General features: G+C 35.7%; 1 protein-coding gene across 3 annotated transcripts; it reads right to left on the reverse strand.

Annotated features, from left to right (window-relative positions):
- Positions 1 to 22560: 22560 nt before the first annotated feature.
- On the reverse strand, positions 22561 to 49090 carry LOC126718049 (phenylacetaldehyde reductase-like). 3 transcript variants are annotated; one of them, XM_050420078.1, is made up of 6 exons: positions 48827 to 49089; positions 46127 to 46296; positions 25084 to 25275; positions 24370 to 24532; positions 23183 to 23369; positions 22561 to 22975 (listed from the first exon to the last, which is right to left on the reverse strand). In XM_050420078.1, the coding sequence occupies exons 1-6, from the start codon at positions 48942 to 48944 to the stop codon at positions 22831 to 22833; spliced, it is 975 nt and encodes a 324-aa protein (XP_050276035.1). In that variant the 5' UTR covers positions 48945 to 49089; the 3' UTR covers positions 22561 to 22830. The 3 variants fall into 3 exon arrangements, with proteins under 3 accessions (XP_050276035.1, XP_050276033.1, XP_050276034.1); XM_050420076.1 differs by having other exon boundaries at positions 25084 to 25169; positions 46177 to 46296; positions 48827 to 49086; XM_050420077.1 differs by lacking the exon at positions 46127 to 46296 and having other exon boundaries at positions 25084 to 25169; positions 48827 to 49090.
- Between the last annotated feature and the right edge of the window lie 22999 nt (positions 49091 to 72089).

Genomic DNA, 72089 nt, shown 5'->3' on the forward strand with positions numbered 1-72089 from the left:
GATAATTCAAATGTGTTGAGCGTTAGAACATGTGTTGGGCATCAGATTATCAGAGGAGGTTACCATTTCCTTGAAGAGTAGCACTAGAGGTACTTCATCTAAGCACTAGGTAAATACTTACAGCAAGAAAAATCTAATTTTGGCTTCAAAACATATCTAATAATGAAACTTCCAAATTTAATTTTGTTAAATCTAATTTCATATAGGATTCATTTATAACTTTTACTATATATAAAATTACTATCCATCATACCAAAAAAGAAATATTTTCTTCATCTCAAAAGAAAACGAAACAAAGAAAGAACAAAATAAGCAAGTAGGCAAGATATTTATTTTTCCTTGTCAACTTAGATTTATAAGTTTCTCATTTTCATCTATTTAATCTTTTATTTTTTTTAATCTTATTTATACTTTCTACCTTTGACTATTACATTTTAACATATATAAATAAGATAAAAACAGGATACGAAGTCAGAACAAATCTTCGTACCATTCAAGTTTTGACTTCATATCATCTTTTTGTTCAATGTGATAGCCCACAGGGGAGGTTCAAAATTTTATTTATTCATCCTGGGCCTCATGGCATCGACAACGTGATGGCCTAATCATTGGCCGATATCGCACTAAATTTCAATCATAGCTCATTTTTAATGGTTTTCCTTTTCAGGCTGAATCTATCCATAAGACAAATTCCAAGCCCAAATGCACCGAACGTTGAACATTTTTTGGGTTGGTTGCTGGTGGGGTTTTAATGTCTAGAGATTAAAATATTCAATTTATTCAAAGAGACTAGACAAAGATTTTTTTTTTTTTTTTTTTTTTTCCTGATGATAGCTCTTTATCATCAGACTAAGACTTAGGCAAAGAATTTAATTTCCCAAATTTTTATTTATTTTTTTGAACCAAAGTTTCCCAATTAAATTCAACTACCTAGTTGTTTTGACCAATAAACCAAGTAGTATTACTATTTCCAACTACATTTTAAATTTAATGCAGCTATGTTAAGGTTATATTCAAGTTTACCCTTACAGTAAATGGCAATTGATTATTTTGAAATTTTGCATGTGATTACCTTATAATTGATATTAAATAAAAACATGAATTCAAGAAAATAGTGTTATAAAAAGTAATTGAGTGATATAACATTTATCAAAGCAACTTTAAATATAACATATACTTTAGCAATAATATGTCTATTAAAAATATAATGTTAATTCAAGTGCAATAAAATTTTACTACATTTAACTTTTATATACAAAATTTTAAGCAAACAAAGCAACCTATTGTTTATGAATAGCGATAGAAAAACACATGAAAAAACTTGTAAAAACAATTATCAATACTTACAACAAAAAACATTCAATATTGGTTTCAAAACATACCTAGGGAAGCTTCCAAAGTAGCCTCAGTTTCAATTTTGTTAAAACTAAGCTCATATAGAACTCATCTATAACTTTTACTATATATAAGATTATTATTTATCATACCAAAAAAGAAAAAAGAAGCGAGTAGGTAAGATATTGATTTTTGCTTGCCAATTTAGATTTATTTGCTTCTCTTTCTCTTTCATCTAATCTTTTGTTTTTTTAATCTTATTTATCCATGTCCTGACTTTATACTAACATTTCTTTTTACTATTTTTATTTTTTCTAAATTGTCCATACTAAAATGTTGTTTTTTCATTCATTTAATATTTTGTTATGTATCTCTAACTAGATTATGCACATGAAATTCTATCTCCGGTGTATGATGAATTTTAAGGTGAAATTTTCTAAAAATTGTACGTCAAAAATTTTTAATATTGATTTGTACAGTTTATCTTAACAAGAAAGGTAATTTAAAAATTCCATAAAATTAAGACTATAGCTTTTGAAACATCTAAATTTGAAGTTCAATTTTTTTTAAGGAATGCATATATTTATAAATTCTTTTCACGTTACTTTTGTCATACCACCAACTAATCACCATTATGCTTAGGGCATTTTAAGTTTTTACTTTTTAAAATGTCAAACTTGTCTTCTTTTTTATTTTCATGGATGGATAAAATTTTGTTTTTGTATCATCACATATTTATATTTATATTTACAGTGGATGAGAACTTTTTATTTCTTTCATTTTCAAGTTTTGGTCGCGGATGTGGATGGAGGATTTGGTTCAGTGATTAAATTTGAGTGCAGATAACCCATGTATTCAACATGATAACCCACAAGATGGGTTCAAAATTATTTAGTCGAAGACTTATTTTGCATCATCTTTCATCCTGGGCCTCATGGCATCGATGATTTGATGGCCTGGTCGTTGGCCACACACCTTACTAACAGCTAAATACAAATTTCAAAACAAAACTAAAAATCAAACTAATTCTACAAAGAACGAAACGAATTCCTATATAAAAATAAAAAAATTAAATGAATATTAATTTCTAGACGTCAAAATATTCAATTTATTCAAAGAATCTAGTTGCCATTTTCATTTTTCACCCTTTATACTCTGCATCATAATATATTTATAGTTATTCTCGGATGTGTGCATTTTTTTAGAGAAATTGCATTATATAATCTACAGGTGTACTAACTACTGAGTATAATCAATTAATCATTCTCGCTTTATCATAATATATATATATATATATATATATATAATCATTTTCTGGTAGACATTGGTAGTAGAGGATTTGATTGTATAACGAATAAGTTACTAGAGGTTTGGGAAATTTGTTCGAGAAATTTTACAAATCACACCCAATCCATTGAAATTTTGTAGTCAAAATCTTGTCATATGGGGAGAGGTGAATAATTTTGAATCCACCAGTTGGACTGATATTTTCATATATTCAAGACACTTCTTAGATTATTAAACTAGGTGCATATTGTTAATTAAATATTATTTGTAGAAGTAACTACCAATACTTACAACAAGAAGAATCCAATTTTAATTTGAAAACGAACCTAGGGAAGCTTCAAAGTTAGCCTCAATTTTAATTTTGTTAAATCTAAGTTCATGTGGAACTTATCTATAACTTCTACTATATATAAGATTATTATTCACGTACCAAAAAAGAAATACATTCTCCATCTTAAAAGAAAATAAAACAAAGAAAGAACATAAGAAACAAGGCCATTGCACACCTTTAGTATAATGGTCATTTTACAAGTATAAGTGTTTGTGGGATATGGGAGTAAGGGTTGGGGTTCAAGTTTCTAAAAGAGAGCTTCACACATATATACACTTAGATTAAACTAGATTAGAATTTCTATCTTGTATTAAAATAAAAAATAAAAAAAAGTTGACAAGATTTTTATTCTTACTTGCTAACATAGATTTATCCTTTTTCTCTCTCATTTTTCTAATCTTTAGTTTTTTTTTTTAATCTTATTTATCTATATCCTGATTTTTAACCTTTGGGCCATCACATTTTAACATGTATAAATAAGGTAAAAATATGATGTGAAGTCAGCACAAAACTTCATACCATATCAGTTTTGACTTCAATCATTCTTTTGTTCAACATGAGAACTCACAGCCCACAGGACAAGTTCACAATTATACAGTTGAAGACCCATTTTGCTTATTTCATCCTGGGCCTCATGGCATCAATGACATGATGGCCTGATCGTTGGCCAATATCGCACTAAATTTCAATCATAGCTCATTTTTAATGGTATTCCTTTTTCGGCTGGATCTATCCATACTTTAAGAAAAATCCCAAGCCCAAAATGCTCCAAAACGTTATGACTTTTATGGAAATGGGGAATACTCCTTTTGGGCTGAGGAGAAATCTTAAAGCCATCACCAGATTATGGCGATTTTGGCCCATTAGCATTGATTTTTAAAATATTTAGGCTCGAAACACTGTTTGGGAAATATATAGCAATATACCACTTTTTTAGGTACTCGAGCTTGGCAAGCTCGAGTACCATGTTTTTTTAATCCACTATCGCCCCATATTCAAGGAGCCCTATAGTGGCGTTTTTAAGCCCTATAATGACGTTTTCGGGCCCTATAGCGGCGTTTTCCTGCAAAAATTTTTTTATAAGTCCTCATAACAGGTTCAAGGGCCCTATAGTGGCGTTTTTAAGCCATATAGTGACGTTTTCGGGCCTTATAGCGGCGTTTTCCTACAAAAATTTTTTTAGTCATAACAGGTTCAAGGGGCCCTATAGTGGCGTTTTTAAGCCCTATAGTGACGTTTTTGGTCCCTATAGCGGCGTTTTCCTGCAAAATTTTTTTTATAAGTCCCCATAACAGGTTCAAGGGGCCCTATAGTGGCGTTTTTAAGCCCTATAGTGACGTTTTTTGTCCCTATAGCGGCGTTTTCCTGCAAAATTTTTTTATAAGTCCCCATAACAGATTCAAGGGGCCCTATAGTGGCGTTTTTTGGCCTGAAAACGTCACTATAGGGCTTAAAAACGCCACTATAGGGTTCCTTGAATATGGGGCGATAGTCGATTAAAAAAACATGGTACTCGAGCTTGCCAAGCTCGAGTACCTAAAAAAGTGGTATATTGCTATATATTTCCCAAACAGTGTTTCGGGCCTAAATATTTTAAAAATAAATGCTAATGGGCCAAAATCGCCCCAGATTATCGGAGAAGGTTGCCATTTTCTCGAATGGTGCGGTTTCAAATTTCAATGATGACTTGGCAAATAACGTAAAATTTTCCTATTAAATGAAAATATAAGGAATTACATAATATTATTTATAATAACAGTCACCGTAAATACTAAATACTTTCTAAGACAATTTATCTCACATACAAATACTTTCTAAGACAACTTATCTCACATACTCCACACCTTACTAGACCAGCTAAATACAAATTTCAAAACAAAACTAAAAATCAAACTAATACTACAAATAACGAAATGGATATTAACTTCTACACGTCAAAATATTCAATTTATTCAAAGAACCTAGTTACAATTTTCACCGTTTATGCTCTGCATCACAATATATTTATACTTATTCACGAACGTGTACATTTTTATAGAAATTGCTTTATATGATCTACAAGTGTACTGAGAATAATCATTCTTGCGTTATCCAAAAAATTATAACAATTAAGTTTTTTGGAGGTTTGGGAACTTTGTATGAGAAATTTTGCAAATCACATCCAACCCATTGAATTTTGAAGTAAAAATCTTGTCATGTGGGAAGGTGAGTAATTTGGAAAACATTTTCATATATTCAAGACATTTCTCAAATTATTAGATTAGGTGTAAATTGTTAGTTAAATATTATTTGTAGAAGCAATTATCAATACTTGAAACAAAAAGAATCAAATTTTGGTTTCAAAACAAACTTAGGGAAGCTTTCAAGTTAGCCTTAGTTTTAGTTTTATTAAACCTAAATTCACGTGGAACTCATCTATAACTTCTAGTATATATAAGATTATCATCTATCATACACAAAAAGAGATACCTTTTCCATCTCAAAAGAAAACAAAACAAAAAAAGAACAATAGAAGTAAGTAAGTAAGACATTTATTTTTGCTTTTTGTCAACTTAGATTTATTCGTTTCTCTATCTCTTTTATTCAAATTTGAAGTTCATTTTTATTTTTCAAAGGAATGCATCATTAATAAATTATGCCCACGTTACTCTTGTCATACCACCAACCAATTCACCATTATGCTTAGGACATTTTAACTTTCTAAAATGTAAAACATCTGCCAATGTTTTCAAAATGATAGCCCGCTAGACGGGTTCAAAATTATTTAGCTGAAGATTGATTATGCTTATTTACTTGATGGCCTGATTGTTGGCCAGTATCGCACTAAATTTAATAGCTCAGTTTTGCTGGTTTTCCTTTTCCATATTGACACAAATCCCAAGCCCAAATGCACCCAAACGTTGAACTTCTTTGGGTTGTGGGGTCTTCTGTATTGGCTGACTTTTGTGAAAATACACCTTTTGTGTTGAGCATTAGAACATGTGTTGAGCGTTAGAACATGTGTTACTAATCCGAAATAGATAATTCAAATATGTGTTGAGCGTTAGAACATGTGTTGAGCATCAGATTAGCGGTGGAGGGTCACCATTTCCTTGAAGAGTAGCATTAGAGGTACTTTATCGAAGTACTAGTTAAATAATTAGAAGAAGAAGAATCTAATTTTGACTTCAAAACTCACCTAGTAAGGAAACTTTTAAGTTAGTTTCAGTTTCAATTTTGTTAAAAGTAAATTCATGTGAGATTTATCTATAATTTTTACTATTTATAAAATTACTATCCATCCTATCAAAAAAAAAAAAAAAACTTCTCAATCTCAAAAGAAAACGAAACAAATAATAATAATAATAATAATAAAAGAAGCAAGTAGGCAAGATATTTATTCTTGCTTGCCATCTTAGATTTATCAGTTTTTCTTTCTCATTTATCTAATCTTTAGTTTTTATTTATTTATTTTTTTTTTATAAATCTTATTCATCTATATCTTGACTTTTTACCTTTGGGCTAACACATTTTAACATGTTTATGGTAAAAACATGATAAGAAGTTAGGACAAAACTTCATACAATATAAGTTTTGACTTCAATCATATTTTGTTAGGAATGGCAATGGGTCGGGTTTGGGCTAGGTTTTTCTAAACTCGAACCCGACCCGTGGGCCTGTTACTGTAACCCAAACCCATCACATTTAATAAATGAGTTTTTTTTCCCACCCCAAACCCGCCCCGTCGGGCCTCGTCGCTTATGCCTAGCCCAGCCCAAAATTAGAAACAAAAATTTTGATTTATGTTTTTTCAACCCAAAATCACAAACACAAACACAAATCCAAACACAATCACAACATAAACATAGAAATCACAAACACAAATTTCAGATCTATGATTTTCCCTTTCAAAATCACAAACCAAACACAAATTTCAGATCTATGATTTTCATTTTTCCCTTTTGTAAGGGGTTGGGTTGTGCTAGTGGTGTTAGGCTGCCTCCTGCTGCACTAAGCCTAAGTTTTCTGGATAGGAGAGTCGGAACCGGCCCAGTTTCAGCTTAAGTTGGTCCAACTTATGCGCAAACTAGACCAAGTCTGCCAGGGACGTGTTCACGGCAGACGACACTATTTCAGACAAATCGTGGCAGACAGACATAATAATAATAAAATAAACAGAAAATATCCAGCCACTTAATGGGGAATTGACCAAATAGCCCCTAAAATCAATTACAACAGCAGTACTAATTGTTTTCTTTTTTTATGGAAGAGAAAAAAAAAAAGCATAACAAAGGACATTAAATGTTAGTCGGAATATTAGAGGAAATCGACCGGAAATCCAATCCGTAGGAGTAAAACCACAAAGGGAAGAATGTTCCTCCTCAAAGTAGTTAATCTCTCAGGAAAGAGTCCTGCCGTAGAGGTTAATCGCCCTGAGGGAAACGGGTCTGAGTGGTTTTCTGCGTAGATACTCTCGAGTTTTCTTACGGAGGACCGGATTTCATGAGGAAGAGAAGGGACCAATCTACCGGTGCATGCTCACCTTTCTAATTCTCACTATTTCTTTCTTTCTTCTCACTTCGTTTTCTTTGCTATTTCTTTTATGTTTTCTATTTCTTAGTCAAAGTTCCCGTTGTTCCTCCTTTTTCTGTTCACGGCAAGACCCTCCTTTTATATGGCCTGCTGTGACCAGATTTTACTGTTTTAGCCCTTAACTTCCTTTGTCTGGTCTGGGTGTACTGGCCGACCATCATTGTTCCGTTTGTGTGTCACCCTCCCATTGCCAGACAAGGAAGAGTATTTTGTTTGCTAGTCTGTCGTGACACTCTTTTCCTGCTACTGTTTGGGTTATTTCTCTCTCCTTATCCCTCATGGCATGCACCTAATGGTTCTAACTCAGCTTGCCTCTTTTGGGTAGTAAGCCATCTCAACAGGACACTTTCTTGAAAGAGCCTGAGCCGGAACCTTCAAAATAGATTTTTCCCTTCTCCTCACCACCAAACCATTCCTTTTGAATCTCTGACCCCCCGACCTCACCATGCTTTGTATTGGCTGAGTACAGGCTGGTGGTGCCTGGGCCTTGCGCGTGCCTTCATTCCATATGTGTCCAAAACTTGCCTGCTGCCCATTTGTCTGCCGTGGTCTGGAGGCTCGCTGTCTGTGTTTTTTGACCTCTTATGTGGGCTGCTTTTTGTTTTCCCGCTCCTCTCAGGAGCTGGGCTTTATTTGATGATGGGTCTTACATTTCTTTAGCCCATTCCTTGGTTTCCCTTATTTCTTGCAATGTAGTTCTGTTATTCCTACTGTAATAACTTAATCCTACTGGGCCTCTTTTAGGCCAGCCGTTTATTCCTTCTCCCAGTGGCTTGGCGTGGCCGCTGGTTTGCTTTTATCTATGGGCTCCTAGGTCCCTTTTGGCTTTCCCTTGGGCATCCTTGGCTTGTTTGCTTTCTTTGGGCTTCCTTGGCCCTTTTGCTAATTCTGCATTCTCATGGACTTTTTACTAACTTCATTGGGCTTCCCCGGCCCAATAACCTTATTCTTATCCTTGGGGTTTATGGGCCTGCCATAAACCCCTTACTTTCTTAGTTTGCATTACTTTGGGTCTGTGGCGGCCATTTCTCGCTTTTCTACCTCATACACTACCCATGGGATGCTATTTCTCTCTTTCCAGGCTTCTTCAAGCTCACTTGCCTCCTCAAGACCCATTTGTTTATTTCTTGGGCCTGTGATCCATTATTCCTACCGCTTGGGTCTAATGGTTTTACTGTCTGCTTTGTTGATTCTTTGTTGCCCTTGTTATTGGGCCTTCTTTCTTTCCACTTGGATTCTCACAAATGGCCCTCAACACCTTTCAGAAATCATAAACATAAACACAAACTCACATGATTGAGGCGAACTGAACCGAGAAAAAAAGAAAAAGAAAATGGAGAACGAGGTGGAGTGAGGTCGTGTCACACTTGTGGCCATGGGCGAGGAAGATGAGAGGGGCAGAGAACTGTGCGACAGTACGAGATCAGTGACGGCGAGGACGAAATGGAGTTGAGAGAGAAGAGAGCTTGGGACCGGTGACACTGATAAAGCTTAGGATGGCGGTGAAGGCTTGGCACGGTGGCAAGAGTTGGACCGACGTTGAGAGAGTTATTGTGATTTGTGAGTGAGAGAGTGAGATTGTGTGAGACTGAAGAGAATAGAGATAAGAGAGGCGGGCTGTGTGGGTTGAAATGAAATGAGGATGAGGAATAGAAATTTTAGGGTTTATTTTAGGGTTTATAACTATATATATATATATAAGGGTATTTGAGGAATTATAAGTTATATATATAACTGGGTCGGGTAGGGTCCAGACCTGATTTTTGTAAAAACCCGGACTCGACCCGGACTCAGTTCGGGTTTTTTTTTTTTTTTTTAAACCCAAACCCGGCTCTATTTCTTATCGGACTAGGTAAAACTCGACTCATTAGGATCAGGCCGGGTTAGGTACCCACGGGTTGGGCAGAAATTGCCATCCCTATATTTTGTTCAACATGGTAGCCCACAAGACAGATTCAAAATTATTTAGTTGAAGACCCATTTTGCTTATTTCATCCAATATCAAAGACGTAATGGCCTGATCGTTGGCCAATATCGCACTAAATTTCAATCATAGCTCATTTTTAATGGTTTTCCTTGTTGGGTTGGATCTATCCATACTTAAGACAAAGCCCAGGCCAAAATGCATTGAACTTTTGAACTTTTTTTGGGTTATTTAGTGGTGGGGTGTTAATTTCTAGAGGTCAAAATATTCAATTTATTTAAAGAACCTAGTCATGGAATTTAATTTCCCAATTTATTTATTTATTTAATTTCCCTCCTAGCCGCTTGTAGAATTGTGTCCCTAACCTAGTTTAGGTCTTTGTTCCCTTCAACTATTATCGGTTCGATAGGACGGTGCATGTTGTCTGGGGTTAGTCTTTATGTTTTTTCTTTCAGCACTGCACTCTGTTCACTCTCATGGCTAGATTGGATGACTTGTGGGCTAGGTTTTCTCTCATGGAAGAAGAAGAGGGAGGGGCTGAAGTTCCGAAACAAGAAGCAATGGTTCACCATTTAGCATGCAGATTTTTTACAAAGAAAGTCCTGAACATGGATGTCGTGGCTCGAACATTCAAACTATTGTTGAACTTGGTTGGCAAACTGAAGATTAGAGATATAGGAGAGCATATTTTGCTTTTCAAGTTTGAGGACTCCTTGGACCTTGAGTGAGTCCTTGAATTTGAACCATGGTCCTATGATAAGCATTTGGTGGCCTTTTAGCGAGTTCACGACGTCGAATCGGCATCCTATTTGGAATTCTCTCAAGCTACTTTTTGGGTTCAATTCCATAACGTCCCAGAGTTGAGTTTGAAGCATGAGACTGGGGAGCAAATTGGGAAATCGATTGGTGAAGTTATTCAAGTTGCTGATCCTAAAGATGATGGCTCAGGGGGTGAATTTTTGAGGGTTTGAATTAACCTTGACATATTAAAACCTATCTCACATTGCTCTAAACTGTGGTCTGAAGGGAAACTGGTGGGCTGGGTTGGCATAAAATATGAATTGCTTCCAAATTTCAATTATTGGTGTGGTTGGGTTACTCATGGGGAACGTGAATGTAAGGCTTGGCTTCTGGGTAAGGGTTCATTGTTAAGAGATGAGCAACAATATGGGGAGTGGTTGAGAGTGGAGCCTCTACGGTCAAGTTGGAAAATTGTGGTGGTTATATTGGGTAGCTCCTATAGTCAAGCGCCATGGTAGAGGAAGAAGAATAGCAGTAGGGGGCAGTCGACAAACCAAGCTAGTGATAGTGGCATTGGGTCAAATCAAGATGGAAACAAAGATGATCACTTGTTGGCAATGGATGCTAAAAATTCCATGGTTAACCTTGAGATCTCAAAGCCTAACCTTGACAATGTTAGTTCTAAGTTTGTTAATGGTAAACCAGCGGATTGTTTGGATGGGCTGACATTGACGAGGGCGGAGTTATGCCATGCAAACCAATTGGAGGAGATAGTTGTGGGTCTATCGATTAAGGACAGCCACGGAGTGAGTTACTGCACTGATGTAGATTTACTACAACTTGCGATGCCAAGCCAAATTCATTTGACAAATTATTCACCTACGTTACTAGATGCTACTCAGGTAATCTCTTCTCCTCTCTCTAGAACCACCAAAAAAAAAAAAAAAAAAAAGAATGAAAAAACTAGCATGTGTTGCAGGGCTGCCTTCGAATAACTCCTCACCTATGATTGTGGATAGGCAACCTGTTACGGTAGTGGTAGATTTGAGTAGGGATAAAAAACAATGTATGAGTTTTTGCAATTCTTTTGACAAAGAAACTATTAAGGTGGCTGTTGGGTCCCAACGCTGCCATGCATTATGAGTTGCCTTAGTTGGAATTGTCGTGGGCTTGGAAATCTATAGACAGAAAACGAATTCATTGTGTTAGTACGCAATAAAGATCCCAAGCTAGTGTTTTTTATGGAAACAAAGGTTGAAAAAGTTATTTTGGAGAGAATTGGCTGAAAGATTCAATTTGCTAATTTTTTGTGGTTCCACATCATAGTACTGGGGGAGGATTAGCTTTGATTTGGCCAGTTGATATGAATGTGGAGTGCAGTCTTTTTTGACAATCATATTGATTTAATTATTGACCATGGAGTTGATGACGCCAAGCGGTTTACGGGATTCTATGGAGATCCTATGACAACCAACTAGGAAAACTCCTGGTCCTTACTTAGAATTTTAAGTAATCGGTTCAATTTACCTTGGGTTTGTGTTGGTGATTTTAATGAAATTCTCTTTGCTAATGAGAAACAAAAATGGTTGGATAAACTAGAAAGACAAATGCAGGGGTTCCGGGATGCTTTTGAATTTTGTAAACTGAAGGATTTGGGCATCTTTGGCTTTCCATTTACATGGTGTAATAGATGACCTAGTAATCAAAATGTGTGGATTCGTTTGGATTGAGGTATAGCTTATATTGACTGGATCTTGAGGTTTCCTACCTCACATATACATCACTTGGATGCTTTTCATTCTGATTACAAACTTGTCTTGCTATGCTCGAATTCAAAAAATCAAAGGTTCTATAAAAAGGGCTGGCCATTTCACTTTGAAGCAATATTGTCAAAGAATAGATCTTGTGAAGATGTGTTTAGGGACTCTTGGGGGGAAAACTAGCAACCAGGTTCGGTTGGGGAATTTAATAGAAAGATTTTTGCTTGCTAGGTTAATCTCAAAGCTTGGAACATAAATTCTTTTGGTCGTGTCTGAACTTCCCTTAGGAGAAAACTAGCTAAATTGAAGGAAGCAAAGGAAGGAGGGTGTTATAGAAACAATCTAGCTCAAATTAATGCTCTGAGGTTCGAAATTCAGATGTTACAATCTAAGGAAGAATGTATGTGGAAGCAATAATCACGTAATACTTGGATCAAAGAAGGTGATAGAAATACCACGTATTTTCATTGCAAAGCGAACCAGAGAAACCGGCGTAATCTGATCTTGGGTTTGGAAGATGATTCTGGTCAGTGGGTGGTGGATAAGGCTAGAATGGGAAGTGTGGTGGAGAAGTATTTTGAGAAAATTTTCACAAGGTCTAATCCATTTGGCTTTGAAAGTATTTTAAATGGTATACAAGACATTGTTGGTGACGACGGGAGTGCCAGTATGGGTGGTGATTTCCAAGCCTGTGAAGTGCAATAAGCTCTTACTCAAATGGCTTCACATATGGCCTCGGGCCTGGACGGTATGTCTCCAATTTTTTACAAGTCATTCTGGCACATTATGGGGAAGGATGTCATTGTTGTTGTGCTTCGGGTCTTGAACTCAGGTATTGTTTCGGAATCTCTTAATACCACCTTTATCTCCCTGATCCCTAAGATAAAAAATCCAAAGAAAGTTTCGGATTTAAGGCCCATTAGTTTATGAAATGTCATTTATAAATTAATTGCAAAAATGGTGGTTAATCGTTTGAAGAAGTTTTTGGCTAACTCTATTCCAGATTCACAAAGTACCTTCTTGTTGGGTCGGTTAATTACAAATAACATTCTTGTGGCGTTTGAAACTTTACACTATTTGAAGAGGAAAACCCAAAGGAAGTTGGGGTATGTGGCTCTCAAACTAGATATAAGTAAAGCATTTGATCGAGTAGAGTGGGAATTTCTAGAGAGGCTTATGCATCATCTCGGTCTTGATGAGAGAATGATTAAATTAATTATGTTCTGCTTGAAATTGATGTCTTATGCAGTGCTTCTCAACCCGTGGGTAATATCAAATCGTCAAGGGGGATTCAATAAGGTGATCCTTTATCTCCTTATTTATTTCTAATGTGTGCCATGGGATTACAAAATTTGTTGCAACAGTCTGAGGTGGATAGGCATATTCAGGCCGTAGCTGTAGACACCGCATTTTGTACCCCTATGACTCGGGGCCCCGTTTCCTAATGATGCTGAATTTTAAGACCTCAAGGTTGGTTTAGGGACTAATTAGAAGTTAATTTGACTTGGGAAGTATTAAAAAGAAAAACATAACTTTTAATGAGCAAATAAATCAAAATTTGAAAAATAAGATCAAAGGAAGCCCTTGCTATGCCTACGAAATCAGCCTGTGTACGCAGCTTTCTGCATGCTTACGCAGGCTTGATCTTGTGCTTACATAGCGATTTTTAGAAACCTAAACAAGGAAAGTTTTTTGCATTTATGTTGAGGTTTGGAACGAATCCCACGTAGTTTGGGGATCGTTCCAAACCCCTTTTTTCACACTATAAAAGGCCTTACATGGAATATTTTCAAAACACACAGAAATCTCATGGGAAAATACTAAGATTCACTAGAAATAGTGAATCAAAAAAGGATTTTTTCACAAAATATCCTCAAGTCAATTTTCTTTTGATTAGGGTCTTTTTTGGCCTTGATCTTTGAGTTGAATATTACTAATCACTTTCTTATTGGTTTTTGAATAGATTTGACTAAGGGAAATGGAAAATATCAAGCTTGAAGAGCTTTTCTTTGAGATATTAGTTTTAAACCTTTCTTCTTCTTTTCTTTTATTTTTTGCACTTTAATCTTCTGTTTGTTTAATTTCCTTTTTTATAATATGCTTTAACATGTTTTTCTAGCTTAGGTTTTTATGTTCGTGTGTTTTAAATGCATGTTAGGCTATTAGATTTCCCGTTTTGAGATTTTGCCCTCTTTTTGTGTTTTTAGGTGTAAGGTTGAATTTATTCAATCATGTGTTGACTTTATTTCGTGCAAAATTTGCTTGTATTTTAGAAATTAGAGACCCTGTTTTTAGGTGGGAATTATGTAAGGGTTGTGTGTGAAAAAGTGTGAAGAAAATTCAAGGTGTGTGCATACAAAGGAGCCTCGCGACTGACTTGCGATTAGCAAGTCTCCAAAAGTGGCACGTGTGAAGCATGCAGGGAACTGAAGGTTCATGATAGTTGGAGCACTACAGGATAAAATATACAGTCTAGTCAAGCAGTTAGCTCATGACTCAAACTCACGACTTGTTCCACTCGCGAGACTGAGTCGCTAGAATGCCCTGTTTGGATGAAAATTGACTTTTTGCATTCCTCACATACACTACTATAAATGCCCTTATACCCATGAAATGTAGAGAGTTTCCAAAGAGAATTTTGAGAGAGAAACCCTAGAGAAAAACAAGATTGACTCGTCCATAATCTTTGACATTTGATTCTCCAAATTTCTCTACTCTCACACTTTCCATTGAAATATCCTTGAGAGGTACATTTGTCAAATCCTTATCTCACCATATCCATATTAGTGAGGAGATATTTTGGTGTTGGGGAAGCAGTTCGGAGATGACCAAGTTACTTGGTTGATGCAATGGGCTTATTGTGGAATCCGAGAAGTTAAAGAAGATATGGTTAGGCTTAACCTTGTTAGAGCAAGAAGCTTGGAGGGCTTAGATGCATTGGGTAGATTAGGCTTGGAGGGTCTTCTGCTATTCATGTATCCCAACTTTATTCTTTCGTAGATCATTTGACCATTTGGAGGGCGGCGGAGAGGTTTTATGCCGAGTTCTTCAGTTTTCTCTTCGATAACACGTGCTAGTGTTATCTTTATGTTTGCATCTCTCTTCCCTTACTCTTTACTTTTTTATTGCTATTGTGTTTGTGATTAATTATAGTTTAAAGTGTTTTACCAACTTGGATATAGCTTATATTCATCATTCTACACATATATTGTTTGTGTATAAGCTTGTGTTGGTATTGTTGAAATTGGGGGTCTAAATATTTATTAGTGTTTTACACACTAATTAAACATTCATTAGGGTTTCTGGGCAAAAACCTGTGTACGCAAGTTACTAGCCAGAAACCTTAATTTTTTGTTTGCTTTGCACCTTCTTTCACATGTTTGCTTGTTTAGCTTCTTTTCCCATGCTTTTATGCTTTCAATGTCTATGTTTCACATGTTTAATTACTTGTTTGCTATCACATGTTAGAATTAGGGTTTGTTTAGTGTTTTCTTTGTTTCAATGCCATGACCATGCATTCATATGCTCATGCATAATGCCATAGGTGCTAAGTTGCTGCAAGGTAAATCAAAGGTAAGTCATGCATTTGAAATGTTCATGCATTTGTGATATGGTCTTGCTTTAACGATAGAGTTAAATATGTTTGTTTGATGTGTGATTTCATGTTTAAGAGTTTGGAATACATGTGTTGATCTATCTTTGCTCACCATGTCTACTTTGCTACCTTGTTTTGTTGCTGCCCAATTTGATATGCTTTGATGCCATGATTAGATGAATGCTAGGAAATGCCATGATTAGATGAATGCTAGGGTCTTTGATGAAGTGATATGCATGATTAGATGTATGGTAGGCTTTGTTTGTGTATGGTTAGGGATGTTTGATGTTATGTTGATTACTAGATGTATGTTTGCGTGTGTGTGAGTTAGATACAATTATTGAGCGTGCCTTAAATAGAGTTAAGACATAAGACATAATGATAGGAAGCCAACCTTAGGGTTGGATGGTTTTGGGTGCCTAACACCTTTCCAAGACCATACCTTTACTCTTAACTCATATCTCTAGTAGTAAGATCAAAAGGTCCTTCCTCGAAAGGACGTTATATATATGATTCCTAGTATTAGGATTAGTGCTCTAAAATCCTATTGTATGCCATGTATGATATTATGTTATGATTAATAAAATTGTTTTATTATTATCTAAAATAATGGTAACATGAATATTTGGACATTATCATATAGTTCATGAGATGCATAGTATGTGATTTATGTGATTTCGTTACAAAAGATATAAATCTCAAGTTCTTTGTAAATTCAGAATTTTAGTTTGTAGTCGGTGTGAAATTGGGCATTTCATCTGTGAAAACTATAACATATCAACAAAGATGATTTGATTTGATCATGGAAGTGGAGACTTCTAGTTGATATGTTGATAAGTTTTAAGTATTACGACATATTGAACTGGACTGTTGTGAGATTTATTATTCTACTAATGACTGTCAATTGAATAATAAATCTCACAACTTCTATTTACATCAACTCTCAGTCTTGAGAGAGTAATGAACCTAATCATGAAGTGTAGGTTGCTTTGATATATCAGGTGTGAGATCTAAAGTCACGATCAAAACCTTAGTATGTTAGATAGCCACATTCAATATTGAAGGAACATATATTCTTAAGATGGAATTCATAATCTCTTAATAGAGATATAAAATATTCCCTTAAGATAAGTTTAATGAGTTTATTTATTCAGAATGTTAGGCCTAACTACTTTAGTAAGAAGTTACTAAAGTATATATTTATGAAATTAGATTTCATAAATATATAATAAATAACCTAAAGGATTAAACCGGGTACCCAAGGATTAAGATGTAGTAATCTTCAAAGTAGCAGTCAACATTCATAACTTTGTATTACTACGAATATTTCAATGAAGGGGTTGAATTTATAATAAAGTCTTGGGATATAATTTATTAATAAAACGTAGAGTGCAATTATATTTATATAGTTATATTAAATAGAATTAATGGTAATTTTAGGCTTGTCAAGAGTTGATAGAAAGGCCCAAAACCCATTGGAGCTAGTGTCATATTTGTCCATTTTGGTCCCACTCCAAGTCACATACTAAAGCTCAATTGGAATGGCCCAAAAGGCTAACCCAATTAGATAATCAGTTATATATAAGGAAAAAAACATACAAAATTTGTAATGCATGAAAATGATGTGTATGTGAGAGTAAGCCACTCTCTTATTCTCCCTTGAATACATATGTATAAACTGATTGAGAGACCACACTTCTCAGGCATAAGTGAAATTGGAGTGAAGATTAAAAGTGTTTCCAAGTACTTCTAATCTTTGATTTTGAATTTCACCGCACCAAGGTACGCTATCTTTTTTTTAACTTCTGAAATTTACATAGTACATGTTATCAATTGCAAATGAAGTAGATTCATTAATTTTCTGTTGCGTCTATTTTGTATACGATACAAACTATGTTTTTCCTACACCTAGACCATTGCAAAAACTATGTGGTGACTCCTTAAACGACCCTTTGCGTCCACAGTCGCAATCTGCAGGAATAGGCCTCAGGTCTCCCACCTATTCTTTGCAGATAATAGTGTCTTATTTAATTTATCGGGCTATTGAGGTAGAATGTGAGAGAATTATGGAGCTTTTGGTATCTAAGAGAGAGGGTTTGGCCAAAAAATTAATAAAGAGAAGACACATTTTCTTTAGCTCAAATACCCCACACTCACTCACTCCAAACTTGGATCCAACATCTTTTGGGTGTTTTGGCTATACACCAATATGAAAAATATTTAGGGCTACTAGTTTTGGTGGGTTGAGCCAAAAAACAAAGCTTTGTTTATTTGAAAGAGAGAGTGTGGAAGAAGCTACAAGGTTGGAAAGAAAATTTGTTTTCACAAGCTGGTAGGGAAGTTCTTATCAAGTCATTTATTCAAGCAATACCAACATATACCATGTGTTGTTTCAAGCTCCTTAAAGGTCTGATTAAAGAATTGAAGGCTCTTATCAGTAAATTTTGGTGGGGTAATAATGGAGATTCAAGGAAGGTGCATTGAGTTAGCTGGGAAAGGTTATGTGAGGCAAAAGAAGTTGGTGGTATGGGTTTTAAAGAAATTGAAAAGTTCAATGATGCTTTATTGGCAAAACAAGTTTGGCTAACGATAAAAAATCCGGATTCTCTTTGTTTCAGAGTGTTCAAAGCTAGATTTTTTCCAAATTGTTCCATCCTTGAGGCACAGGATTCGGTTGTTGGCTTTTATGCTTGGAAAAGTATTATTAGTGCTATGGATGTAATCTGGAAAGGTATGGTGTGGCGAATTGGGAATGGCCAGTCTGTTCGAATCAGGGAAGATAAATAGTTACCTATGAGACCTAATAGCTCTATTATCTCCCTCTCCCTTCTGTTCTGGCCAAAGCTAGAGTGAGCACCTTGATTAATTCTAACTTGTGCTTGTGGAAATCAGACTTAGTTCAGCAACTTTTTCTTCCTCATGAAGCATCTATGATTTTGGGAACTCCCCTTAGCATTAGAAGTCCAGTTTGGTGTGGGCCTATACTCCATCTGGTTTGTTCACTACAAGTAGTGCTTACAAGCTCTTGACTGCTTCTGCCACTATGAATAATGTAGGAAGCTCAAATTTTGAACCACGAAAAAAAATTTTGGAGGGGTTTGGTAGCTACGGGTGCCCAACAAAATCAAGCATTTTATTTGGAGAGCTTACAACAATGCTCTTCCAGCAATGGCCAACCTTTTCCGGCGACATATTTCAACTTTGGAGCTTTGTGAAATCTGCAATGGCAGCCCTGAGGATGTGCTACACGCATTCTGGCAGTGCAAGGATGTGAAGTGTGTGTGGAATGCTCATAGTTGGTTCCAACAAGCAGTTTCTCCCCCTCCCCTGAATTTCTGTGTGATTTGCTTAATCGGGTTTTGCAGATTAATGATGATTTTAGAAAAGAACTCTTTGCGGTTTCAGCTTGGTGTCTATGTAACATAAGGAATGCTCTTCATTTTGGGCGTCCATCACAGCCTATGTCCTGGATTACCTCTCTGGCGAGCAATCTGTTGCGAGACTTTCTGGTAGCATAGGAATATGAGCCTCCCGTTCCCCTGCCATCAGTGCTGCACCAGTGGCTCCTACCTGACCCTGGACTTGTCAGGGTGAACTTTAATGCTGCAGTTTTCAAAGACACCAACTTGGCTGGAATAGGTGCTGTTGCACGCGACTGGAATGGAGAAGTCATCGGAGCTCTGTCTATGCCAATCCCGATGTCCTTGTCCATAGTTGATATGGAAGAACTCGCCTGCTGCTGAGATTGGTCTTCACAATGTCATCTTCGAAGAGGATTCAGCTTCAGTAGTAAGTGTCATTTCTAAAGGGAATGCTACACTATTGTCTTTCTGGTCAATTGTAGAGGATGTTCAATCCTTGGTCCCTGTTTTTCAGAATTCTATTTTTGTTCATGCCCACCGGATCTGCAATGTAGTGGCTGATGCTTTAGCTAAAAAAGCAAAAAACTTGCTGGGAACTCAGGTATGGTTTGATGATATACTTGAGGACATTTCCCCATTGGTAGTTTTTGATGTTCCTTATAGTTTTTCTTCGATGCATTCCCAGGCTCTTGGTCTGGTTTCTCAAAAAAAAAAAAAAAAAAAAAAAAAAAAAAAAAAAAAGAAACACCTGGTTGTTTTGAACAATAAACTAAGTAGTATTACGGTTAAAAAAAAAAAGTAGCATTATAGTTACTATTTCCAACTATATTTAAATTTAATGCAACTATGTGTTTGAATTTGATTAAGGAATTAAATGTATTGCATCTAAGGTACAATATTCAAGTTTAGCCTTACCGTAAAAGGCAATTGATTATTTTGAAATTTTGCATGTGATTAACCTATAATTGATATTAAATAAAAACATGGATTCAAGAAAATAGTGATTTATAAAGTATAATTGAGTGATATAACTTTTATCAAAAGCAACATTAGATGTAACATGTACCAAACCATTTAGCAATAATATGTCTCACAAAAATATAATGTTAATTTAAGTGCAATAAAATTTTATTACATTTAACATTTATATTAAAAATTTTAAGCAAACAAAGCAACCAATTGTTTATGAATAGCGATAGAAAAACACACATGAACAAATTTGTAAAATCTATTATCAATACTTACAACAAGAAGCATTCAATATTGGCTTCAAAACATACCTAGGGAAGCTTCCAAGGTAGCCTCAATTTCAATTTTGTTAAAACTAAGCTCATATGGAACTCATCTATAACTTCTACTATATGTAATATTATAATCCATTGTATCAAAAAAGAAATACCTTTTCCATCTCAAAAAAGAAAAAAGAAAAAAAGAAAATGAAAACAAAGAAAGAACAGAATAAGCGAGTAGGTAAAGCATTTATTCTTGCTTGTCAACTTAGATTTATTTGCTTTTCTTTTTCTTTCACCTAATCTTTTGTTTTTTTTAATCTTATATATCCATATCCTGACTTTATACTAACATTTCCTTTTCCTATTTTTATTTTTTCTAAATTGTCCATACTAAAATGTTGTTTTTTCATTCATTTGAGATTTTGTGATGTATATCTAACTAGATTATGCACATGAAATTCTATCTCCTATGTATGATGAATTTTAAGGTGAAATTTTCTATAAATTGTACTTTAGAAATTTCTAATATTGAAAGAAAGGTAATTTAAAAATTCCATAGAATTAAGACTTTAGCTTTTGGAACATCCAAATTTGAAGTTCTTTTTTTTTTTTTTTTTTTGGTTAAAGGAATGCATCAATTTATAAATTCTACCCACGTTATGAAAGCTGGGATTTGTATAACAATATAAGAGCTTGTTCAAACCCCCAAATAAAAAATACTGCTAGATAGTTTTTACTCTAACTTATACTAAGTGTAGAACAAGAGTAAATGAGCGCAAACAACCGTTATCACTACCCTGAGCCATATTCATCCATTATCAATAATAAAAGAAAAGCTTAAAGAGTAAGGAAGGGAGATGTAAACACGAGATAACTTCGAGACGTGTTATTGAAGAGGAAACCAAAAAACTCAGTGAAAAACCTCTCTGTGACTCTCCAAGTTGAAATCGATCTACTAGAGAATAAAGTTGGAGTACACGAATAACAAAATATCCTCCAAGCCTAGTCTACCCCATGTACTTGAGCCCTCTAAACTCCTGCTACCAACTAACTTCCTGGAGCCTTGTCTTTTCTTGCTATCCAGATCCCGCAATTTAGCCCAATTGCATTTGCCAATGAATGACTCCTTCCAATACTTCCCAGTAGCACCAAAATCTCACTTTACACTCAGTATGAGTGTGGTAAGTGTTTAGGTTAACAACCTCTCAAGGATATAGAGATGGAAAGGTAGGAGTTGAGGAAAACCACAAGAAAATGTGTAAGTGATTGTGGGTATGACAATCTCTAACTCTCAAGTGTATTTTCTAGAATTTTCTCTCTGAAAAGCACTCTTTACAATTTGTGGGTAATGATGGTATATATAGTGTGGGTAAAAACTTGATAAAGCAAAACTTCACTTTTGCCAAACAAAGAGTTTCGCGAGTCCTTCGCAGGTTGGCTTTACTCGTGAAACACTCGCGAAAACCTCTAGCCTGGCATGACTCTTCATCTTTCAGTCATGTGCTCTACATGTGGCTCTTTTGTGAGTAAGCTTCTCGTGAGACACTCACGAAAACCACTTGTTCATCCTTTAAAGATTGAGTCTTCACACTCTCTCATACTCATCCCTTACAATTAGAAACTCACATACATACAGAAAAAAATGATTGAAGAAATTACAATCAAATTTGGCATGAAATTAAAACCAACACAAAATAATTGTAAATCACAACTTTACACGTTACTTTTGTCATACACCAACTGAAGGGCATTTTAAGTTTTAACTTTTTAAAATGTCAAACTTATATTCCTTTTATTTTCATGGATGGATAAAATTTTATTTTTTGTATCATCACATATTTGTATTTACAGTGGATGAGAACTTTTATTTCTTTCATTTTCAAGTTTTGGATGTGAATGTGGATGGAGGATTTGGTTTAGTGGTTAAATTTGAGTGCAAATAGTCCATGTGTTCAACATTATAGCCCATAGTACGGGTTCTAAATTATCTAGTCGAAAACTCATTTTGCTTATTTCATCGTGGCATTGATGACGTGATCGTTGGCGGCACCTCACTAAGCAGATAAATACAGATTTCAAAACCCAAAAAAAAAAAAATAAAAAAAAAATCAAAAATAAAAAATCAAACTAATACCACAAAGAACCTAGTTGCCATTTTCACCATTTATTCTTTGCATCACAATATATTCACAGCTATTCACGAATGTAGAGAAATTAATTGCATGGCAAGACATTGGTAGTAGAGGATTCAACTGTATATTGAATAAGTTATTGGAGGTTTGGAAATTTTGTATGAGAAATTTTGCAAATCACATCCAACCCATTGAAATTTTGAAGTCAAAATCTTGTCATATGGGGAGTGAATAATTTGGAAACCACCAGTTGGACAAACAATTTTATATATTTAAGACACTTCTCAGATTATTGGAACAGGGGACTTGAATTTTTATCTCAATGTCTCCAGAAAATTTAAAATTTAAAATTCAATGTCTCCTTACAAATTGAGTGAAACTTGATTTATAAGTTTACGCAAAAAGATAAAAGTATTACAGTTCATACATCTTTATTGATAAACTGCAGTTCATACATCTTAACATAACGGAACCTTCTAGTCCAACAAACACTAGCCAAGATTGGACATACACAAATTATTTGTACTAATCTGCATTACTTCCCTTTCAGTAACATAATTCAAATAGTGAGGAAGCCGTAGTCCTTGAAGCTTTCCACAGTGTCCCTAAGACTCACTTCCAAAGGAACGAAGCTAATAACCAAACTTTTGGCCTTATCTTGGGATATCTTGTATGCTGGCAGCAAAGGCTTGTCATCTTCACATCTGCCAAAAATGTAAAATACAAGTGACTATTCAACTTTTGTGATGTGTCACAACAATTGCTATGGGTGATAAAAGCAAATTCTTAATTAAACGGATCATTATGATTATTTTGTTAAATGAAACATTTATTTCACCTTAGTCGTACTTTTATGTTACACAAAAGGCACCAATAAGTGACATTCAGTATCATGCAACTAAATAACTTACTTTTCAAGTAGATTTAAAGTAGGGTAAAGTCCATGCAATATCTTGAAAACCTCAAAATAGTGTATAACTTTTGCAACTATACAATATCTGCCACTGGCCGCAGGAATCTCAAATGCCTGAATATGTGCATTTGCAACATCTCTAACATCAACTAATATACACATTCCATCAGGAAATACTTTAGTTCCTGCATCCAAGAGTAAGAAAGAAAGACAACAAATTAATCACCTTTGTCTATACTACAATACCACTAATATCTATTCAAGTACTACTACTATATTTAGGTTTTATCAAGGCATAAGTTTTGCTTTGATGAGAGAGATTTTTTTTTTTTTTTTTTTAATTTATGTTTGTTGGAGAAAAGGAACCATGAGTGCAGCCCATGAAGAAAATTTTTTATTTAGCAATGCTAGGGATACTACAAATTTTACCACACATAAATCTTATGAATTGTTGTGTCACTAATCACAATAAAACAATTCAAAAATGCGGTGGTTGAAGTCCACCAATCTCATTCATTGCTACATTAGTTTATCTGTTTTATGTAGTAAAATTTATACTAGCTTTAGCATTTATTTTTTTTTCTGTTTTTCTTTGATAAAAAATTAACTTTTATCTATTTACTAATATTTAGGACTCTATTAGTTAAAATTTATAATAGCTTTAGAATTTTTCTTTTTCTTTTTTTCTTTTTAATTTTCAGTTTTCCTTTGATAAAAAAATTATTTATCATCTATTGACTAATTTTTAGTACTCTATTAGTTAAAATTTGGGAATTTTCTTCCACTTGGAAGCCTTAGGCGATTGTCTAACTTGCCTATTGGTTGGAGTGACCTTGGATCTGGTGATAGAAGTCATAGAACCCTAGCACAAGAAAGACCCTTATTGTTTGATTGCCTGTATTTATTAGTGACTATCGAGAACATTACACTTCAATTGCACATTGCAAAACTATAGGTCTAGGGTTTTGTCTTAGTGGACTGCCCGCATGGGTGCCAACTTGGGCCATCTCAAACTCAAAAGGCCTAAATGTCGACACTGTCAGATGCCATCTTAAATAGATGAGACACTTGAAGCAGTACAGAGAAAAAAATGATCATTTTTTTAATATCATGTTGAACTTTGGTTTTCGAGATGAAGCACATACTTGAATATTTAGAATTTTATGTAGAAAGAACAAAGAATACCCTTTACGAGCTTTAGAAATGTCTCCAGACTAAAACCAAGAGTTGGCTGTATGAGTGGACCAATAACAAGGCCTGGGTTTATAGCTACCAAGTCAATATCATTCTCTTCAGCAAATTTCCAAGCAGCCTCCTCAGCCAAGGTCTTTGACAACATATACCAAAGCTGAAAAAATACAATAATAAAAAAATTAAACAAAAACAACTTCGAATGAGAGATCCTTTCATGGTCAGTACGTAATTAATTGTTGGACCAAAAAATAATAATAATAATATGCTATATGTCTCATTTTACTTAGAGCAGGAATCCATACAATTTATGTTTAGAAGTATCGAAACATAGAATTTTTTTTTTTTTTTTTAATCTGATTCTAGCAAATAAAATAAATTACTAGGTGAAATGATTACATTAAAAAATATTTAGGAAAGTATTATTAGAAGAAAGAGTAAAAAGAATCTAGAAATTGGCATGGATATATTCTCATGAGGAAGCAAGGTAACAAAATTTATGATGCTATTCTCTAATGTTTCTCAAACAACAGCTATAATTACTGAACTACATGTATAAAGTTAAGATATTATGACTTTTATTTTTCTTGTAACATCATCATCAGAACATTACCTTAGATCTTTCATTAAAGGTATCTTGAGATCAATTATATGTGATAGTCCTAATAAAGACACACTTAAAAAGCAATATAACAGATAGATACACACCTTCAACTTCTCACAACTAATTGGATCCGAAAACCAAGTCTCATCAATAACCACATCAGGGGACAAGGTTTTCCCATTGAACATAACTGAAGCAACAGAAGATGTTAAAATCACTCTCTTAATAGAAGGAACTTTTACACATGATCTGAGAACGTTAAGTGTTCCCTTCACTGCCGGATCAATTAATTGCGACTGAAATATAAGAAAATATGAAAGTAGCTCCCATAAGAACAAATTTATGAAACTAAGTTATCAAAAGCATAATAATATTGGATAAATTAAATACACTTCATTGAACAAGTTTATCATGTACCATTCTTATTATTGTTTAATATGGTAGAACTTCTCTTATGTCTTTGTAGATAATAATATATACATTTACTCCGTAGTTATTAAACCCGACCTGGACATTGATTTAGTGAGCCAAGTCATTAGATCACCGATTGAGTTGAAAGACCAAATAAATTTTTTTTTTTTTTAAATATACTTAAAAATAAGTTTGAAAATCATAACATAAATATTTAATTTTTTTAAAAAAGATAGGCATATGCCAAAATTAAACTGCCTATTGTAATTCAAAATCAAGGTTTCACAATATGAGTTGGGTTACTATGTCACCAGCACAACCAGAGGGTCATTGATTGAACCGCAAGATCAAATAAAATATATATATATACACACACACTTGAAAGTAACTTTGAAAAATCATAACATAAATATATACATTTAATTTTTTTTTAAAATAGGCATTTGCCTAAATTAAACTAGCCATTGTAATTCAAAATCAAGGTTTCACAATAATATAATAGTCTTTTGGTAGGATGTGAGTCTTGGAGGTAGGCAGATAGATAGAGAAATGCTTTTTTTTTTTTTTCTTTTTTTTTTTAATTTTTTTTTCAGGTTTTATCCTCTTTAAATTACCATATTATAGCACATTAAATAGTAAAGAAGTCGATACCTATTCTCCCCTGTGGAGCTCTCTCTCTCGTGTATACGAGTCTCTCCCTCCCTGGACTTAGGTCTAGGGCATCTTGGTTTTTTTAGCAGTGAGTCTGGGCGAGCGATATTGTTTACCATGGCGGATGATGTCATGTATGGCATGGAGAACATTAAGTTGACTACGGAAGAGGAAGAGGTGATTCCAATCTTTGATGAAGGACGGTTGGAAGCCATTGAGGACTGCACCCTCAGTTTGATGGGTAAGTTTTTAACATGTAAAACCTTGAACAAGCAAGCCGCAAAGTATACCATGAGAAGGGCTTGGGGTTTAGAGGATAGGCTACGAATCACAGAGGTAGGGCCAAACCTGTTTCAATTTAAATTCACATCTGAATTTGAGTTGAATAGGGTTTTCAGAGGTGGCCCGTGGACTTTCGACAACCAATTACTACTGCTAAAGAGGTGGACGAGAGGCATGACTGTTGAGAATATAACCATGGAGACGGCATCTTTTTGGATTCAGATATGGGGGGCGCCGCTTGACATGTTTACATCACAAGTTGCCAGGGAGGTGGGGAGTCGGCTTGGGACTGTTGAAGAAGTTGAACAGAGGAAAGGTCAGGACGAGTTACACTACTTCATGAGGGTTAGAGTGGCGCTACCTATTTCGAAGCCCATTCGTAGAGGAAGCTTCATTGCAGGGTCTGAGGGAGTAAAACATTGGGTGAAGTTTAAATATGAACGGTTGCCGCTGTTCTGCCATTACTGTGGTTTGCTTGGCCATGATGTGAAGAACTGTGCAGAACACTTCGCGGCGACAAAGAATGGAGGCATGGTCGACTACCAATATGGGGATTTCCTTAAAGCTATGGGAGGTCGAGCAAGGAGTGGTCCGGTTGAAAGAAAGGTAGGGGCGGCTGAATACAGTCCAGAGGGGAGTGGTGAAACATCCGGCGCCGGTAGGTACAGTTCGAAGGGAGATCCGATCAGGTGTGCAGAAGCGTTGGACCATAGCAGAGTTGAGGCGGCGGACGTTGGACAGCGTCGAAACCCTAGAGACGAGGATGGAAACCATTCCGGATTTGCAGGAATCACGCCGCATGGTCAGGGAGGAATTCACGCTCATGCAGGTGTCGTGGAGAGTAGCTTTGCTGACGTGGCCAAGTCTGTAACTGAGCTGAAAGAAGATGAGTTAAACCACGTGGCTGCCTTACCTAGTGGGCTGGAGGGCAAAGCACATGATAATAAGATGTTGGGCTTAAGTAGGGAAGAGATGGGCTGTGAGAAAAATTCTGATGGGCTATATGTTAGTAAGCCCAAGTCTTCTTGGACTAGATTCCAAAGGATGGACTTTGGGCTTGGAAGCTTGCAACAGTTGCTGGTACCGTCCAATGGTAAAAGGCTAATGCCAGTAGAATTTGATGGGAACCAAATTTTGAAGGAAGATGAGGGAAGAGCTAAGAGGGGGAAATTAGAGAGTGGGGAAGCCTTTGTGTTTGAGAGATCGGCGGGGGTGGATGACCACCCTTGCCAGGAGCAATGAGGTTGCTATGTTGGAACTGCCAAGGGCTTGGGAACCCTTGGACAAGTCGAAGCCTTCGCAAACTTGTGAGGGAACAAGCTCCCACTATGTGTTTTCTTATGGAAACACGTCTGGATAAGGAAAGTTTTGATAATTTGTATGGAGATTTGCAATTTCAGAATAAAATTATAGTCAAACAACCAAATGCAGGAGGTGGATTGGCTTTACTATGGAAGAAGGAAGTTGGGATGGATCTGGTTAATTATTCACCTAATCACATTCTGATGAAGGTCACTGAAGAGGATGGGTTTGTTTGGTTTTTTACTGGCTTTTATGGTTGGCCTGAGGCTCAGAACAAAGAAAAATCTTGGCACTTATTGGAACATCTGAGGAGTTTTGTTAATGGTGCATGGCTGTGTGCAGGAGATTTCAATGCTATTCTAAATAGTGCAGAAAAATTTAGTTTAAGGCCTCCTAATTCAGCAGAGATTGATGCTTTCAGGACTGTGTTAGATTCCTGTTCTTTGGAGGATTTGGGATATAAAGGGTATACATACACGTGGTCTAATAAGAGGCCAGGTGTAGCTAATACCAAATTAAGACTTGATAGAGCTGTGGCAACTAGGGAGTGGCGGGAAAAATTTCCGATATCTACAGTTTCCCATCTTCCTCCCCATGCATCAGATCATTTGCCAATTTTGGTGCATGTGAAGAGTGTTCAAAGGTTTCAGAAAAAATTTAAAAAGGGGTTTAAATTTGAAGAAAATTGGTTACTGTGGGAGGATTGTGGCGGAGTGGTTAAAGATGCTTGGGAGATGGTGGGAGGGGGAGTATCGGGCCTAGCTTCAATAAAGGACAAGATTAAGTTCTGTGGTGAGGAGTTGCAAGCTTGGGGATCTTCAAAGTCAGAGCCGAATGATGTAGCAATTAAAACTCTCCAAAACCGTTTGGAGGTTTTGAATAGTGTTGAAGTAGTGACTGAAGAATCAAAGGCCGAATATTTGAGTGTTAGTAAACAGCTGGATGATTTGCTACTAAAGTAGGAAGTTTTCTGGGCACAACGGTCACGGATCCCGTGGCTTAAACATGGAGATAAAAATACTAAATACTTTCACTCAAAAGCCTCCCAGAGGCAAAGGCGAAATTTTATTAAGGGAATTCGAGGTGAACAAGGGCTTTGGGTGGAGGAGATGGAGGAGATAGCTACTGTGGCTACTGACTATTTTGACAATTTATTTTGTGCAGGTAATTGTGACCAGATGGAGGAATGCCTCAATGCGATCCCCAGGAAGGTGACACCGGAGATGCATGATACCCTGTCCAGTGAGTTTAGTGCCGATGAAGTTAAGATAGCGTTGTTCCAAATGGGACCAACAAAGGCGCCTGGACCTGATGGTATGAATGCTTTATTTTACCAAAGATTTTGGCATGTTGTGGGTGATTCTGTGGTTGATACGGTGTTGGACTTTCTGAATAATGGTCATATGTTGCCTGATATTAATCATACTTATATTGTGCTGATTCCTAAAGTGAAGAATCCGGAGAAAATGTCTGATTTTAGGCCCATCAGTCTGTGTAATGTGATTTACAAAATTATATCTAAAGTTTTAGCAAATAGATTGAAGCAGGTGTTACCTAGTATCATATCTTCCATTCAGAGTGCTTTTGTCCCTGGGCGTCTTATTACTGATAATGTGTTGTTAGCATATGAAACACTACACATTATGCACTGCAGAAAGAAAGGAAAAAAAGGGTATATGGCATTGAAGTTGGATGTGAGTAAAGCATATGATAGGGTGGAGTGGCCTTTCCTTCAGGGGGTTATGCAGCGATTGGGTTTTCCTGAAACATGGATAGAAAGGGTTATGAGTTGTGTGACAACGACGTCTTTCTCTGTTCTAGTAAATGGGAGACCATTTGGTAATGTCTTGCCTTCTAGGGGAATCCGTCAGGGTGATCCTCTCTCACCATATTTATTTTTGCTATGTACTGAAGGGTTTACTTCGCTATTGGATAGAGTAGAGAATGGAGGGAGTCTGCATGGGGTATCTATTTGTAGAAGTGCACCAAAGATAACTAATCTTCTTTTTGCAGATGATTCATTGATTTTTGGTAGGGCCACACCAGCAGAGATTAATGCTATTGTTGACATCCTTCAAGTTTATGCTAAAGCCTCTGGACAATGCATAAATTTGGAAAAGTCTTCAGTGTATTTTAGTAATAATACCACTGTTAGCCAGAAGCAAGAGGCATTGGGGATTCTGGGAGTGAAGGAAGTGGTTCGGTTCGAATCATATCTGGGTTTGCCTACCCTTGTTGGAAGGGCAAAATACCATACTTTTTCTTTTATTAAAGATAGGGTGTGGAAAAAATTAAAGGGGTGGAAGGGGATGATGCTTTCTAGAGCTGGGAAAGAAGTTCTCATTAAGGCAGTTGCTCAGTCTATTCCAACGTATACAATGAGCGTGTTTCAGCTTCCAGGGAAATTATGTGAGGAGTTGGATGGCTTATGTGCTAGATTTTGGTGGGGCCAGGTAGGGAATGAACGGAAAATTCATTGGAAGAGCTGGGATAAAATGACTTTGTCAAAGAAGGATGGTGGAATGGGGTTTCGGGATCTGAGAGCGTTTAATTTAGCTATGTTGGCCAAGCAGGGGTGGAGATTATTAATTGATACAACTTCCCTAGTCTATCAATGCTTTAAAGCAAGGTACTTCCCTAGATCTTCAGTACTTGAGGCTTCAGAATCACCTAACTGTTCTTTTGTGTGGCGGAGTTTAGTGGCGGCCTTGCCTATTTTGAGATTGGGACATTGTTGGCGAGTGGGTGATGGACTTTCTATTAATGTCTATCGAGATAGGTGGATTCCTGAGTATCCTACTAATAAGCCCTTTTTGTCAGTAAGGGATGAAGAAGAGGAAGAGTGGGTGTCAGGGTTGATTAACCAAGATATCCATGTTTGGCGCCGAGATTTTATTATGGCTCACTTCAATCGGGATGAGGGGGAAGCTATTTGCAATATACCTTTAAGTCGAAGGCTAGTATCTGACTCTATTTTTTGGAAGCATAATAAGGATAGTATCTTCACAGTGAAGTCAGCCTATAAGGTTGCCAAAGCTCAGGTGTGGAAGTTGGATCGGGCTGAAACATCATCAAGTAATGGTGGTAGTCCAGTGTGGGCTGCTATATGGAAGCTTCGGATTCCCAATAAGATTAAGGTGTTTGGGTGGAGGGCATGTCATGATATTCTCCCTACTAGAAGGAACCTCAAGAAGAAACGGGTGTTAACGGATGATGTGTGTTCGTTATGTGGTTTAGTCCAAGAATCAGCTATCCATGCTTTATGGGAATGCTCAGTAGCGCAGGATGTATGGTATGGGAGTGTAAGGGCATTGCAGAAGTGTGGTACGGGTCAGATTGATGTTGTTGCTTTATTGGAGTATTTGCTTGACCGGCTGGACAGAACAGAGGTCGAATTGTGGTTGGTGCAGGCATGGTTGATTTGGAACCAGCGGAATAGAGTTGTGCATGGAGGCAACTTAATTGATCCGGGCTGCTTGAATAGGCGTGCATCTGAATTGCTTGAGGAGTTTCAGCAAGCACAGGTGAGTCTTCAGGCGACTGTGGAAGTTGGAGCGACTCGGCAGGCGGTACAGACTGATGGAATGCGCTGGATACCCCCGCCACATAATGCGTACAAGCTTAACTATGACGCTGCGGTGTTTAAGGACTCTGCTAGTTCTGGCTTCGATGCAGTGATCAGGAATTATACTGGAGAAGTTATGGTGGCAATGACAGTTAAAGGTCCGGCGGTACAGGGAAGTGATTTGGCTGAACTACTTGCATGCCGCAAGGCGCTGGAATTCGCTATTGATGCTGGTTTCACGAGGCTTGTCGTGGAAGGGGACAGTGTTAATGCTACAAGGTGGATTGCTTCCGGTACGGAGAACCAGTCAGCCATTGGCCACGTCGTTGGAGACATCCGGCACCTGGTAGGAGCTTTGGAATGGTCGTCTGTGAGCTGCACTAAAAGAAATGGTAATCAGGTAGCACATGAGCTTGCTAGGTATGCCAAACAGGTGAATGTTGATTTATTTTGGATGGAAGAGGTTCCATCTGTTGCTGTTGAGTTTGTAAACATTGATGCTTCTATGATTTAATGAAAGTATGTTTTCGGTTTCAAAAAAAAAAAAAAAAATAGTAAAGAAGTCAATAAAATGAACCTATAGATATAATTTTACAAAATTCACAAAACCAACTGGGTCATAAAAACTTATCTGGGTTACGCAGGTCACCACAAACTCGTCGGGTTTGACCGATCTCTTATGCATAAATGATCTATTTAAACAGCCAAATTGCTCTACATACCAGGTCATTGGATTCCCAATCGGGTTTTTAATAACTATGATTTACTCCATTGTCTAATTCAATGAATTATTACTATGAGCTCTTTGCAATGTCCTCTATCAAAGTTTCAAGCTTTGGTTATGGAGGTCATGAGAGAGAGAGAGAGAGAGAGCTCTCTGCAATGTTCTCTATCAAAGTTTCAAGCTTTGGTTATGGAGGTCATGAGAGAGAGAGAGAGAGAGAGAGAGAGAGAGAGAGAGAGAGAGAGAGAGAGAGAGAGAGAGAGTTTGTGTTTGTTAAATGCTTGAATAATATGATTACACTAAGCTTTGAGTTTAAATACACTAATAGAGCGGGAAAATAGCTACAAACTTTCTAACTAACTAATAATTAACCTACAACCAATCATCAACTAATACCTGACAGTATTAACCAATGAATTAAATAGAACTAAACTACAAGTAGCTTTACAAGTATTTACACTAAACGACTGTAGTTTATGAAACATTTGATTCTGCAGTTTTAGCCTCTCTCTTCACCTTGTACATTTTTCCTTCAATCTATAGACTACCTTCACAGCTCCTCACATTTCAACACTACCCCTTAAGACGGAGCATATATATTGAGTATGCCCATCTTGGAAAGGAGCTTGAAGAATTGAACCTTGCCAAAAGGCTTTGTGAAAAGATCTACTAGTTGATGTTTAGTAGGCACATGAAATGTTCAAATTGTCCCTGATTGTGCTTTTTCCCTAATGAAATGGCAATCAATCTCAATATGTTTTGTTCTTTAGTGGAAGACAGGATTGGCAGCAATGTATAAGGTTGCTTTGCTATCACAGTAAAGAGAGGCTGACTATTAGTGTCTAAAACTAAAGTCTTGCAAGAGAGCAATTAGCCTCACTAACTCACCGGTCATAGCTGCCATTGCTCTATATTCAGATTCTGCTGATGATCTAGCCACTACTTGTTGTTTCTTGCACTTCCATGAGATTAAAGAATCTCCCAAGAAAACACAAAAACTAGAAATGGATCTTCTAGTTCCAGGGCAGCCTGCCCAATCAGCATCACAATAGGATTTTAGATGTAAAGTAAACTGTGCAGAGAAGAAAAGACCCTAGGCCAAAATGGCCCAATACCATGTTTTTTTGAAATTTTTAGCAACAGAGCACTGTTTCGGAAATAATTTGGGATCTACCACTTTTTGTGGCACTTGAGCTTGGTGAGCTCGAGTACCATCTTTTCATTGGTCAACATCTTCTCAAAAAAAAAAAAAACAGTTGCCCGAAAACGTCACTATAGGGCTTAAAAACACCACTATAGGGCCCCTTGAACCTGGTATGGGGACTTATAAAAAAATTTTGCAAGAAAACGCTGCTATAGGGCCCGAAAACGACACTATAGGGCTTAAAAACGCCACTATAGGGCCCTTTGAACCTGGTATGGGACTTATAAAAAACTTTTGCAGGAAAACGCCGCTATAGGGCCCGAAAATGTCACTATAGGGCTTAAAAACGCCACTATAGGGATCCTAGAACAGAGCAATTACCCTTATAAAAAAATTTTGCAGGAAAACGCCGCTATAGGGCTTTAAAACGTCACTACAGGGCTTAAAAACGCCACTATAGGGCACCCAGAATATGGGCCAATCACACTTTTAAAAAAATTTGCAGGAAAACGCTGCTATAGGACTTTAAAACGTCACTATAGGGCTTAAAAACGCCACTATAAGGCTCCTTGAATATGGGGCGACGGTGGAATGGAAAAATGTGGTACTCGAGCTTGGTGAGCTCGAGTACCACAAAAAGTGGTAGATCCCAAATTATTTCCGAAACAGTGCTCTGTTGCTAAAAATTTCAAAAAAACATGGTATTGGGCCATTTTGGCCAAAGACCCTATCCTGGACTGTTCTTCAAGTAGTTTAAAACTTTGTAAGCAGCTTGAAGGTGCGGAAGCTTAGGAGAGCCCATGTACTAACTTAGTTTCTGAATTGCATAGCGAATGTCAAGTTCGGTCAAAGTCAAGTACAAAAGTTTTCCTATAAGTCTTCTATGCATACCAGGATCAGCCATATTTGTCTCTTCTATACTACTAAACTTTGCAAATTGTTCCATAGGCGTATGTGCTGGTTTGCTTGCTAAAAAACCTACATTAAAAAGAACCTCTAGGGTATAATTCCTTTTACACAAAGATATCCCTTTTGTAGTTCTTGCAACTTCAAGACCCAAGAAATATTTTAAAAATCCAAGGTCTTTATGTTTGAATTTGTTGTCCAAGAACTTCTTGAAATCATCTACAGCTACCTCATTGTTGCCTGCTATTAAGATATCATCCACATAGACCAGAAAAATGATGATTGAAGACTTCTCAACCTTAGTAAACACTGAATAGTCTGACTTGGATTGGATGAACCCTTGCTGAATAATAATGGAAGACAACTAAGCAAACCATTGTCTACTAGCCTGTCTGAGTCCATATAAGGACTTAGTCAGCCTGCACACCACTTGATTGCACTCCCCCTTGCGGCCAAACCCTGGAGGAGGAAGCATATAAACCTTTTCATCCAACTCCTTATGTTGAAAGGCATTGTTGACGTCTAGCTGGGCTAGATGCCAACCATTGATAGCTGCCAAGGCAAGGAGAGTTCTGACAGTAACAAACTTCACCACATGAGAAAATGTTTCATAGTAATCAACCCCTTCAGTTTGAGTATACCCCTTTGCAACTAATCTGGCTTTGTATCTCTCAATGGAACCATGAGCTTTGAGCTTTATTTTGTAAACTCATTTGCAACCAATGGGTTGTTTACCAGGTGGAAGCTCAGTCAATTCCCAAGTATGATTAGCTTAGGGAGCATCAATTTCAGCTTGCATTGCATCCAACCATTTAGGAAGTAACCTTTAATGCCATTGGGATAACCAAGAAATATACAAGGTTTGGCTCTAGTATCAAATTTGGTTATGTTTCTAGTGAGGGTAGAAGCAGAACAAAGGCAACCAAATATTTTCAAATGAGAATAGGAAGGTGGATGGCCTAGAAGCTTCTTAAAAGGTGTAAGATTATGAAGTATGGGACTAGGTATTCGGTTAATAAGGTATATGGCTGTAAGAATACAATATCCCCAAAATTTTAAAGGCAAATTAACTTGGAACCTAAGAGCTCTAGCCACATTCAGGAAATGTTGATGTTTCATTTCAACTATAGAGTTTTGTTGTGGTGTTTCAACACAAGAAAGTTGATGAAGTACACCTTTTGAAGCAAAGAATGATGACATTGCAAACTTAGGTCCATTATCAGACCTTAAAAATTTAATGGAAGCATTAAACTGAGTAGTTACCACGTGAAAGAAGTTTTGAATTAAAATAGATTTATCAAACTTGGATTTCATCAAATACACCCAAGTGCTTTTGCTGTAATTATCCATATTTGTGAGAAAGTATTCGAAACCATTCAAAGAAGGTACATAATATGGTCCCCAAATATCTACATGAACCAAATCAAAGCTAGACTTAGAAATATGAGAAGGAGTAAATGGCAACCTTCTTTGTTTAGCAATGGGACAAACAATACAAGAAGAAGAAGTTTTATTGCAACATGAAATTGAAGATACAGAGTTTTGCAACAAATGCATCCTTTGTGAAGATGGATGGCCAAGTCTGTAGTGCCACAGATTGGAATCATCCACAACAGAAGTTTTATTACAAGAATGAACGGAAACCTTAAAAGAAGCAGGTACAAGTTTAGAAAGAATAGTGGGGATGGAAGCAGGAAAACTAGTTGAAGAATTCTGCAGAATGTACACTTCACCAAGCTTCTTACCCAACCCAATCATCCTCCAAAGCTATAAATCCTGAATGAAGTAGAAATTGGAAAGAAAAAGACAACACCAATGGATATTTTGGGTGAGTTTACTAATGGAAACAAGATTAAAGGAAAAAGTTGGAACACAAAGACATTGTCTAATGTCAATGTGGTACTTAGTTTGACAGTACCTATATGGGTGACTTGTACAATGTCACCATTAGGTAAATTAACAGAAATATGTACCAAAAAGGTAATAGAAGAGAGAAGATGGATAGAGTGGACCATATGATCAGTGGCTCCACTATCAAGAATCCAGTCAGTGGAGGTAATGAAAGTAGTCTTGACATGTGAAGAAAAAACAGAATATTCCAAGGAATTAATAGATAGTTTAGAAAGATTTTGGAAAGAGATTCCTGACATTTCATGTCCAGCAAATCCCATTGTGGGTTGAGCAATGATGTTAGCTACTTGATGACTTTCTGAAGCCAAATCTTGAGGGCCTTGTGTGCCAAAATGAGATTGGGAATTCAATAAACTCAAGAATTGCTGATACTTAGTACGAGTGAGAGAAACATTGTCATCCACTATGTTATCTATAGCAGAAATAGCAACATTGTTGGTAGAGGCTTGACCTTTACCCTTGAACTTATATCTAGGAGGATATCCATGCAATTTGTAGCAATTGTCTACTACATGTCCCATCAATCCACAATGTGTGCATTGAGGTCTACCATTCTTGCCCTTGCCATAAGTGGAAGAAGATTTCTAATATAAATTTGTTGTTTTGGAAACCAAAGCTACAAATTCAGCTTGAACCACATGACCAGATCCTACTTTTCTTTGCTTTTTCATCTTGAAGAAAAAGAGAAAACACCTTAGACAATGGAGGAATTGGACCCATGAGCAAGATCTGTCCCCTATCTCCTGCATAAATCTCATTAAGTCCCATTAGAAATGCCATAGTACATTCTTTATCTTAATGACCACAAGTGCAGGTCTTATAGTTAGAAAACTCATCCCAAACACCTTTAAACTTGGTGTAATAAGCATTGATGCTTGAATCCTCTTGAGTTAAAGAACTCACAGCTTTCCTCAACTCAAAAATCTTAGGGCCATTGCCTTGAGAATACCTATGTAACAGATCAAGCCAGACCTCTCTAGCAGACTTAAATAGATCACACTAGTCTAAATATCCTTTGTAAGAGAGTTGAATAACCAAGCCAAAACCACGCTATTAGACTTACACCGTGCTATATAACTAGGATCAGATTCAGACTGAGGTTTTGGAATGGATCAATCAAAGAAACCAAGCTTAGTTTTTGCATCCAAAGACACTAGTATAGACCTACTCCAAGTATTATAATTTTCTTCATTCAAAGGTTGGGTCCAGAGTCATACCAAGATTATCACTTTTAGGAAGAAATTATGGGCTTGAAGAAATCTCCCAAAGTTGAAGTTGAGGATGAGCAGGTATTGCTGTTGAAGTTTAGGCAGATTGAGTGCTCATGGTGATCAATCAAGTTTGAAGAATCAAAGAAATTCAATCAAATCTTGAAGAATCCAGAAGAAGATTGAAACTACATTGACTAAGAAATCAAAAAAGATTTCGTACAAATTCAACTCAGAGAAGACAAAATTCTGACCTAGAATCAAAGGAATTCTAATGAAAAATCAAAAGAAAAGATGAAAAGAAATTAAGAATTGAAACTGGGATAACAGCAATGAAAATCTGAACTTGCTGAGCCAGTCAGCTTTGACCATATCAAAGTTTCAAGCTTTGGCTATGGAGGTCATGATAGAGAGAGAGTGAGAGTTTGTGTTTGTCAAATGCTTGAATAATATGATCACACTAATCTCTGAGTTTATATACACTAACAGAGCGGGAAAGTGGCTAACAAACTTTCTAACTAACTAACAATTACCTAGAACCAATCATCAACTAACACCTGTCAATATTAACCAACGAATTAAATATAACTACACTACAAGTAGCTTTACAAGTGTTAGGTTCTAAAGACTTAGGAACTAATATATTTAGAACTCTAATGTGTATTGCTGGCAAACTATGATCAAAACAGGTTGTTTAGTTTTGTTAAGACTTGCTCAAAGTTTTGTATTTTATGTAACGTTGGATTCAAGCTGATGCAAAATTAATAGTGCATTTCGGCCTGATTCGATCGATCGAATCTTAGGCTTGATCAATTGAAAATCGGGCAGAATGCGTTTTTCTGCAGAATTCCAACTCAGCCCTAGTTCATTAAAACGTTTAGGGTTTTATGTTTTTGCCCTAGGTATATAAGGCAAACCCTAGCCACGTTTTAGAAGTTACTCATATTGCGGTTTATGTAAATCTCTTGTGAGATCTGTGAGGAGCTTTCCTTTACATAAGCTTAGGATTATCAAGAAGGAGATTCGTTCAAGAACTTGATGATCATTCAATTGCTGCACTAAAGAATTTAAAGAAACACAAGCGGGTGTGCTTATACTTGCTAAAGAATCCAAGAAAGAAGGAGTCCGTGGTCTCGGAGCTTACACGTAGTCGTGTTAGTAAGTTTCTACTAGTGGGTAACAATAGGATGTTAGTGGTTTAAGTCGCTATTGTAAAATTTCGATTCTTTCATAGTGGATTCAGGTTTTTCTTGAGGATAGCTAGGTTAAATCCTCCCCAGGTTTTTACCGATTTGATTTCCTGGGTCATCATATCATTGTGTTATTTATATTTCCGCTGCCATGCATGATATGATTGTTTGATTGTGATAACGTAAATCTGGAATTTGGACTAAGTAATAACTTGGCTAATTAACTAGGTTAATCCAATTGTGTTTTAAGGGGCCTAAAAACGTACAAGTGGTATCAGAGCAGGTAGCTCTCTTGTTGTTGATCTTTTGATCACTGAGCTGATCCTTGACTCCTGTTGTCATGGAACACGGACATTCTCTTGTTATTCCTCCTTACTTCGATGGGAATAATTATGCTTATTGGAAAGTAAGGATGAAAGCATTCCTGAAATCAATTGATGAGAGAGTCTGGAACTCCATCGAATACGGATGGGAGAAGCCCACTACTCCTGTTAGTAAGTGGCAAACTTCTCAAAAAGAAGCAGCCGCGTTCAATAGCAAAGTTATGAATTCTATCTTTAACACTGTTTCTATGGAGGAATTTAAGAGAATCTCTAATGTTGATGTTGCTCATACTGCTTGGAATATCCTCCAGACTATGCATAGGCACAAAGGCAGTTAAAATCAATAAATTACAGCAATTAACTTTTAAATTTGAAAGTATTAGGATGTTTGATGATGAATCTTTTGATAAATTCTATGTTAAACTTAATGATATTGTTAATTCTGCATATAACTTGGGTGAAATCTATGATCAACCTAAAATTGTTAGGAAGATTCTTAAATCTTTGACTGAAGATTTTAGACCCAAAATGACTGCCATCACTGAGAGCAAGAATGTGGACTCCATCCCTATTGATGAACTTGCAGGATCTCTTCAATCCTATGAGTTAGATCTACCTAAGACTAGCAAATCCAAATCAATGGCTCTTAAGTCAGTTGATGATGTTGATGTTGATGTTGGTGGATTTGATGATGAGCTCTCTGCTACAAAGATTGCTTACCTTGTCAAGAACTTTAGAAATTTCCTTAAAAACAACAACAGAAGGGCAAGAAATAAGAACACTGCTGAACCTAGAAACTTTAGGAAGAATGATCCCACTAAGATTAACAACACTAATAAACCTAGAGAAAAAGTAGGTCAATCTTCTAATAATTCTATGGGTCCTTAGTGTTTTGGATGTCAAAGGTATGGTCACATGAAATCTGAATGCCCTACTTACTTGAAGTCTAAGGGTAAGGCTATGGCTGTAATCCTTAGTGATGGTGAAGTTTCTAATGATGAGTCTGGTTGTGATGAGGACGGAAACTTCATTGCTTTCACTGCTACAGTTGTAGTAAATGAAAGTGTATCTGCTGAAGAGAACCCTTCTGATGGAGAACTCTCTGAGGATGCAGATCTTCAAGAAACCTACAATAAACTTTGCAAAGTTACTGCAAAGGATGCTATGAATGTTGAATTAGGCTTGAAGAAAATTGCATCTCTTGAGCTTGATAAGAAAAATTTGCTTGTTAATTTGTTTGATGTTACTGAACTTTTGAATAATATGAAGACTGAGAACATGCTTTTACTTAATAAAGTTATGAATTTGGAACATGAGCTTTTTGTTACTAGAGAACAAACTAATAGGTCTGCTAATTCCAAACTTGATCATATGCTTAGTGTTCAAAAGTCTCCTTTTGACAAAATTGGGTTAGGTTTTGTAGAAAGCATCAATGTGTCTGCACCCAATTCCACTATCTTTATTCCTTCATCTTCTTCTGAACCCCCTGTGAGTAAGGTTGTGAGTGAGGTTGTCAAACCCTTAGAAGTTACATCTCCTAGGAAGATTAGGATTGATCTTAAAGAGTCCAAACTTAAGAAGTCTACCATTTCTAAGGACAAGTCACATGATAAGCCTACATGGGTTTGTCATTTTTGTGGAAAGTCTGGACACATTCGTCCAAACTGTTACAAATTGCAAGCTACTAAGAGAGCAAACAAACCAAAAGTATATGTGCCTCAAGCACAAGATCCTATGGTACTCATTGGTGAGTTGGTAAAGGCTCTAAACCTTTATTCCAATCTTGGAGTTGGAAATCATTCCCATGTAAATAAGAATTCTAATGCTTGTGGTGCATCTAAAAAGTTTTGGATGCAAAAGGCTCAAGCTAATTAAGTCATTCTGACATGGTCCTTGTGTTTCATTGCTATATTATTTGTGACTATTGTTCTTTGGTTTTTTGTTTTCTTTGTTTCTAGGATTTGTCTTGTATAACATTCATGCATTTCATTCTAGATTGTTTTCGTTTTTTTTTTCAAATTAAAAAAATAAAAAGAAAGAAAAAGGAAGCAAATTGTGTTTTTGCACTATTTTTTTGGTTTTGAAAACAAGGTTGGTCAATTTATTTTCACATAATATATCTTTTGTACTTTGTTTAGCTTTGATGAGCTTACTTATTGCACTTTACTAGTTGAAGCTTTGTAGTGCATGTTGTGTGGGAAAGATGTTTATGATTTTGATCACTTTGTCTTGATTTTGAAGTCACATGTTTTTTACTGTCAGACTTGAACATTTTGAGAAATGTATAAATAACCATTTCACCACTGTTTACTAGCCAATCATGAACACCTTAGTGCATATTGTAAGATTTTTTTGTTCGAGAAAGTGTAGCACATGCACAAAAAGATCATAAGGTGTAGCCTCGGTTAAATGCTAAAATTGGTGTGTACATTATTGGACTTAAAGCTAAATCAAATAAATGCTAAAATTGGTGTGTACATTATCCCGGCTTTTTAATAAGTTTCTAAACAATTAAAATTTGTGTGTATATTATGAGACAAAATTAAGAAACTTACATGACTGCAAGCTTATGATCTAGGAGATGTGGGAGTTATATGATGTAACTCTTTTGGTGATAGTCTTTTTGAAATCCTATGTGATGAATTTTGTAGACCTTGTGATTGATTGCTATTCACATATCACCTCACATGTATCTCAAGCTTTTACTGGTTGCACACACTACACAAGTTACGCTTTGCTAAACATTATACATGTTACTGTGTGTTTTTGGTCTGACCAACAGAGTTTGCAATACCTTGAGTTTTTATGCAAAATAGCTTTGATGCTTGAGAACTTATGGAGAATATTTGAAAATTTTAATTTTGGAAAAACTGGGTTTAAAAATTGTTATTTTTGAAAAGTATTTCATCACATACTCATGCATTTTGTTCATCAATTTCAATGCTTTGAGATGTTCCTAAAATGTGTGTGTGTGTGTGTTTTGTTTGTTTTTTTTTTTTTTTTTAACTGTGTTTTTTCTCAAAATTTCTGTGAGTCTCTATCTGTTTCGATTGATCGAGTTTGTTTTTTGATCAATCAAAATTGGTTCAAAAATTTAGGTGAGCCTTTGTTTGTTTCGATCGATCGATTGAATCTAAGATTTCGATCAATCGAAAATCGTATGAGAAGTTTTTTAAAAAATGATTTTCAGTTCAGTCAAACACTTTTTCAAAAAGCTCTTTTAACTTTTCTCTCTCCATACGACTCAGTCAAGGCTCAATCTCAAATTTTTGTCGTTTTCGTCCATTCTTTTTGCAAGGTTTTCCTCTCTCTAAGCCGGTAAGTCCATTATACCCTTCCTTTTGCATTTATTTTCATGTTTTCATGCATTTTTTCATGCATTTTGTTGGGATTTTTGGAACTATTCAAATTTGGGGGGTTTTTGATGATTTAAGCCACTTTTTCTAAAATTGATCAATGAGTTTTTGTTCTAGGATGTTATAAACTTGATCTTGATGGTTTAATTTGATCAATTTGTTGATTTTTGAGAAATTGAAATTTCTAGGGCTTGTATGTATCCAAATTGGGGATTTTGTTCAATTAGGTCCATATTGATAAAATTGGCTTGTTGGATTGATGTATTTGATCATTATAAACTGTATTCTATCTTGTGTGATGATCAATTGATCAATTTTTTCAAATTGAACAAGTGGTTCTCTAAAATTTTTGGGGTTTTTGTTAGAAACTCTATGCTCAAGCCAATTTTGTGAATTTGAACTTAATTTGAACTTAATTTCATTGCATTAGAGCATGCATCATGACATTTAACTGTTCATGCATCATATAGATTTTTGTTCTATATTTTTTTTGTGCTAACTTGCAGTCTCCCCTTGGTTTTTTCTTTTCTGCTTTGTGTCTTTGTCCTTATCCTCGCATCATGTCTAGGAAGACTAAAGCCCATAGGACACCCTCCACTTCCTCTATGTCTCCCTCTAGGAGTGAGTTGTTTCGGAATGACAAAAGCAGAGAGGTTTATGAGAAACTAAACTGTAAGAGAAAGATTTGGGCTGAGCGTTCTGTTGTGTTAGATAAGGTTGATCTTGCCATTTGGGCCAACTTTGAGAGTAGAGGTTGCTTGTCTTTGTTGGAGGTAGATCATCCACCCCCGATCGCCTTGATTAGAGAGTTCTTCTCGAATCTCTCTTGCCACGTCTATGATTCCAACACCCTTGTTAGAGTTGGATACAAGGTGTTGAGTTCACCATTACCCCTAGGGTAGTGGCTGAAGCTCTTGCGGTTCCGGTCGTTAGGCAGCCTATTTATCCTTATGAGGAGTCTCCACCCCTTGATGACGTTATGTCATTCATCACTGGGTCTTCTATCTAGTAGGGTTCTGATTCTCTGATCACGTCTGCTGAGCTTACTGAGACTATCCATCTTTTCTTTAGGATAGCGTGTCATTCTTTATGGCCTATTTCTCATCTTCACACCATCCCTCTTGAGCGATGTGTGTTTTTGTACGCTTTTGTTTCTGGTACGTCTATTAGTTTTCCTCATTTGTTTCTTCGTTCTTTGAACGAAGTTCATAGGAGTTTTGCCATAGCTCATGCTCTTATCCATTCTATTTTCATTCATAGGATTTTGTTGTTTCTCGGTTTAGTTGATTTCCCTGCTGGTGAGCCAGTTCATGTTATAGCTCCCATAGGTGCCACCTTCTTTAGGTAGAGGGCTGCTTGTTTGAGAGTTGGCTTTACGCGTCCTAGAGGTGAGTCTTCTGGTGCTATTCCCCCTCCTCCCTCTTCTACAAGTGTTAATACGGCTATGGCATCTGGTGCTGTTGCTGCTGATGCTGATGTTCCTCCACCGGCTACTTCGGATGATTTAGACATTTGACGTATGTTAGATCATGTCTTGACCGTTCAGGCGGCTCATGGACAGATTTTGGTGGATGTGCTCGATGAGATCCATGCCTTGCGAGCAGAGTTGGCACAGTTTCGATGATCATCACCGCCACCTCCTTTTAATGATGGATTTTGATTGCTTTTTGACATTCCATCACAAAAAGGGAGTACTTTTAGGGATTTGAGACACTTGTAGAGGTTTTTGTTTTCAGGGGGAGAGTTTTTTTATTTGTTGGAGCTTGTGGAGATTAGATTGTATCTAGGTGCTTCACTTTGTGTTTACTTTTTTTTGGCTCTTGATGTATTTTTGTTGGGCTATTCATGTTAGGGGGAGATATATTTTTGTTGTTGTTTTATGTGTTTCTTGTTTTCACTGCTTATTGATTTATATTTATGAGTTATTCATTGATATATGTCTTTATTTTGTGTTGAGTGACATCAAAAACTTACTTTGTTTACTTGTATTTTTCACACATATGTTTATGCGTTTTGTTTAGTGTTTCAGGAAATATACAGGTTGATTCAATTGAGCTGCTGTCTACACTTGCAACTAATGGGTAGTAATTAGGATTGGATTTTTTATAGCATTTTTTTGTAAAGGGCTTTTCTTTGTAAACTTTGAGCTTTTAGTTGTGTTTTGTCATGGATTGCCAAAGGGAGAGTTTGTTAGGTTCTAAAAACTTAGGAACTAATGTATTTAGAACTCTAATGTGTATTGCTGGCAAACCATGATCAAAATAGGTTGTTTAGTTTTGTTAAGACTTGCTCAAAGTTGTGTCTTTTATGTAAAGTTGGATTCAAGCTAATGCAGAATTAATAGTGCATTTCGGCCTGGCTCGATCAATTGAAAATCGGGCAAAATGTGTTTTTTCTGCAGAATTCCAACTTAGCCCTAGTTCATTAAAGCGTTTAGGGTTTTATGTTTTTGCCTTAGATATATCAGGCAAACCCTAGCCACGTTTTAGAAGTTGCTCATATTGCGGTTTGTGTAAATCTCTTGTGAGATCTGTGAAAAGCTTTCCTTTACACAAGTTTAGGATTATCAAAAAGGAAATTCTTTCAAGAACTTGATGATCATTCAGTTGCTGCACTAAAGAACTTAAAGAAACACAAGTGGGTGTGCTTGTACTTGCTGAAGAATCCAAGAAAGAAGGTGTCCGTGGTCTTGGAGCTTGCACGTGGTCGTGTCAGTAAATTTCTACTGGTGGGTAGCAATAGGATGTTAGTGGTCTAAGTCGCTATTATAAAATTTCGATTCTTTCATAGTGGATTCAAGTTTTCCTTAAGGATAGTTAGGTTAAATCCTCCCCAGGTTTTTACCGGTTTGATTTCCTGGGTTATAATATCATTGTGTTATTTATATTTCCGCTGCTATGTATGATATGATTGTTTGATTGTGATAACCTAGATCTGGAATTTGGATTAAGTAATAACTTGGCTAATTAACTAGATTAATCCAATTGTGTTTCAAGGGGTCTAAAAACATACAACAAGTATTTACACTAAACTAGTGTAGTTTATGCAACATTTGATTCGGCAGTTTTAGCCTCTGACTTCACCTTGTACATTTCTTCTTCAAGCTATAGATTAGCTTCACAGCTCCTCACATTTCAACATCCTCTCTAGTCTCTACTTCTGGATTAAGGCTTGAAAACGCTTTTCTAGAATATAAAATTAAAGAACATAATTATGTTACCCATTTACCCCGTTTCACTATTTTGCTTTAACGTATTGAGCATTGAATTGTCCAAGACACATGCTCAAAAGAAAGAATCACCAGGTTGCTAAAACAGGAAATCTGATATGAGATCTTTTTAAGTTTTTCTAAATGATTTAAGACAAATTTAGCATTCGTCATATTACAAGAAAAATTATCACAATGATTATTTGGGAAGCACGGGTACATCTCCAAGAGTGCCGCACCCACGTCTAACACGCATAGATGCGCCGTGCGGCCGTTGACGAGTTTGCACACTCGTCCGAGGTGAATCCGTTTTTTTTTTTTTTTTTTTTTTTTTTTTTTTTTTTTTTTTTTTTTTTTTTTTTTTTAATTTCCAATTCGGTACCAAACGGGCCAAAACAGCCCTGAATCGGTCCGATTCAGGCCGAAATAAGTGTTTTTTTTATAAAAATAATAATAATAAATAAAAAGTAAAAAAACAAGGCAAAACGTACCTGACTCTAGTGTTTTCTTTCCCCTTTCTGTTCCCTTTCCACATCTTATTTGTTTTTTTTTTTTTTTTTTTTAAGTTCCCAAATAATTTGGTAATTATATCAATTTAAATAATTACTTATCATTAAAAAATAATATTATTTTTCAAAATTTACCCCCTTAAATATCGGCTATAAATATTAAATTGATCCCAAAGGTTCCTTATCTACTACTGCTCTTAAATTGGTACATATTTACCATTATATGAAAAATTATGCTTAGCAATATATAGAAAATATAAATAAAAATATATTTAATAATTTTTTAATAAACGTATCCCCACACTTGTATCCTACTTTCTCAAAAATTACCGAATCACCGCACTACACCTGCACCCACACCCACACCCACACCCAAACCCAAATCCACACCTGTGCTTTTTAGATGATTATACATTCCACAATGCATATGGCAAGTAAATGATAATGCAAGATGAACCTGTGGATCACTGGCTGTCATTAAAACAGGTGATGCAGTGTGAAAAACACCTTGGCATCCATCAACTGCAGAATCAAAAGATCCTTCGTCTAGTAAGTCTGCTTTGAATAATTTTAGTCTTTCTTTAGCTCCATCAAGTGCAAGTAAATGCTCAGTTTTCTTCAGATCCTCTGTGGAATATATATGCAGAGAATTCAATTGAAATGCTAAATTATTAGTAGCAAGCGCTGCATGAATAATAAAGGTGAGAAAAGATGGGAAGTTAAAAGACAAGTGGTTGCTATAGGGAATTTCAAGAACTCTACCTTAAACAGAACCTTATTCTGGGGTTGGGGTATTCCTAGAATAATTCTTAATAAGAATCTTGAGCACGGAGTTGATCAGTGGTTTGTTTTGAAGTTCTGTTTTTTATTTTTATTTATTTATTTATTATTATTTTTATGTTACTGGACCTAGCGTATTTGTTGTTGGTGGGAGTGCAATATTACTCTCTCATTGTTATTTGTGTATTTTTTTGGGAGCTTTATGTTATTTCTTTGGTTATTGAAGTTCTAGTCTTTGTGTGTGCTGTGCAGAGAGTGCAGGGTGATTAGAGCTCTTTAGCTCTGTGGTTTTGTACTTAGTTTCTTGTTAACAACATATCTCTCATTCATCCAAAAAAGGAGAGTAAGGGATAATAATGCACACTACATATGCAATATGATTGTGACTAAACCATATAAATCTACCATTAGATGCTATCATGCTATCATGCTATATAAGATAAACCGTGTAAAGGCAATTCCATTTACGATGACGGTTAGTTTACTTGCCACGCTATTTATTAAAAAGAAAAAAAAGAAAACCTTGCTTACCCAGTTACCCCGTTGATGTCCCACCTATTGTGTGCACAAATTCACTATGGTTCACATGATAAGCATGAAGGTTTTCAAGAAAGTGGCTGACCGAGGGAATGAAGACTTCTGGTGTATCATTTTTCACAGTAGATCTATGTAGACAATTTGTTAGTTGTAACTCGCTTTTGATGCCCAAAGTACGGGTGTGCAGAAAACCCACCGACCCACCAAATCCGACCCAATCCAACCCGACCCACTGGGTTGGGTCGGTTTTTTAGGCTTGGTGGGTTGGGTTGGGTTATAAAAAAAAAATTTATAGCGGGTCGGGTTGGGTTTGGGTCATAAAATTACAAACCCACCAAACCCAACCCGACCCACTATATTTAATATATATTTAAAATATATTTTATATTTAATAAATTTTTAAAAGAAAAATCAATTGTAGGGCACTTATATATATTTAAATATATATATTATATATTTAATAATTTATTTTAAAAACCAGCTGTAGAGCAACATTTTCTCAATTCCTCCTACTAATACTAATTTAATATATATAAAAAATATATTATATAATTAATAAATTTTTTTAAATAACCAATTCTTCCTATCCTATATAAAAGCCAATTAGTTCACACAAATTCTAATAAATTACTATTATTGTTTAGTCATTAGTGTTGAGCCTTTATGGAGTTACATTGATACTAATCTTTAAGTTTTTTTAATACTACCGCACTCCCTTGGTGTGATGGTCACTCCACAAGTATAAGTGCTTGTGGAGTGTAGAGGGGGCAAGGGCCGGGGTTCAAGTCTCCAGGAGGGAGCTTCATATACATATACATTTAGATTAGGTTAGAGTAGAATTCTATCTTGTATAAAAAAAAAAAAGTTTTTTTAATATATTAATATTTATATTTTTTTTTACTCAATTTAATAATAATAAAATTAAAATTTTGTCAAACCCATGGGTTCAACCCGACCCAACCCGACCCATGTGGGTTGGGTTGGACTTATGTGATGGGTTGAATTTTTTTTGACCCAACATGGTGGGTTGGGTCAAAAAATCTCCTCAACCCGACCCAACCCGACCCATGCATACCCCTAGCGCAAAGTGAAGTGGGTGGGGACATTTACAACAAATATTTTTTCCTAAATTAAAGTTGGGTGTGGGGGATAAAAGTACAAATAAGTAGACGATAAGAGATGCCAAAAAGTGTCAATTGAATCATTGGATTATTAACATCATTTATTTATATACTAAATACCAAAATCATGTGTGTATTTTCAGTAAATACTAATAAGTTGATTTAAATGATTAGTTTACACCTTTAAATAAATAAAATAAAATAAAATAACTGAACCACCAAAGCCTTATAGCTCAATTGGGAATGGAAATGATATTCTTCTAAACGAAATCTTTTAAATCTTAATTGAACCAATAACACTGGTTTGGTTGTTTAACATTTCCTTTTGTTCTTCTGCAAACCTTTCAAAGTAAGAAATCTTCAATGATTAAATTCATTATTTCTTAATAGCTCAAGTTTTTAAAACCATCAGTAATTAATCATTGTATAATAGCATTAGGCCTTTGAAAATTTGAGATCTTTGTTGAGATTTAGATGATGCAAAGCTTTAATCAAAAAGTGGAATAACACATTGAAAGAAGAAAAATTAGAGCAGAGGCTATGAAAATTAAATAAATAAATAAATAAAAACTTTGAGAGAGAGAAGAAGAAGAAGAAGAAGAAGATTTTGGAAATTTCAAGCTCTTGCATAAAATGAATTGGTACAAAGAGATGTCTTTATATACTATACAAATGTGTAATACAAATTGGAGAGAAAGAAAGAGAATGTGTGCACTGACTTGTGTCACGAACTGTAGCTTTTACAGTATACCCACGTTGGAGCAGGAGCTTCACAAGCCATGATGCTATGTAACCCGTAGCTCCAGTCACGCACACCACCTTCTCTTCTCCACTCATCCTGTGTGTGTGCGCGTGTGTGAGGCTTTTTCTTAGCTTCGTGGAGTTGGTGCTTCTTTTGGTGAGGAGAGAATTTATGATTAGCACTGTAGCAGGAAGTGATTTCTGATTGATGAATGTTATTAGCTGTGGTGCTTGCCTATGTAGTATGTACTGGATAAGCTTCCATTAAAGACAAAAAAGTACTGGATAAGCTGAAAATCTAAGCGGATATCGAATTGACGGAAAAATGTCAAATAGTACATTTCTAGAAAATTTTAGAAAAATAGCATATTTAGTTATGTTACACATTTTTTTGAACTTGAGTTGGTTTGGAACTCAAATTTGATAAACTTAAGTTTCAATGAGTATAGTATGGCTTTGAATTCAAGTTTGACAATCTCAAGTTTAAAAAATGTATTACATAACTAAATAATTTCGTTTGGATACTATTTTCCTAAAATTTTTCTAAAATTGTGTTATAGAGCAAATTTTACCTCGAATGGACTGTCCTATGCAGACTCACTTTCCAAAATTTTAATCTTACTACTTCTGTTTTTTATTTTAGTAATTTTACTGGCCATAAGTTATAGCGTGGGTAAATTTTTGTTTTCTTTTTAATTATATTTTAGTGAAAATGTTATTTTGGTCATTACATTTTCGAGCTACACTCAATTTGGTCATTACATTTTGATAGACGTCAATTTGGTCCTTGTTGTTTTGAACCTACAGTCAATTTGATTTTTTACCATTAACTTGCTAATGGAAAATGCTTATGTAGCACACGGTGTGCATATTTGGCACACTTGATGCCTACGTGGCTACTAAAATAATAATAATAAATTTATTTATCATTTAAAAATGCCATGTCAGCATTAAATAAAAAATTTAAAACAAAAAAAAAATCCATGAAATTGAAAAATAATGAAATCCAAACCCAAGATCTATTCATTGAGGAGTTTAACCAAACCCAAATAAAATCCCTTAACCATAAAAAATCCCAAAACCAAAACCAAAACCCCTCAACACCTTTCACAAAAATCAGGATTCAAAACTCAAATATAATTATTTTCTACAAAAACTAAAACCCTAACGCACATCTCTAAACCTTGATTAAGCAAGAAAACAATCAAACTCTAGAACTTTTATCCACAAAATATTCACAAAAGCTTTAGATCGGCCCCAAGATTTTATGGATCTGAAGAACCCAATGAAAGAGAGAGAATGGTGGCGGTGGTTGCTATTTGCTAAGGTTGAATCCAACGAGTCAAAAACTCTACAGTTTGATTGGGCCACGTTGTGTACTTGCTTGGGTTGAATCCAAGAAAGCCAAGGAGCATAAAGCCATCAAGCTTTACGCTTTTGGAAGACCACCTTCTCACCCTCCTTACGAAGAGGCATTTTTGTATACTATTGTGTAATTATTTATTTGAATCCAAGTTTTATCAAATTTTGAGATAGATCTTTGTGTGTTGTATTGTGTTAATATTGCAGATGGTTAAGGAGGAGAAGATAAGTTTGAGTTAGTACGCGAATGCCAAGTTTATTTTCTTCAAACAAAATTTGGTTATTGTGAATTTTCTAGATTGAGTTCAATTTTTGTGTTTGGTTGCTAAGAAAAACTGGGAATTTTTTAAATCATCTGTTCAATTTTTTTTTTTTTTTTTTTTAATGTTGACATGCAATTTTTTAAATGAAAAATAATTTTATTATTATTATTAGCAGCAACATAAGCATTAAATGTGTCAACTGTGCATGTGTGTGCCACGTAAATATTTTCCGTTAATGAGTTAACAATAGGAGCAAATTGACTATAATTTCAAAATAACAAGGACCAAATTAACTGAAATTTCAAAATAACAGAGACTAAATTGACTGCTAGTAAAATGTAAGGACCAAATTGACTGTGACTCCAAAATGTAGGGACCAAAATGATATTTTCGCCTTTTATTTTCTATTTCTATTACCTATATAAAAAGCGCGAATGAGCCTGTGAACAGTGTTTTGTCGAGCACTTTGCTTGGTTATTGTGAACCGTTCTTTGTCAAGCACCTTGCTTGGTTATCTAGAATACTATTTAAGGAGCTTCTCCTGTTTGGACTGGACATTTTTTTGGTTAAAAAATACCCCTACAATCTACGTTTAAGTAGGGGCAAAACTTGGTAAAAATTCTTCTTAAATTCCCACGTAAAACACTATCTACAAAATATGACCACACTCCCAATACACTCACATTGGTTTTCAAACTCAAATTGCTTCTTCTTCAATTCTATAATTCTCTTAATTCTGTGTTATTCTTCTTTTCATCGTTATCATCATTTTTTGTATGCTTTGCTCAAATTTGCTCCTGCTCAATAGTATGTATATGTCAATATATATTGGTCTCTTCTATTTTGGTTTTCTAATTCATGAACAACTTCTTATATTCTAGAAACAAATCAAATATTTGTGTAAAATAGCCCTCAACCTCACCTTTAATTTCGTTTACATATTTCTTCAAGGAATGTGCACTAGGTAATTTCTTTCACATATTTCTTTAAGGAATGCGCACTGGGGTGTCTATCTTCAAGGTTTTCGTATCTAAATTTCAAGGAACGTGCACTAGGGTGTGGATTTTCAAGGTTTTCATGTGCTCTATCCTCCAACTCCAACGAACTATTTAGACTTGAAGTATAGTCAATGGCAAAAATGAAAGTATCTTTGATGACCTCTATTTAGATGCCTCATGCATGTTGGGTTCTCTGTATTACAGGAAATCATGTTTGCTTTTATGAGTTGTCATTTAGTATTTGCTTTCTTGTATTTGGTTTATATTTGGTTTCCTTACTTTGTTATCATTATCCTTTCCATATCATTACCTTATCTTATTTTATCTTATCTTTTATTTTTTAATCTTTTCTTTTCTTTTATTTGGCTAGTTTGATGAGTTTTTAATATTTTATCTAATTAATGAGTCTTTTTTAAAGAGTGAGAATGATATATATTTTTGTTTGTTTGTTTGTTTTTTTGTCTATTTTTCCACTAACCACATGTTTTTTACATTGTATTTAAAAAAAAAAAAAAAAACATTCTCACATTTCCTTACATTCCTGTTGTTTTGTTCAAAATTCAAATATGAGTTCTATTTGAACTTAAATTACTTTTTTAAAACTCAAATTGATATCTTTTTTTTTTTTTTTTTTTTTTTTAATTTTAGTTGAACACTGACTTAGAGTTTAGAAAAAAAAAATACTTATTCTTTTAACGTGATTTAGAGTCTAAAAGGAAAAGTACAAATATTCTTTTTAACTTCCACGTAAAATAGTGCTTACAAAATAGGACCACACTTTTTCAAACTCTACTTCAAATATATTTTGTTTGTATAGCTATACATTTGTTTTTATTTCATTACAATATTATGGTAGAATTTCATCAATATATATGTATATATATATATATATATATTATGGTAGAATTTGGTTTATATTTGGTTTCCTTACTTTGTTATTATTATCCTTTTCATATCATTATCTTATCTTATCTTATCTTTTCTTTTATTTGGTCAGTTTGATGAGTGTTTAATATTTTTCTAATTAATGAGTCTTTTTTAAAGAGTGGGAATGATATATATATATATATATATATATTTTTTTTTGTCTATTTTTCCACTAACCACACGTTTTTTACATTGTATTTAAAGAAAGAAACCACTCTCACGTTTTCTTACATTCCTGTTGTTTTGTTCAAAATTCAAATATGAGTTCTATGGGGTCCAATAATTGATGGGCCAGGCCCACTTGCTGATGGAGAGTTCAAAGGCCTAAACCGAAAAAGGTCATGGCCCGAGCTCAAGAATAATAAGGCCCAATTGGCCCGGAGAAGCAGCCGAGGACAGTGCAGTCCTCGGCTGACCCAAAGATCCACCAAGAAGAGGGGCAAAACGGTAAAGGGACATGCTTGAAGGGAAATCTAAAATATCTAGGAAAGGCTGCCTTTACCATCTTCCCCATGCATATCTCTGCGCCTAACAGAGCCTTATCCTTTAACTTTATTAACCACTCCCAACAACTTTGGGTTGGGATTGACAGGACAAGTATCAGTCTTGGAAATGTCGACTCTACACGTGGACGAAGGAAAATGAATGCAGACTAGTATAAAAGAAAAAATAAGTGATATAGAGAGGGGGTTGGGACGACTGGCCAAAAAAGAAAGGCTCCCAGTCTACCTCCAGAAGAAAGGTTCCAAGGGTGAAAGCGCTTAAATCACATATGAACAACACCAGAACCACCACTGGGTAGCTAAGGCCTAGCCTTTCGAATCCACTCTCTACAAATGATATTGTTTAGGCCCATTCACGTGCGAACCCAACCTTACCGCGGTTCGTTGCGGGACGTGACCCTACAAGTTCTATTTGAACTCAAATTACTTTTTTAAAACTCAAATTGATATTTTTTTAAAAAAAAAATTTAGTTGAACATTGACTTAGAGTTTAGAGAGAGAGAGAGAGAGAGAGAAACTTACTCTTTTAATGTGATTTAGAGTCTGAAAGAAAAAGAAAAAGAAAAAAATCTTTTAACTTCCACATAAAATAGTGCCTACAAAATAGAATCTCACTTTTTCAAACTCTACTTCAAATATATATATATATATTTTTTTGTATAGGTATATGTTTGTTTTTATTTCATTACAATATTATGGTAGAATTTTGTTTATATTTAGTTTCCTTACTTTGTTATCATTATCCTTTCCATATTAGTATCTTTTCTTTTTTAATCTTTTCTTTTCTTTATTTGGTCAGTTTGATAAGTGTTTAATATTTTCTCTAATTAATGAATATTTTTTAAAGAGTGGGAATGATATATATTTTTGTCTTTTTTTTTTTTTTTTTTGGGTCTATTTTTCCACTAACCACACGTTTTTTACATTGTATTTAAAAAAAAAAAAAAAAAAAACTACTCTTACGTTTTCTTACATTGTTGTTGTTTTGTTTAAATTCAAATCTGAGTTCTATTTGAATTCAAATTACTTTTTTAAAACTTAAATTGATATTTAAAAAAAAAAAAAAATAGTTGAACACTGAGTTAGAGTTTGGGGGGGGGGGGGGGGGGAACCTTATTCTTTTTACTTGATTAAGAGTCTGAAAAAATAAAATAAAAAAAATAACTCACATGTAAAATAGTGCCTACAAAATAGGACCACACTTTTTCAAACTCTACTGCAAACATATTTTGTTTGTATATGTATACGTTTGTTTTTATTTGATTACCATATTATGGTAGAATTTAGTTAAAAAAAGGGTATAATATTTTTATTAAAACATAAAACTATGCAAATACCATCTTTACCTCCCCTTCGAATTCAATTTATAGTTTTTCAATTAATTGAAATTCTTACAATTTAGCTTCATCTCTGTCAACCTCAACTCTTCCATATGAAATTAATGCTGTCAATTGTTGGATGCATTTTCCAATTTTCCTAACAATTATTGTTACTTTCACTGGAAATTTTTTGAAGAATATACATTTTTTTAAATTAAAAGATTTATTGGTGATTAATAGTAGTTGCTAATTTTGAAAGAAAATTATTAACACTTACCAAAATAAATAAATAAATAAAGAAGAGCCTCTGTGCGTGCTCATTTTTGTCTATTGTTTTTCTTGCATAGTAGGCACATTGGATGAATTCAGGTGAGCGAGGTGGTAGTCATTCTATCAAGTAGTTGCTAAAAACCATTTTTTATAAAAATCCTACCTATATATGCATATATTTATTAATTTGTGTAACACCACGTTTTTAATTAATTGAAACTATTACACTTTACCTTCATTTTTCTCAATTTCATCTCTTCCATATGAAATTTAATATTGTCCTTTGTTGTGCCTTTCATTGCACATTTAAAAAAAAAAATACATTTTTTTTAAATTAAAGGAATGATAACGTTGACAGCCCTTCTTAGTTTTTTTTTTTTTTTTTTTTTTTTAAAGCTTTTTTAAGCATCCTAAAATTTAGTTATAGATGTGTACTAAGTGCCTATCTTTTAGGATTAAATATAATTACATAACTACCATTTAAAAAAATTGAATAAAAAAAAATTCTGAGTTTACAACGTCAAAGTCTTTAGCATTTGAAATTTTTTTTATGGTTATGGATGTTTAATAACTAACTACCTTTTAGGACTAAGTGGCTACCTTTTAGGATTTAAAAAAAAATATTGATAACTCTCATTTAAAAAAAAAAAACATTTTTTCTTTAAATTAAAGCAATGGTAACGTTGACATCCTTTTATTTTTATTTATTTATTTTTTTCCAGTTTTTTTAAGCATCCTAAACTTTAGTTATGGATGTGTACTAAGTGCTTATCTTTTTCTTTTTCTTTTTTTTTTGAGCAAAATGTAAGCGAGATATTATTAAAAAAACCAAGGAAAATCAAGGTACATCCAATTGGAATACAACATCCAAATCACTAGGTAAATCTTCTACCCAAACATCAATATCTGCAGCTAAAGCCACTCGTCTAGCAAGGCCATGAGCCAACCTATTCCCATCCCGTTTAACATGCTTAAATTGACATCGCCGCAACAGACTTCCCAACCATTTTGTCTCATCTGAGCACGCGTGTGAGACTATTCTATTTTTTTGATAAAGTTTAATACTTTGCATCTATTATAATTTGAGATTATTACATTTTCCTATAACAAAATACCTATGGGTGTGATGAGTATTATGTGTTTTGGATTAACTAAATTTTTCATTACACCCCTAGGTATTTTTATGACTGGAAAATGTAATAATCCAAAATTATAATGGATGCAAATTATTAGGCGAAACTATACTATTGATCCCTAAAGTTTACCCCGTGAGCACAGTTAGTCCCTCAAATTATGTGGCTAACGAAACAACAACGGAGCATCTTTTTAACTAATATGACATTTTTTATTATTAAAGTATTAAAAAAAATGAATTTACACGTCAAGAACAAACCTACCCAATTCCAAAATCAAATCTTAATGCTATCCCGATTTTATTAAAATATTTGGATCAAGTGAGATTTTTGCAGTTTCAAGCCACATCACACATCATATTAAGGCTGGCCTTTCATTCTTAAAAAAAAAAAAAAAAGAAAAAAAAAAAAGGCTGGCCTTTCTGTTTCTCGTGATGGACCACTTTCCTCCAGACACTCAGAATCATCCCATTTGGGTTCAATTCCAGCTTTGAACAAGTGAAAATCAGCATTTGCAAGCAACTTGCTAGGCTTGAATATCTGATCATACAATCTGCACAAAGTGTTCACATTTTAATCAAACTTAAACACTAGTGAAACCAATATAAATATTGATCAATATGAGGAAAAATGAATTAATACACAACCTATCTCGATCTAACAAATAAAATCCTCTTTACTAGCAAGCTATATTTGCACTTCTTAACAAAACAAAAATAAAAATGAAAGAGGGGAAAGATGAAGAGGAACCGATCATGAATTAAAGAAACAGACAAAAAAAAGTGAATAGTTGAGGAAAATTGGAAAGGTACTACCAGAAATCTTCGACTGTGTCAAAAGTGTATATCTTAGGGAGAAAGGTGCCCACGCAACACCTTGCTTGGGTTTCATTTGGTTGTCAAACCGGAATGTCCACTTGCTCTTCAACCTTTATGGTTCTTTTGTCACTACCACAGGCATTGCCTTCCAAAATCAAATCTTAATGCTATCCCTGTTAAAAAGATTTGATTTAGGAACTCGATCAATTTGTTCTTAACTTGTAAATTTATTTTTGTAATATTTTAATAAAAATGCCACTTCATTTAAAAAATGTCACATCATTATTCCGTTAGCCACATAGACAATAACATTAACGGCAGTTAATAGAAGGACTAGTAATATTCATTTTTTAAACATGAGGGACCAATATTGCACACTTGAAATTTGAGGGACCGATTGTGCTCACAGGATAAACTTCAGGGACCAATAATGTAGTTTCGCCAAATTATTAACCTTTACTAAAAAAAATAGAACAGCCTTTAAGCATGCGCGTGCTCAGAGGCTAGTTTCGTGTTAACAAATTTACAGCCACTCAACGGACAAAGGAGTTGAGTTGGTTTGTTTGTTGTGTGCAGATAGGTTTACACAATTCTATCTTTAAAAAATTTTAATTTGAACAGTTAGAGATCGTGGGTCTTTTAGTCTTTTGCCCTTATTTTTATTTGATCTTATCTCTTTGTTAGCTTTTTTGGTGAACACAAGCACGCTTTTGAGGGAGAAGAAGAACTCTAGAGAGGAGTCTACTTTGCCTACTTGTAACAACCTCGCCCCAACTGCTTCACTAGGCGATGCAGGATTCCATGGAATGCAAGACCCCCCTTTTGGGTCACTATTATCCACCCTCCTTACGGGCACACGCATCCTTGCGTGTGGGGCCCACACTTCCGGCTAGAACTTGGCTTTGATACTATCTGTAACGACCCCACCCCAACTGTGTAGATATTGTCCGCTTTGGGGCCCATGCCCCTCACAGTTTTGTTCTCCCCCAAAGCACAGAGTAGTGGGGGAAAAAACCTTTACACATTAAAGGGAGATCATTCCTTATAAACACATTTCATGTGCTTCCCTAGGCGATGTGGGATTCCATGGAATGCAAGACCCCCATTTTGGGTCATTACAATAGAATATGTAACAACCCAAGAAAAGCGCTAGCTACATTTGCGTTATACCTCAAAAGGACTAGTCACAATTGAGGCTCTTTCCAATTATTAATAAAGCCCAATTCAACCCAGTAAATACTCGATGTGGGACTCATCACACACCTACACACATCACACAATCAATCAAATTGGGGCATCACAATCTCCTCCATTTAAATCCCTATGTCCTCGTTAGAGCCCACTTTATGGAGTAGTGTTTTTGAGCCTACACGAGGTTACCAGGTCGGCTCTGATATCATATGTAACGACCTAAGGAAAAGCGCTAACCACATCTGCGTTATACCTCAAAAGGACTAGTCACAATTGAGGCTCTTTGCAGTTGTTAATAAAGCCCAGTTCAACCCAATAAATACCCGATGTGGGATTCATCACATATCCACATACATCACACAATCAATCAAATTGGGGCATCACACGACTACTCCAATTATTGACAGAGAGAAGCTATGAGTAGATTATAAAACACGAGAGAGGAAGGACTTTTAATTTGAATAGATAGAGAGTGTGGGCCTCTTATCTCTGTTGAAAAATACAAACGTAAGATCCAAGGGATTGACATAGGGATAGAACAATGACGTGGGGCAGTGGACCACATTTTTTTTTTTTAACTTTTAGTGTGTGTATATATATATATATATATATATATATAATATATTACTTTTAGCAATTTGTTACAATAAAGTTTCACTTTGCCCACTCAACAATATTATTGATGTAAGGACTAGTCACAATTGAGGCTCCTTCCAATTATTAATAAAGCCCAATTCAACCCAGTAAATACTCGATGTGGGACTCATCACACACCTACACACATCACACAATCAATCAAATTGGGGCATCACAATCTCCTCCATTTAAATCCCTAACGTCCTCGTTAGAGCCCACTTTATGGAGTAGTGTTTTTGAGCCTACACGAGGTTACCAGGTCGGCTCTGATATCATATGTAACGACCTAAGGAAAAGCACTAGTCACATCTGCGTTATACCTCAAAAGGACTAGTCACAATTGAGGCTCTTTGCAGTTGTTAATAAAGCCCAGTTCAACCCAATAAATACCCGATGTGGGATTCATCACATATCCACATACATCACACAATCAATCAAATTGGGGCATCACACGACTACTCCAATTATTGACAGAGAGAAGCTATGAGTAGATTATAAAACATGAGAGAGGAAGGACTTTTAATTTGAATAGATAGAGAGTGTGGGCCTCTTATCTCTGTTGAAAAATACAAACGTAAGATCCAAGGGATTGACATAGGGATAGAACAATGACGTGGGGCAGTGGACCACATTTTTTTTTTTTTTTTTTAACTTTTAGTGTGTATATATATATATAAAATATATTACTTTTAGCAATTTGTTACAATAAAATTTCACTTTGCCCACTCAACAATATTATTGATGTAAGGACTAGTCACAATTGAGGCTCCTTCCAATTATTAATAAAGCTCAATTCAACCCAGTAAATACTCGATGTGGGACTCATCACACACCTATACACATCACACAATCAATCAAATTGTGGCATCACAATCTCCTCCATTTAAATCCCTAACGTCCTCGTTAGAGCCCACTTTATGGAGTAGTGTTTTTGAGCCTACACGAGGTTACCAGGTCGGCTCTGATATCATATGTAACGACCTAAGGAAAAGCGATAGCCACATCTGCGTTATACCTCAAAAGGACCAGTCACAATTGAGGCTCTTTGCAGTTCTTAATAAAGCCCAGTTCAACCCAATAAATACCCGATGTGGGATTCATCACATATCCACATACATCACACAATCAATCAAATTGGGGCATCACACGACTACTCCAATTATTGACAGAGAGAAGCTATGAGTAGATTATAAAACACGAGAGAGGAAGGACTTTTAATTTGAATAGATAGAGAGTGTGGGCCTTTTATCTCTGTTGAAAAATACAAACGTAAGATCCAAGGGATTGACATAGGGATAGAACAATGACGTGGGGCAGTGGACCACATTTTTTTTTTTTTTTAACTTTTAGTGTGTATATATATATATATATATATAATATATTACTTTTAGCAATTTGTTACGATAAAATTTCACTTTTCCCACTCAACAATATTATTGATGTAAGGACTAGTCACAATTGAGCCTCCTTCCAATTATTAATAAAGCCCAATTCAACCCAGTAAATACTCGATGTGGGACTCATTACACACCTACACACATCACACAATCAATCAAATTTGGGCATCACAATCTCCTCCATTTAAATCCCTAACGTCCTCGTTAGAGCCCACTTTATGGAGTAGTGTTTTTGAGCCTACACGAGGTTACCAGGTCGGCTCTGATATCATATGTAACGACCTAAGGAAAAGCGCTAGCCACATCTGCGTTATACCTCAAAAGGACTAGTCACAATTGAGGCTCTTTGCAGTTGTTTATAAAGCCCAGTTCAACCCAATAAATACCCGATATGGGATTCATCACATATCCACATACATCACACAATCAATCAAATTGGGGCATCACACGACTACTCCAATTATTGACAGAGAGAAGCTATGAGTAGATTATAAAACACGAGAGAGGAAGGACTTTTAATTTGAATAGATAGAGAGTGTGGGCCTCTTATCTCTGTTGAAAAATACAAACGTAAGATCCAAGGGATTGACATAGGGATAGAACAATGACGTGGGGCAGTGGACCACATTTTTTTTTTTTTTTTAACTTTTAGTGTGTATATATATATATATATATATATAAAATATATTACTTTTAGCAATTTGTTACAATAAAATTTCACTTTGCCCACTCAACAATATTATTGATGTAAGGACTAGTCACAATTGAGGCTCCTTCCAATTATTAATAAAGCCCAATTCAACCCAGTAAATACTCGATGTGGGACTCATCACACACCTACACACATCACACAATCAATCAAATTGGGGCATCACAATCTCCTCCATTTAAATCCCTAACGTCCTCGTTAGAGCCCACTTTATGGAGTAGTGTTTTTGAGCCTACACGAGTTTACCAGGTCGGCTCTGATATCATATGTAACGACCTAAGGAAAAGCGCTAGCCACATCTGCGTTATACCTCAAAAGGACTAGTCACAATTGAGGCTATTTGCAGTTGTTAATAAAGCCCAGTTCAACCCAATAAATACCCGATGTGGGATTCATCACATATTCACATACATTACACAATCAATCAAATTGGGGCATCACATGACTACTCCAATTATTGACAGAGAGAAGCTATGAGTAGATTATAAAACACGAGAGAGGAAGGACTTTTAATTTGAATAGATAGAGAGTGTGGGCCTCTTATCTCTGTTGAAAAATACAAACGTAAGATCCAAGGGATTGACATAGGGATAGAACAATGACGTGGGGCAGTGGACCACATTTTTTTTTTTTTTTTTTAAACTTTTAGTGTGTATATATATATATATATATAATATATTACTTTTAGTAATTTGTTACAATAAAATTTCACTTTGCCCACTCAACAATATTATTGATGTAAGGACTCAATTTGTGACGACCCCAAAATGGTATTGGGTTTGTATATTAAGAGCCCAAACAATATAATTTGTAGAGCGTGGGCTGAAAGGCTAGGCCTTGGTCACCGAACAGTAGATGGTCATGGTACTCATACAGAGATGAACCATGTTTGTTCAAGAAGTCTTTCTCCTCGGCATGGCCTGGGAGGCTCTGCTTCTTGGCCTTTTTTCCCAGCCCATTTTTCTGGATCGCTTACTTCTCTTTTTATATTAGCCTTTACATTTCCTCCATCGTACACGTGTAGGTTTAGCTTTCCAAGGCTGATACTTGTCCCATCAGCCCATGCCCAAAGTGGTTGGGGATGGTTGTAAAAGCTGAAAAGCGTTGCTCTGTCTGGCGCAGAGTACTTAGTTGTAGTAATGGCAGCCTTTCCTTTGTCCTTTATCGTCATATTGTCTAGGGATCCTTTCTCCATCAATGTGGAGGTGTTCAGCTTTTCCTTAAACTGTTCCTATACCGCACTTGCACTTTCTTTCAAGAGCGCGTTAGGATGCCGAGGATAGAATCATCCTCGGCTATATCTCTAGGCCATTTGGACCTTCACTGTATGTCCTCGGCAATATCCCTCCTCGGCTCGGGCCTTGGGCCCTAAAGCAAAGTGGGCCGGGGTCACAAGTTCTCTAGCCCCACAATAGCCCCTCAAAATCCTGCTATCTGGCCACTCGGACGGAGAGGAGGGTTTTGGTGACGTCGGGCCTATGTCACGGCTTGCCAAGCTTTGTCCTTCATTAATGTCGGTGTCTCTTCATTTGCCTGGGAAATACTTTTGGTTATGAGACATTCTTTGAGTTTTACTCACGTCGTGCTTTTGCTGTTTCATTACATAAGGCGCGTCTTTAATAAGTTCCCTTTACGAGACAACGCCAATCCAACGGTTGTAGACGGCGTTGGGAGTTGAGTGGGAATTATCTCGTTTGTATCTTTTCTTGGAAATCTGTACAGATTAAATGCCACCAGACTTGCCTTCCATATAAGAAGTAAGGTAGGAGGTCATTTCCTTGGCGTACAGACCCCTCAATCTTTTCAAATTCCTAAACCACCTGCTGTGCTCAAAGTCCTCACTGCCAGTGGGATTAAGCCTTAGGGAGTGATATAGTTGGGTTGAAGATGGGGGTGAAGGGACCACACCCTCTCCAGAAGCACTGGGTCTCTCCGAGACTCAAGATGGCCCGATCAGGGTAAGGGAGACAGAGACTCAAAGCATTTCTCCCCCTTGACAAGGCGGGAAAGAAGCCTTTTCTTCCTTTAGCCAAAATCCGAAGCAGGTGTTGATCGCATCAGATTTTTGGTGCGATAGCACTGGGGTTGCTCATTGTCGGTACCATCCGCTCTCTCTCGAGCGCTACTAACATGGCACTGGCCTGATGGGAGTCAGAGCTGGCACAGGGACCAGGCATCCCTGCTTCCTCCTCTCCTCCTTCTCTGGTGCCTCCTTTTGCCTTTGCTTCTTCTTCTCTTCCATCACTAGAGGCATCCTGGTGCTTCTGCTTCTTCTTCTGCCTCTTCTCCCCTTCCATCAACGGGGTCATCCTGACACGCTTAGTCGCCATAAGAGCATAATTTTGAAGGATTTATCGTTCCCTTGTATCTTTTTCCTTTTTGCTTTTCTTTTTACTTTTGTAGTTAGCTTCTGGTATAGGCTTGCTTAAGCCCTTCATTGTACGCTGTACTATTTCTTTGTATTAATAAAAGATGGCTTTATTTTATTCTAAGTATTCTTTCTTTTCTGCAATAGTTATATTGTGAATGGACGTGCTATTTTTTTTTTTTCCTAAACGATACTTAGGGCCAAAACCATTGTTAACAAAAAGCTATTATTTTGAATTCATTGAGATTAACAGGCACAATAATGCCGACTTGAAAAAGGTTATACATACAAGACTAACCGAGATAACAGTTGAATGCTCTGTATTGCATATGAGGTGATCATCCGAGGATGGGTAACCCAAAATGAACTATCCGAGAAGGTCGCCGAGCGCTAGGATGCTTTGCCACGTTCCTGACAACATTCATAGCCTTAACCATTTTTGGCATCCGGTCCGAGGACCGAGGTATGATTGTACCGGGTCTAAATACTCGTTTACATTAGTTTCCCTAGAGCTGGGGATCCGAGAACAAAACGGGATTTCCATTCTGTCTAAGACTTAATCCATTTTCTAACGACTAATCTCTCCATAGGTTTGAGTCCGAGGACTATGCAATACCTTGGTTCTGTCCAAAACTTAGAATTTTCTTTAAGTAGTTGGTTTCCCCATAGGTTTGAGTCCGAGGACCATGCAATACCTTGGTTCTGTCCAAAACTTAGAATTTTCTTTAAGTAGTTGGCTTCTCCATAGGTTTGAGTCCGAGGACCATGCAATACCTTGGTTCTGTCCAAAACTTAGATTTTTCTTTAAGTAGTTTCGAGGATTAGCCCTTCGGCCAAGGTGTAGTGGGTGTTGACTTGATATTGGAAGCCCCTAGAACTGCCCATGCCACTGGTGCTTCGAAGCATAGCCCCTAGTGGAACTTTATATTAAAGCAACAATAGCGTGCTGCTGGAAATGACGGTGGAGCTTTCCCAGTCCCTTGTTTGACAAGAGCTCGATCCTACCACCGCCTGTGCCAATGCACAAGCCCTTCCCACAGACGGCGCCAATTGTAAGGACTCAATTTGTGACGACCCTAAAATGGTATTGAGTTTGTACATTAAGGGCCCAAACAATATAATTTGTAGAGCGTGGACTGAAAGGCTAGGCCTTGGTCACCGGACAATGGATGGTCATGGTACTCATACAAAGATGAACCATGTTTACTCAAGAAGTCTTTCTCCTCAGCATGGCCTGGGAGGCTTTGGTTTTTAGCCTTTTTTCCCAGCCCCTTTTTCTGGATCGCTTACTTCTCTTTTTATATTAGCCTTTACTCTTCCTCCATCGTCCACGTGTAGGTTCAGTTTTCTAGGGCTGATACTTATCCCATCAGCCCATGTCCAAAGTGGTTAGGGGTGGTTGTAAAAGCTGAAAAGTATTGCTCTGTCTGGCGCAGAGTACTTAATTGCAGTAATGGCAGTCTTTCCTTTGTCCTTTGTCGCCATATTGTCCAGGGGTCCTTTCACCATCAATGTGGAGGTGTTCAGTTTTTCCTTAAACTGTTCCTATACCGTACTTGCACTTTCTTTCAGGAGCGCGTTGAGATGCCGAGGATAGAATCATCATTGACTATATCTCTAGGCCATTTGGACCTTCATTGTATGTTCTCGACAATATCCCTCCTCGGCTTGGGCCTTGGGCTCTAAAGTAAAGTGGGTCGGGGTCATAAGTTCTCTGGCCCCACAATTGATATTTTTAAAAGCTATAAAAAAATATTAAGCCAAGCCCAAATAACACCCCCAAAACAAACACACGCAAGACACACACAAAAAAAAAAAAAAAAAACCTAAGCCAATTCTAACTAGCCTAGCAGCAGAACATCCACACAAATCTCACAACACGCAACAAGACACAAATCTCACAACACGCAACACGCAACTCTTGTATTGTTTGTGATGTTGTTTTTGTCCATTAGTGACTTAGTTTCTTTTTAAAAATTACAGATATTTTATTTTTTTAGTAAATAATTAAAGAGATTATTTGCAATTTTGAAATTTATTGATTAGTTGTTGAGTGAGGGCTTGTGTGCTTATGTGTATTTGTCTTAGTTGATGGTTTATTAATACTAAATATTTGGAGGGAGGTCATTCCTTATAAACACATTTCATGTGCTTTCCTAGGCGATGTGGGATTTCATGGAATGCAAGACCCCCATTTTGGGTCACTACAATAGAATATGTAACGACCCAAGAAAAAGCGCTAGCCACATTTGCATTATACCTTAAAAGGACTAGTCACAATTGAGACTCCTTGCAATTGTTAATAAAGCCCAATTCAACCTAGTAAATACCTAATGTGGGACTTATCACACACCTACACACATCACACAATCAATTAAATTGGGGTATCACAATCTCCTTCATTTAAATCCCTAACGTCCTCGTTAGGGCCCACTTTATGGAGTAGTGTCTTCGAGCCTACACGGGGTTACTAGGTCGGCTCTGATACCATATGTAACGACCCAAAGAAAAGCGCTAGCCACATCTGCGCTATACCTCAAAAGGACTAGTCACAATTGAGGCTCCTTGAAGTTGTTAATAAAGTCCAGTTCAACCCAGTAAATACCCGATGTGAGACTCATCACATATCCACATACATCACATAATCAATCAAATTGAGGCATCACACGACTACTCCAATTATTGACAGAGAGAAGCTATGAGTAAATTATAAAACACGAGAGAGGAAGGACTTTTAATTTGAATAGATAGAGAGTGTGGGCCTCTTATCTCTGTTGAAAAATACAAACGTAAGAATGTAAGATCCAAGGGATTGACATAGGGATGGAACAATGACGTGGGGCAGTGGACCACAGATTTTTTTTTTACTTTTAGTGTGTGTATATATATGTATATATATATAAAAAATATATTACTTTTAGCAATTTGTTTCAATAAAATTTCACTTTGCCCACTCAAAAATATTATTGATATTTTTAAAAGCTATAAAAAAATATTAAGCCAAGCCCAAATAACACCACCAAAACAAACACACGCAAGACCAAAAAAACAAAAAAAAAAAAAAAATCCTAAGCCAATTCTAACTAGCCTAGCAGCAGAACATCCACACAAATCTCACAACACGCAACAAGACACAAATCTCACAACACGCAACTCTTGTACTGTTTGACAGATAATAGTTTCGGCAAAAATGGCCCATTACCATCAATTTTCAAAATAATTTGCCCAGAAACACTGTTTCCAAACAATATAGCAATATACCACTTTTTTAGGTACTCGAGCTTGGCAAGCTCGAGTACCATGTTTTTTTAATCCACTATCGCCACATATTCAAGGAGCCCTATAGTGGCGTTTTTAAGCCCTATAGTGACGTTTTAGGGCCAAAAAAACGCCACTATAGGGCCCCTTGAACCTGTTATGGGGACTTATAAAAAAATTTTGCAGGAAAACGCCGCTATAGGGCCCAAAAACGTCACTATAGGGCTTAAAAACACCACTATAGGGCCCCTTGAACCTGTTATGGGGACTTATAAAAAACATTTTGCAGGAAAATGCCGCTATAGGGCCCGAAAACGTCACTATAGGGCCCCTAACCTGGTATGGGGGCTTAAAAACGCCGCTATAGGGCCCGAAAACGTCACTATAGGGCTTAAAAACGCCACTATAGGGCTCCTTGAATATGGGGCGACAGTGGATTAAAAAAACATGGTACTCGAGCTTGGCAAGCTCGAGTACCTAAAAAAGTAGTATATCCCTATATAGTTTGGAAACAGTGTTTCTGGGCAAATTATTTTGAAAATTTATGGTAATGGGCCATTTTTGCCTAATAGTTTCTGCCATGGCCCATGTGATGTTGTTTTTGTCCGTTAGTGACTTAGTTTCTTTTTAAAAGTTACAGATATTTTAATTTTTTTAGTAAATAATTAAAGAGATTATTTGTAATTTTGAAATTTATTGATTAGTTGTTGAGTGAGGGCTTGTGTGCTTATGTGTATTTGTCTTTGTTGATGGTTTATTAATACTAAATATTTGGAGTTTCATAAATTTTTTATTTTGTTTATTCTTTTACCCTCCTAATTTCAAGTTTTGGCTCTGTGCTTGGATTGAGATAAGGTTAGAGATAAGAAACAAGAAAGAAAAAAAAAAAGTCAGCCATGAGCCAACTGATAGAGAAAAATAAGAACGAAGGAAAAGAAGAAGGCTGGAGAGAAAGGTACATTATGCTTACCCATGTAAATGCATGTCATAAACTCTTTCATCTTTCCTCTTTTTTCTTTTTTTTTTTTCTTTTTTTTTTTTTTTTCAAAAAGAAATTCTTGTCTCTTTCTTAACAGTTTGTTGGATGCGTTAATCTTCAGATTGTATTTGATTTTCATTAAAGCTTCAAAGTTACAGTAGAGCATTAGCATTGGAGAATGCTAATGCCAAATCTAAGGACAATTTGGCATTTTATGCCTCAAAACCGTTTGCATCAGAGAATGGTAAACCCAACTATTGCAAATTTTTTTGCAATAGTTCTATAGTACAATTCTAAAGTTAGAATTGTATTGTAGCATTATTCTAAAATATATATATATATATATATTTTTTTTTTTATTCACTTTTTCAGTTCTCTTCTCTCTCTTCCTTCTCTGTTTCTCCATCTGCTCTCTCTTCTTTTTAGACCCAAACACCATTCTCCTCCCAACATCAACATCACACATCACTGTGGCTCATTTTTTCTGGTGGGTTACGATCTGGTGGGTTGTGGTTGCTTTTTTTTTTTTGGGGCGTGGGTGATGGCGTGGGTCAGTGGTGGTTATGGTTTTTGGCATGGGTTACTCTGGTGGTTGTGGTTTTTTTTTTTTTTTGGCTGTGACCGGTGCTTAAAAGGGTTCTGGGTTGTGGTTGGGTCTGGTGTTTGGGTCGTTGGTCGTGGTTGGGTCCGGTGTTTGGGTCGTGGTTGGGTTGTAGCTAAAGTGGGTTGTTGGTCATGGATCAGTGAAGCTTTACACGACCTCTCTCTCATCTCTCATCTCTCATCGTGGATTGGTGAGTTGGGTTTGGATCGGTGGACTGGGATCAGTTGATGATGGGTTTGAAAAGGTGGATTTGTTGATCGGTGGGTGGATCGGTTGGGTTGATCATCGATAGCTCCGATGGTGGCTCCGGTGATGATTTTTTTTTGAATGGGTTTGCTCCGGTGGGTTTCAAATCAGCGGCGTGGGTTTCTGATCAGTGGCTTGGGTTTGCTGATTGGTGGCTTGGGTGGTGGGTGTGGTGGCCATTGTTTGCTCCAACAGGTTTGACGGTTTGTGTGTGTGTGGCTCTGTTGATGGTTTGATAGTTTGTGTTTGTGTATGTGGCTTTGTTGATGGTTTGATGGTTTGTGTTTGTGTGTGTGTGTGGCTCTGTGTGTGTGGTGATGGGTTTGGATAGGTTGATCGATGTATCATGGGTATTTGTGTGTGTGGCTCTGTGTGTTGAACCAGTGCTAGAGGTTGAGGGAGAAAGAGAGGAAAAAAAATGACTGTTGGAAAGCCCAGGAAAACCAAGTCTGAAAAAAAGCGACGGTTGGAAAGAAATAATAAAGAAAGATTAAAAAATAATAATAGAGTTTTGGGATGCTGGAGGTATTGTAAAATGGGATGGTATAATGATAAAGTGACTTTTTGGAATGGTAAAATAGAGTAGAATTGGAATTTCCCAATGCTAATGCTCTGTAGTTGTATTATATCTTGTTTGTTTGGTCATTTTTTTTAACATTGATATTATTGTTTATCATAAACTCTTATACTGTTTCATATATTCTGTCATTTATTTCTAAATATTTGCACTCAAATTTTTATCATTCATGTGTATTTTGTTTTTCCTCATTGCTGCATAATTTTTGGTTACTTTTTTAAAAATAGTTTTCCCCTTTTCTAATTTTTCTGTTCATTTTTAGCTTAGTAACATAAGATTATATGGAGCCTAAGGATATACACGATAATTCAGCTAGGAGCAAACCATTATTGATGATAATGCTGTTGTTGCAGATTCATCGGTCATGTTAGCTGGTAGCTCACAACAAAGAAGTAAGTTTACACATGAATAAAATAGTATAGTTTAAAATTAAACTAGATATATAATGATAACTAATATATGTGTAATGTATAATATGAATAAAGGTGTTAAAGAACAACCAAAGAAAAAGAGATCTTGGTATAGCACATTATCTGAGGAGCAGAAAACAGAAGTTTGCAAGAAAAAAAAAGGGAAGCACATGCGCTGAAGAAGGCTCTTGCAAAAAAAGCTAATAGGAATGAGCATATGGTTATGACACCAATTGATTTTTGGTACAAGCAGGATTGACAGTGGCGGAGCCATGTTGAAGCCAAAGCGGGCTTGGCCTCCCAAAATTTTGAAAAAAAAAATTAGTAGATATATTAATATATGAGTTATCCGACTAATTTAACAATTTTCAAGGCTAAATATGCTTCTGCCCCCCTCCCCCCCCCCCCCCCCAAAAAAAAATCACAGATAAATATTTGAGAAACAGGTATTTGCACATGAAATCTTCACTTTTACATTAAATTCTAAGTAAGAGATTGTTATTGACCATTATAGGTGGACAAAAAAATGATTTGTTGTAATAAAATTGTTAAAATATTGTGAGTAAATAAATCTAAAATTACTTTTAACTTTCATTTTACTTTAGTGATAAATGTATATATCAAAAACTTAAAATAATTAGACAGTCACCCAACAAACAAACAAAAGAGAATGAAAAAAAAAAAAAAAATTCTAATTTTACTCCTAGGTCTTAATGTAGAGCAGGTGGCGTTGCAACAGCAGGAGATGAGGCTATGATTGCCTCTAAAATCTTCATAGAAAGGGCACCTATTTGCACACCACCACGCAGTTGCAAACACCATCATTCAGGTGACTCTTTGAATAATTTGTCTCTTTCCAACGTCTCAAGAATCTCAACTGAATTGGTTGTTTTTTTTTTCCTATGTTTTTCTTTCCTTTACTTCTTCACTTCTTGCGTTATTTACAAAGTTGTTAGCTGTGTAACATTTAAAGTTTTGATCCAACCGCCCAAATAGGGCTATAATTGCATAGTCTGAGACTATGCTCCCTCTCTCTCACAGAGGGATGGGTCCCACCCACCATGGGGCCCATCCCTATGTGAGAGGCAAGGAGCATAGTCCTAAACTATGCAATAATTTTATGTCCAAAAAGATTATTATTACCTCCAATGCCGCACACGTGTATGGTGAAAAGCAAAAGTCTACAAAAGCAAGTATACTAGTGTAGAATCCCCAAGTACTCTTCTCATATTTTTCTAATTAGAGTTTTCTATTCATATGTTTATTTGTTATTAAAATATAATAGTACTATTTTGATAAACAAAAATATACTAGTACTATATATATATATATAATAAAATAACATGTAATTGGTTGTTTCTTATTAGATTTTTATTGAAATTTGACTTTTTTTTTTTTTTTTTTTTCATTTGTTTGTCTACTATTTAACATTCTTTAATTTATAAGTATTTTTTTTTTATCTTAGTTATTATACTTAATGGGTGATAATTTATTTTGAAAATCGAGGTCAATAGGCAAATTAAATACTATTGACTCAATTTTTTTTTTCTAAAAGATAAATTCTTGACTCTACCACTGAGGATTGAACTCCATATCTCTAATTTATTAATATTTGAATATTCATTTTTAGGGGATAACATTCTCTGTACTATAATGTTAGGTTTTTCTTTCTTGGGTTCGCTCTCTCCAAATATTTGTGATTTATGTATCTTTGAGTTGATTTGTCGAATTTTGTTATTTAAATTTTGTGTACATGATTCATGAATAAAAATATGCCTTTGTGTTACTTATAAAAAAAATATGCCTTGATGTTTTACTCAACCGTGAGAATTAATTATTATTATTATTATTATTATTATTTTTAATAGTTTGCTCTTGAGAAGTTGAACTGATTTAAAATATTGAATACGAGTATTACCAAAGAGCTCAACGCCAAGAACAACAAGGTTCAATTCTTATTACCAAAGAGCTCGACGCCAAGAACAACAAGGTTCAATACAATGCTACGCTAAAAAATTAACTTGGATAAGTAATCTTTAAGCTCTTTGGTAGATTCTGATCTATGGGTAGTTCTGTGTTGGTGAAAGCTTAATTAGAGTGTGACGGAGAGCTTTGAAGAGGAAGTGATGGGGATAGGGCTGAAGTATTGGTGGCTATGTTGAAAATAACCATAGATTTGGTAATAGATCAAAATATTTTGAAACATTTAATGGTATAATTTCTAAGCCATTCAATAATCAAATAATTAAAAATAAATTCTAATTCTAACCTTAATTCTACTGGCTAGCACGTGCCTTGCACGTGCAGCCCATACTAGTAAATACTAAAAAAACAACTATATTGCAATATATACTCTATTAAAAGTTTGAAATAATTTTCACATTTTCTATTAAAATTTCAAAATTTTGGTGTGCACCCGTTAAGAGGCTAAGACTACTTATTTGTTGATAAACCATTGAATGCCAACTCATCCTAAAAAATTGGTACAAAATTACACTTTTTCACTATAAACTATCACCCAGATTATATTTAATCCCTTGAACTATTAAAATGCACAATTGCCCCTCTCCCCCCTCCCAAAGTTATAAGTATGTTTCAATTTCCCTTATGCCGTTTGTTTTAGTGTTCAGATGGAATTTAGCATTAAAAGATCAATTTGTCCATATTTCCAAAATAGACAACTAAAGAGTAAATTGGTCTTTTAACATTAAATTTCGTTGCAGTTTACAACAAAACAAACGACATGGGATTCATTCTCATTTTTTTTGGGGGGGGGGGGGGGGGGGTGAATCATGCATTTTGATATTTCAAGGGTTAAGTATAGTTTAGGGTGAAAAGTATAATTTTCCCAAAAAATTATATTGTTTTGTCTACATAACTAAAAAAAGATTATTTAACTTTTTATTTTATTTGAGTGGAGTTGTGATGTCCTTTTGTGTTAGAACCTCTTTCCCTTTCCCTTGTGTGTGTGTGTGTGTGTGTGTTTTTTTTTTCTCAAAAAAAAAAAACTTATTATTTTTTTATTCATTTTTCTTTTTCTTTTTCTCATGTCAACATTTCTCATTTCCTAAAATATAAGACAATTTTATTTAGAAGCAAACACACCCAAAACTAAGACTAAAAAAAATGTATTTGTTCACAAAAAAATGTTTCCTTTCTCTAATGGTCCATTTGGTTGGAGGGGTGGAAAAGTGAGAAGATAGAAGAAATTTAGTTTTCTCTCATATGTGCTTGCCTGGGAGGGTAGAAAAATGAAAGGATAGAAGGTAGAGT

The sequence above is a fragment of the Quercus robur genome, chromosome 3 (assembly GCF_932294415.1).
Source record: "Quercus robur chromosome 3, dhQueRobu3.1, whole genome shotgun sequence".
NCBI lineage: Eukaryota > Viridiplantae > Streptophyta > Magnoliopsida > Fagales > Fagaceae > Quercus > Quercus robur.

Excerpts from the sequence above, each read along its gene's own strand:
- LOC126718049 (XM_050420078.1), bottom strand. The coding sequence starts at position 48,944 with ATGAGTGGAGAAGAGAAGGTGGTGTGCGTGACTGGAGCTACGGGTTAC. Across the intron at positions 46,297-48,826 it reads AGCTACAGTTCGTGACACAA|AGGATCTGAAGAAAACTGAG; the intron begins GTCAGTGCACAC and ends TATATTCCACAG. Across the intron at positions 22,976-23,182 it reads ACTTTAAATCTACTTGAAAA|ATGTGAAGATGACAAGCCTT; the intron begins GTAAGTTATTTA and ends CATTTTTGGCAG.